General features: G+C 43.1%; 3 protein-coding genes across 9 annotated transcripts; 1 reads left to right on the forward strand and 2 right to left on the reverse strand.

The window, feature by feature from the left end:
• Window positions 1–5464: 5464 nt before the first annotated feature.
• Window positions 5465–15011, reverse strand: LOC115171000 (coatomer subunit zeta-1). 5 transcript variants are annotated; one of them, XM_029727433.1, is made up of 10 exons: window positions 14867–15011; window positions 13257–13325; window positions 13010–13094; window positions 12109–12203; window positions 10204–10259; window positions 9416–9493; window positions 9047–9098; window positions 8076–8114; window positions 7232–7264; window positions 5465–6285 (listed from the first exon to the last, which is right to left on the reverse strand). In XM_029727433.1, exons 1-10 carry the CDS (start codon window positions 14924–14926, stop codon window positions 6238–6240), a joined length of 615 nt encoding a protein of 204 aa, XP_029583293.1. In that variant the 5' UTR covers window positions 14927–15011; the 3' UTR covers window positions 5465–6237. The 5 variants fall into 5 exon arrangements, 4 of the variants coding, with proteins under 4 accessions (XP_029583293.1, XP_029583294.1, XP_029583295.1 ...); XM_029727434.1 differs by having other exon boundaries at window positions 12109–12200; window positions 14867–15010; XR_003871123.1 differs by lacking the exon at window positions 5465–6285 and adding an exon at window positions 8605–8725 and having other exon boundaries at window positions 7247–7264.
• Window positions 15012–15331: 320 nt separating this feature from the next.
• On the forward strand, window positions 15332–28235 carry LOC115171002 (endoplasmic reticulum membrane sensor NFE2L1-like). Of its 2 annotated transcripts, none has more exons than XM_029727438.1 (6): window positions 15332–15721; window positions 17240–18033; window positions 23681–23845; window positions 24519–24608; window positions 24700–24855; window positions 25046–28235. In XM_029727438.1, exons 2-6 carry the CDS (start codon window positions 17488–17490, stop codon window positions 26297–26299), a joined length of 2211 nt encoding a protein of 736 aa, XP_029583298.1. In that variant the 5' UTR covers window positions 15332–15721; window positions 17240–17487; the 3' UTR covers window positions 26300–28235. The 2 variants fall into 2 exon arrangements, with proteins under 2 accessions (XP_029583298.1, XP_029583297.1); XM_029727437.1 differs by having other exon boundaries at window positions 15337–15721; window positions 25001–28235.
• A 3085-nt stretch (window positions 28236–31320) lies between these two features.
• On the reverse strand, window positions 31321–43578 carry LOC115171003 (chromobox protein homolog 1). 2 transcript variants are annotated; one of them, XM_029727439.1, is made up of 6 exons: window positions 43368–43578; window positions 41094–41252; window positions 36386–36560; window positions 32766–32949; window positions 32556–32650; window positions 31321–32448 (listed from the first exon to the last, which is right to left on the reverse strand). In XM_029727439.1, the coding sequence occupies exons 2-6, from the start codon at window positions 41200–41202 to the stop codon at window positions 32304–32306; spliced, it is 708 nt and encodes a 235-aa protein (XP_029583299.1). In that variant the 5' UTR covers window positions 41203–41252; window positions 43368–43578; the 3' UTR covers window positions 31321–32303. The 2 variants fall into 2 exon arrangements, with proteins under 2 accessions (XP_029583299.1, XP_029583300.1); XM_029727440.1 differs by lacking the exon at window positions 43368–43578 and adding an exon at window positions 43042–43291.
• Window positions 43579–72089: the final 28511 nt, after the last annotated feature.

Genomic DNA, 72089 nt, shown 5'->3' on the forward strand with positions numbered 1-72089 from the left:
GTTTTATTGCCCATACAGTTCAGACAGTGGCGGGACGGTGAACGCATTTGAGAAAACGTCCGGAAAACAGATGTTAGTTGGCTTTAAAAAATGATCTCATAAAAAGGCCAGCTGGGTTGCTTTTGAGTTCGCCGTGACAGATGGAGATGTATCGGATATCTATTAACACTCACGCCTCGCTTCTAAAAGGCCATAATGGATGTTGCGAGTTTCCTGAGGATGTGGCGCACGTGCGTCGGGGGCTCACAGTCAGCTGGTGCGTTGATGACGATGGCTTGTGCTGAGTGCAGCGAAGGAAGAAGAGATATAGAGGATGTTTTGACTGACCCTTTCGCTCAGGAAATGTATCATCCGATGTAATTAACTCATTAATGCCATGTAATGCCACAGACTGGAATATATTCCGGGATTCCTCTGATAACATTGAGGAGTTTACCACATCAGTCAGGCTCAATGAGTGCATCGACAACGTGACCATAGAAAAATACCCCAACCAGAAGCTGTGGATTACAGGTAACATACACACTGAGCTAAAGGATAGAGGTGCCGCTTTCAAGGAGAGGGACAGGTAAAGCGTCAATACAGGGTTAAGATCGAATCCTACTATGCCTGCTCTGACGCTCAACGAATGTGGTAGGGCTTTCAGACTATCCCGGATTACAAAGGCATACCCAGCCGCAAGCTTCCTAGCGAGGCCGCGGGGCTAGACAGAATACCAGGACGTGTACTTAAGGCACACGCTGACCAGCTGGCAAGTGTCTTCATTGACATTTTCAATCTATCCCTGATCTGGTCTATAATATCAACTTGTTTCAAGCAGACCACCATAGTCCCCATGCCCAAGAATGCCAAGCTAACCTGCCTAAATGACTACCGCCCAGTAGCACTCACATTTATAGCCATTCAATTCTTTGAAGGCTAGTCATGGCTCACATCACCCTGGACCCACTCCATTCGCATACCACCCCCACAGGTGACCAGCCTTTCAAAGCATTTCATGGCTATAAATGTGAGTGCTACGGGACGATAGTCATTTAGGCAGGTTAGTCCCCTCAAAGCTCATCACCAAGCTCAGGACTCTGGGACTGAACACCTCTGGGACTGAACACCTCCCACCTCCCTCTGGGACTGAACACCTCCTACAACAAGATCGTGAACTTCCTGACGGGTCGCCCCCAAGCGGTGAGGGTAGGCAACAACACATCCGCCACGATGACCATCAACACGGGGCCCCTCAGGGGTGAGCGCTGCTTAGTCCCCTCCTGTACTACCTGTTCATCCATGACTCCATGGCCGAGCACGACTCCAACACCATCATCAAGTTTGCTGACGACACGACGGTGGTAGGCCTGATCACCGACGATGATGAGGCAGAGCTTCAAGTTCCTCAGTGTCCACATCACTAAGGAATTAATATGCTCCACAAAACACCCACACAGTTGTGAAGAGTGCACGACAGCGCCTCTTCCCCCTCTGAAAAGATTTAGCATGGGCCCTCAGATCCTCATAAAGTTCTACAGCTGCACCATTGAGAGAGTTTTGACTGTCTGCATCACCGCTTGCTACGGCAACTGCAAAGCACCCAACCGCAAGGCGCTTACAAAGGATGGTGAGTTCGGATCAGTACATCACTGTGACCGAGCTCCCTGCCATCCAGGACCTCTATACCAGTTGGTGTCGAAGACTCCAGCCACCCAAGCCATAGACTGTTCTCTCTGCTACCGCATAGCAAGCTGTACCAGTGTACCAAGTCTGGAACCAACAGGACCCTGAACAGCTTTTACCGTCAAGCCATAAGACATCTAAACAAAATCCTAAATATCTAACGAAACGACTACCTGCATTGACCCTTTTTTGCACTAACTCTCTTGCACTGACTCCATCCACACACACGGGACTCTACCCACACACTCACACATACTTAAACTGACACCGCAACACACACACACACACACATAAAATGCGCACACATGCATACTGATGACACACGCTGCTGCTATCTGTCTATTATCTATCCTGTCGCCTAGTCACTTTACTCCTATCTATACATACATACATACATACATACATACATACAAGTGGCAAGAAAAAGTATGTGAACCCTTTGGAATGACCTGGATTTCTGCATAGATTGGTCATAAAATTTGATCTGATCTAAGTCACAACAATAGACAAACACAGTCTGCTTAAACTAATAACACACAAACCATTATATGTTTTCATGTCTTTATTGAACACACCGTGTCAACATTCACAGTGCAGGGTGGGAAAACTATGTGAACCCTTGGATTTAATAACTGGTTGACCCTCCTTTGGCAGCAATAACCTCAACCAAACGTTTTCTGTAGTTGCGGATCAGACCTGCACAACGGTCAGGAGGAATTTTGGACCGTTCCTCTTTACAAACAGTTTCAGTTCAGCAATATTCTTGGGATGTCTGGTGTGATCTGGTCTCTTGAGGTCAGGCCACAGCATCTCAATCGGGTTGAGGTCAGGACTCTGACTGGGCCACTCCAGAAGGCGTATTATCTTCTGTTGAAGCCATTCTGTTGTTGATTTACTTCTGTGTTTTGGGTCGTTCTCCTGTTGCATCACCAAACTTCTGTTGAGCTTAAATTGGCGGGCAGATAGCCTTACATTCTCCTGCAAAATGTCTTGATAAACTTAGAAATTCATTTCTCCGTTGACGATAGCAAGCTGTCCAGGCCCTGAGGTAGCAAAGCAGCCCCAATCCATGACGCTCCCTCCACCATACTTTTCAGTTGGGATGAGGTTTTGATGTTGGTGTGCTGTGCCTTTTTTTCCCCACACATAGTGTTATGTGTTCTTTCCAAAGAACTCAACTTTAGTTTCATCTCCCCACAGAATATTTTGCCAGGTGCGCTGAGGAACATCCAGGTGCTCTTTTGCGAACTTCAGACGTGCAGCAATGTTTTTTTGGACAGCAGTGGCTTCTTCCGTGGTGTCCTCCCATGAACACTACTCCTGTTTAGTGTTTTACGTATTGTAGACTCGTCAACAGAGATGTTAGCATGTTCCAGAGGTTTCTTTAAGTCTTTAGCTGACACTCTAGGATTCCTCTTAACCTCATAGAGCATTCTGCACTGTGCTCTTGCAGTCATCTTTGCAGGACGGCCACTCCTAGGGAGAGTAGCAACAGTGCTGAACTTTCTCCATTTATAGAAAATTTGTCATACTGATGAACATCAAGGCTTTTATAGATACTTTTGTAACCCTTTCCAGCTTTATGCAAGTCAGCAATTCTTAATCTTAGGTCTTCTGAGATCTCTTTTGTTCGAGGCATGGTTCACATCAGGCAATGCTTCTTGTGAATAGCAAACACATTTTGTGAGTGTTTATTATAGGGCAGGGAAGCTCTAACCAATATATCGGACTCTGGGTTAGCTGACTCCTGACTCCAATTAGCTTTTGGAGAAGTCATTAGCCTAGGGGTTCACATACGTTTTCCAACCTACACTGTGAATGTTTAAATTATGTATTCAATATAGACAAGAAAAATACCATAATTTGTGTTATTAATTTAAGCACACTATGTTTGTCTATTGTTGTGACTTAAATGAAGATAAGATCAAATTTTATGACCAATTTATGCAGAAATCCAGGTAATTCCAAGGGGTTCACATACTTTTTCTTGCCACTGTAGCTACTTCAATTACCTCGTACCCCAGCACATCGGCTCAGTACCGGTACTCCCTGTATATAGCCATTTGATTTGGACTCTTTATTGTTATTTGTTATTCCCTGTGTCACTATTTCTATTTTATCTTTAAATTGTTTTGAAAAGGGACCTGTAGGTAAGCATTTCACTGTTAGTCTACATCTGTTGTTTACAAAGCATGTGATAAATAATATTTGATTTGAAATAAAAGCTTTGGCTATGGTACAGAGGACATGTGAACAATGCTATAAAAATGATGTTTCAAATCTCTGTAGATAAATACAGACTACAATAGGCCTATTATTGAATTATAAAAGGTTTGGAAATAACCTAGGCCTATATGGTTTTCCAATTATTATTAGCCTATGTTTTTGGAAATTGCTTTAAGCCTAATGGTAATGAAAAAAACATGATAGGCTATAAGCATAGGCCTACCTTATTACAAGGCACTAGTACTAGGCGATCCATGATGAGATGGAAATATTCCCAACTATTTGATTGGGCTTGGTTATGAGATTGATTGTCATGGTAGTTTGTCAATTATGATACTATGTCAACGATATCCCTATCAGTGATTTTTCACTGGGGAGAGAGGAAATTACTCCACATGAGATGCTGCAAGGCGGTGATAGGCCACTAGATGGCAGCAATGTCATGTTTGGGGAAACTAATCCTTGATGGGCAGAGTGTAGGCAGACAGGTTTTATCATCGGGCCGATTATAATTATGAGCAGGCAATTTCATGCGTTCAATAAAATATTAATTCGTTTTTGTTGTCGTTAAAACTAATGAATGGACTACTGTCGCCTAACACAATGTATAGCTTACATACCCTGTGTAGTGAACATGTTGCCTTTGTCTTCGTTAAATGTAAATGTCTTCCGTATTACACATTTATTTCCATATAGGTACATTTAAAAACGCCAGATTGACAAGCGTTTTGTAGCGTGTGTAGCCTATAATAAAATGTTTTATTTATAATGCAATTGTAATGCAATTCAAACGAAAATAGGCTAAACACGAATGGCAGTAAAATTGCATATAACATCGTAAACTAACGATTTAGAGAGTTAAGATTTTTTAGAGGTGCAGGCTAAATAAAGAATTTCATCCGTTTCCGTTTATTCAAACCTTATATATATATATATATATATATGAACGTAGCAGGTGCTCCTTGTACATTTTGAACAATTATTCATTTTAAGAGACCTACATGCCCTCTTGCCATCAAATTCGTTCAACATTATCATTTCAAAATCGAAATAATTCCTAAACCTATCATGTTTTCCAACTATATAATATCGTACCAGTTCTACCAATTCCTAAATCTAAAGCATCGCAATGTAATCTAAAAATCGGCCTACAAGCAACTATTGTATGCTATTCAATTTCTTTACATATACGATAACATTTACCACAGACCCATCTTCATTGTTTATGCTTAATTTCACCTAATTACGGCCTATACTGAACAATTAAAACGATATTTAGCACAGAGTGATATGGAATATAGAAAGCTCCACCCTGCACCAGACACGTCCAATCACATTTTGAGATTTAACATTTGAAACGGTTCATTGGCTCTTGATATGAAGGCGGGGGATGTTGACGTAAGACCCTGACGTCCAATCAAAACAGACACCACACCCCATCTCTCATGACTATTAACAACTGAGATTACCGTTGAAAATATTCATTTGAAAAGACACTGCTACCAGGAACCCTTTTCGAAGAACCAAGAAAAAAAGTGTAAAATTAGGTATGATATATATGGAACAAGAGTAATTTTGACAACACAAAATATACATTTTAATTAGCTTGACAACAGGCAGACTAAATTTGAAAAAAAGCTGGCAATAGATAATCAACAAATTTAATTAGCCCATCTTCGTTGGCGTTAAAAATCGAAATATTAAAAGTGTATTTGTCTAGTAACAAAATGTTATTCTTATAGTCCTAATGGTGTTCTCAGTGCTTTAGAAAAAAAACATAGGCCTACCTACCTATGCCAACTTCGTTTTAGTATGAACACAAAATAATTCTAAAATATAAATTAACATGGGGTAACCTGACTTTCAACTAGAAACAGTACTACTGTAACACTACACAGGCTATTGCCCTTTTGTTAAACTTACAAAGCTTTAAAAAATGTAGTATAACATAACTTCATATTTAAAGTTCTCTGTAACATAACTTCATAATTATTGATGCCTAAGCAACACATTACAACAAAATGCAGTTGTTTTCTTGGTTTGGTTAAAACATTTCTTTACGGAGTATTTTGGTGGGTTAAGGGAAATTAACAAAATCATATGCTAAAATCTAGCATAATATCTTCCGACTTATTGCAAATCAAATAAATTAAATAGATTATTTCCAATATAATACATACAAATGTCAGCTTGCCTTCATATGAAAAATACCCATATTTGCCCCTAATTACCATAAATATAGCCTATTTAAGCATAAAACGCTAAATACACCCTTTAATATTTACACATAAATTCATACTGTCCATTCCACTGTAAGACAGTTGACCTTTGGACAGGCAGTGTAGATCATTTAAGTATTGACCACTTTATTTGTTCTTTGGCAGATTGCATTATCTGGAGAGAAAAAAAACAGAAAGAACACTTTTTCAGATTGAGTGTGGAAAAACAACAGTATCACAGATCATATAGTAGTAGCCTATTATAGTAGGCAGTGTGTTATATTTATTGTTCATTGTGACACTACAACCAGTAGGTGTCACTATTGTATTCATGTGAATGGAACTGCTCACGCGTTCATCATTTACATGAAATATGAGCACCTTAAACTTGGCAAGTGTAACATCAAATGGTGTAAGTGTATTTTGTGTAGTAGACACAAAAAAGTGACAGTCAGCTTCTCTGAGCAGACTTAAATGTATTTTCATCTTGCTTGGAAACACAATTTAATTCTATTCAACATCGGCAATCACCTGATGCAAGTGTGCCTCAGTGATTTATAAAAATGTCACTCTTCCTGCTAAAATGAAATTCCACCAGAGAAACAAACTGCATTTTTGGGGCTGTTGCAACAGAGATGTATAGCATAAAACTACGCACCAGGGGGCGCAAGGAACCCAGCTAAAATGATGAACTTGTGTCTAGTGTTTACTGTCTACGTCTAGTCATTTACGGTTTCGTTTCGTTTAGTGCTAGAGTTTATTGTTTTAGGTTAATTGTCTAGGTCTAGTGTTTTTATGTAGGCACCATGACAATTCCATATATATTAGAGGGTCGAAAGGTATTGTCATTGACATTTGGTTCCAACAAGGGAGAGAAACTGCCACAAGACAAATAGTTAATAGCTTTGGATATGAACCCTTCCTTGCAAGCAGGGTCTGACTCAGGATTACAGGACAGTCTGAAAGTCACACATAGAGATGACCAGTATAGAACAGTCATGATGTGTCCATTCTATATGCTTCATATCTATCTGCAACATTCTGGACATTCTGGTCTTCTGAACAAGCCCCAAGAGACTCAAAATGTCCCATGTTGGAGGGTGAGGAGTGAGAGGACTTACATTGGAGGTCATAGCCAATTTGTCCGTAATGTGCTGTGAGGGTTAAAGTAGAGGGTTAGGAGAAGCAGGAAAGAGGAAGTAACAGGCAGAACATTGCATGAAGGTAAGAGCAGCCATGTTGATCATGCAATGTGGCCCATTCCATAATTGACTATGCAGGTGTGAGCATGGCATCAAATCCAGATGCAGGTTAGTACATGCTGGCAAAGCTGGCAAATCTAAATGATATTGAAAGCATTCTGTATGAATGCAGTGCATTTGGCACTCAAAGAATACATGATTCAAATGGATGAATCTATGTCTGAATGCAGTGACTAGTCAAATGGAAACCCTATTGTAGTATGATGACATGTCATATAACTGGACCCTATCCTTTAATCAACCTTCAAACAATCAGGTACTATGAGTAGTAACATTTGATCATTTTCAAATTGAACAATACTGGGAGACAATTATCCATATATTGTGTACTGTGGCTTTATTCTACAGAACATTTAGTATAGAAATAATGAAAATGGGTAACTGGAAAGACACAAATCAGGGTTGGGGTCAAATCCATTCCAATTCCAGTCAATTCAGGAAGTACACCAAATTCCAATTCCAAAGCATTGAAGATAATTGGAATTTTGGTGTACGTCCTGAATTGACTAAAATAAAAAATGGAACTGACCCCAACCATGATAAGAATCATGTTATAGTTCATATGCAATGAATGTACTGTGTATGACAGTAGAATAGAAGGTTATGTTGAAATGAATGGCTAAAGCTGTATCAATGGAAAAGATAATCATAGTCTATACACGCAGTGACATTATTTTGTGCGTGTGCGTGTGTATGACCTCACCTGAGCCACGCTCTGCTCTGACAGTGGGTTCTCATCCGCCTGGAATAGATACAGTAAAAGAGGGGACATGACGTCATAGCAATCACACACACACACACCATTAGGGGCTGTGTGTGTGTAAAGAGTCAAACACAAAGCAAGCAACAACTAAGATAACATAATACCCTTACAACAGTCATTTGATGCCTTGCGTTGCTAATGTAAATGCACTCTGACACTGGTGAATATGTCAATGTCCACCGCAATCAAATCAAAATGGCTGCCTCACACAAGGCATGCATTGTGCAAGGGAGTACCACAAAGGGCCCTGCTGCTCTTAAAGTGTACCAACACCTATGGTATTTCCTGGAACCCCATACGGACTCCTTGAAACACTCGGGGTAACTTCAGTCTAACCACTGACAAACCCAAGCAAGACAGACTTAGTGGACGGTTGTTCCAACATTGTGAACCTAAAGTGGCATGCTCTCTCACCATGCAGTTACCTGCACTGGATCTCCCTCCCTCCCTCCCCCCCTCCCTCACTCGCCCTCTCTGGTTGTAGGGGCAGTCTGTTGCTATGCACACTGGCTTCTGTCCGTCTGTCCATCAATGTTACCAACGATGTAATCAAAGAGGTCGAAGCCGTAGGCTTGCTCTGAACCATCCAGCTGACAGTGTGAGGAGATGGGTGGGGTCGGGGGAGAGAGAGGACACATGTAAGAGGAAGATGGACTTGGGCGTTGAGGGGATGGTGGGGGGGGGCTGAAGACTGGCATTTGCTGTTGTGGCATCAAATAAGTTAATTCATTTTCCTCAAACATACAAGTTATCAGATTCCACAACAATCCACTAAACACAATCCCTACCTCAGTCGGTCCGAAAATATCATCATTTCCTATAGTCATCTGTGTCTTTGAGTATTGAACCCATATCAGAATCTATGTATTCATCCATACTGTAGACACAGTCAGTGATTGCAGATGTCTTACCCTGTAATTGACCTTCTGGATGACCTGCTGGGGGTCGCTTTCCAAGATCACCCTGGTAACACAATGGTAGGGTCAGTAACTCAGAGAACACAACAAGATATTGTACCAGTAACTCCCAAAGCCCACCTCCGTCCCCTGAATGATACCTCAAATCAAAGTTTATTGGTGGTGTACACAGTTTAGCAGATGTTATAGCGGGTGCAGTTAAATTATTATGTTAAGAACTCCTAACAAGGCAGTAAAATGTCAAACAAGGACACAAATAATCCAACATTTTTTCAAAACAAGAAATCAAGAAATGTGGGAAAGAATCCAATTATCAACCCAAATAGCAATGTAACAGTAATCCAAATGCAATTTATACATTACCCCCCGTCGATAATTTCATCCACTACTAAGAAGACTCCCTCCATGTTGTCCAATAGACACCTTCTCTCCACATTTTTCCTGTAAGTAAGAAAACTTGATTGACTGACTTGAATTGTAGTTTGTACGTGGAGCCCAATATGTGATTGGGTCTCATATTATTGTCCTTGTGACCAGAAATGTAGGGAACACTACTGCTCATATCACCTTAGGCTATTCTGTACATTTCAAACACTGACTTAAATTAACTTCCTGTAGTGCCAGTTGTCAATGTTTGAAATGATACTAAACAGTTGGCATGGAGAAAAACTGCATGAAATGAGAGAGCAAATAGATTAATTCACGCTCTCCCTCCCTGCATTGCTACTGCATTGGTTTCTATGGTAACGGCTCCAGCCCCTGTCAAGCTGTTCCACTACACTGAGAGGGCTCCGGGTGTGTCACTGTCATCCTATCATAATTTAACCCAAAATAAACAATCACTAACTTACTGCGGGCATCAACTGTTTCGGTTCCCCATATTTTGAACGCATGAAGGAAACAATTACACCAGAGTTACTCAAATCAGAAATTAACTTTTCGAATTTCGTTGACCTGTCCCCATATTTACAAGAGTGAGGTTTTCACTAATTATTTACCAAAAAACATGGAATAATCGTTTCTGCGTTGCTGTTGACTTTGTTACGTTTTTTCTCCTCGATGTTTCTACAATCGTTAGCCTCTAAAAGGTTGACTGACCTCACATTTTAAAAGTGAGGTTACTTCAACATAGACAACACTTGTACTCTTACCTTAGGATTTGACCGAGGGACTCAAACAGACAGTTCAGTACAGCCATGAGCATGAGCTACAGGAAGAGAGAGCAGTGCAGTGGAGGAGGGGAGGATGAAAGGAAAACAAGAGAATTGAGAGGTATAGATGGAAGCCAGGAGAAATAAACAGAGAAAGGGTGTGAGAAAGAGAGAGAACAAAAAGTCAGGTGTGGTTGAGTCACACTGCTTGTTGTATATAAATGCTGATATACCATAAAGGGACTGGTCTTTCGCTAGCAATGTACATAGCAACAAGAAGTGCTAAAGAAAATCAAATTATCAGCCATTTATTCTCATGGGCATTTGCTATATATATGGTCTACATTGATGACGTCATGCCGACAAATGACTAGTGGTGTGTATTCATGGATGCCAAGGGAAGTCAGGCTTCCCCAAAAATGTACCAATATATATATTTTTTAATCTTTTGTCTCTCTGAGTTTCATCATTTTCATTCAATTTTCAAAAGAGGCTGAATGTATCTCACCGGAGAAAGCATCCGAGCGAGCGAAACAGCAGTCCTCTGTCTCTCTACATATAGGCCATCTATCTGATGCTGTCTGGTCCAAACTAGTATGACATTGTTGCCACCTGTAGCACTGAATGCAAAGGAAGTCAGTAAGCATTTGGCCTCCCTTGATTTAATTATGATTTTTTTTTTAAATTGCCAATCAACAATGAGCTAAACTGAGCTCAACTGTGAATAGTTGACCAAAAAAAAAAAAAGGGAAGCCAGTCTGGATTTTCGCATCACTCCTATCAAATCGCATTGTGAGCATACGTCATTGACAGAAACAACTTCAATTGTTGCATCTCATTGTATTGTCGTCCTCCGGTGCCTAGCTAGCTAGCTCAAATTGGCACTTTCCTAAATTAGCCATGGATGGAGATAGGGATTTGGACTTGTGGTTGTAATGAATTATCTGTACTGGCCAATGATTATAATGGCGATTCTGATCCAACCATTAATGAATACATTGTGCCCCTGGCCTGAGAGGATGGAAGTTCAATATGTAGCTAGGTGTAGTAGGCTAATGTTAACTAGCTAACGTTGCCTATGAAAGGAAGTTAGGCTAGCTAGCAAGCATTTTAGGTAGTCTAGGACAACAGAAAACAAGTGTGCACTGTATAACAGAGTGATAGACCGTTTTGTCAACATGAAAGAGAGGATGGCATTGGAATTTCTCTACAAGAAGGGTGAGTCAACATGTTTTCCTACTCGCACGAATGCGCACGCACACTCACACAGAAACCCGAACCATGGACAGCCACATCATATATAGCTTACGTTGATTGGACTAAATTGTTTTTGGTATCTTTTAGTTGTCACTGTATTAGACTAATCAGGTGTGACTTGATGACGTTGAAATGGTGCTGGAATAGTGGAGGCAGGGCTTTGTGGATTTCACCAGACAGAGGTTGCTCTCCGGTTGTGTGATAAAACAAAGGTGTGGTTGAATTTATTCTGCCACTGAGTCTTCTTATTGTCTCGGCTTTCAAGCATGTACACACACACACACACACACACACACACACACACACACATATATATATCACGGTCGCAAGACATTAATTAGCAGGTTAAAGATAAAACGCAATTATCACAACACAGGTTGTAATAGGGGGGGCTTCCCCAGTGATTTTTAGCCATGCACCGCTACCGCAAATGACATGTTGCTTTCTGAGATCCGAATTCTAAATTGATATTCGAGGGCTTAACTCAAGACTTTGCGTGAATTATGCGTTGATGTCAATGCGAGATTAGTGCAAAAACTTCAGTTGCATGCGGACTGCGGATCTCAAGTCAGGATCCGGGCCATAATGTAGTCTTTGAAGCACCAGTCTAGCCTTGTACTCCTTCTGCATCTGAAGCACATTACCTACCTCATTCTCCTGTGCACTGCCCACCACGTAGAAGAACAGGTCAATGCTGCACTTATACACGATCGTCATCCCCTCCACAAAGGCAATCTCATCTGCTTAGAGAGAATGAGAGAGCGAGAGAGAGAGAGAGCGAGAAAGTCGCTGAGATTTCAAGCCACCAAGTGATCTTTATTGCAACGTTAAAGCACACCCACACCTTATTCACATATACAGACATACCCAAGTGAGAGGTTCCATGGATGTCGCCAATAATGGAGGCTTCCAATTTAAATGAGTGTTGTCATATAAAATGCTAATCTCCTATGTGTGTGGGGAAGAAGGGATGGAGAGGAAGGAGGGATATCGAGATAGAGAGTGGACATCCTCCTTAGGGGCAGGTGGACCCGGGGTGTCAGATGACTGCTGTGAATTTCATTGGAACAAAAGAGCGTGAGAGCTGTCTGTCGCTGAACTGGTTCCCTCCCCTTTTGTTCACTGTAACGTGAGCTTGGGACTGAAGAACCCAGAGGAACCAATACTGTTTCTCAACTTTTAGACAAACTAACCAATGAGGGTTGAGTCACAGGCTAATACTATACAGCTAACACTGCCTCATGGTCTTCTATGGTGGAGGATACACAGAAGGTGTGTGTACAACGGGTCGTGACCTAATAATGCTTTACGCACAGTTTCCTATTGACGAGAAGCCAAAGAAGACTGGTACACAGATGCAATGATTTACATTATGATCCTGTTGATACTGATTTCACTGACAGTGCACATCTTCTCAACTCTCACCACATTGCTAGAAGCTTTTTTTTTTTTTTTAAAGCTTAGTGGTTCATTAAAACTATAATATGGAACAGAATATCAGGCCTCAAGCTCCACTATCCACTTCAATAGTCTCCTGGGTAAAACTTACTGTCAGCTTTGTGTGTCTTGTTGAAAACGTTCTTTTCAAAGTTCTTCTGCTCCTTCATGGAGGGGTAGAGCTCTTTGTCGTAGTACTAAAACGCGAACAAAGACAGACATTTGAGTCATTAGTTATGATTAATACACCATCTACAACAAGTGCTCATTTGGGGCAGTTATTTGGGGCAGTTCTCACAATGTCGACTCCACAACAATAACCAATGCGGCTCGCTATTGGACAGCTGTTATTAGCATACCTTTGATAGAAGTCTGTTGCCATCGTTATCCAAAATGAAGACCGCTTTCACTGTGTACAGTGAGGGTTCCTGAAAGACAGTATGACCACATGTTGACCAGAATCAAGGACAATTTGCATTTCCATAGGACCTAGGGATACTGAACACATTCCTAACAGTTATTACTAGAGCACTGATGATGATGAAGATGATATTGGTGATGATAATACAGTCAAGTTATTCAAAAACATGAGGAATATGACAATATCACGAAGAGATGTGAGTGTAGATGACGATGGTCCCAGTTCCTTCAGTTATTTCCATCCCATGGTGTTTTGGTTGAACCGGGCCAAAGTTCTGTTATGCACTGACTACCACAGACTCAGAGCCTAAGTGTATCACAGAACTTGGGCCAGGAACGTCACATTCAGGACTTTAGAGTTGAACTGGAGGAAAAGTCCAAACCAGTCATCCAGATGTCTACGGCAATTAGAAACAGTCAATAGTGGAACTAATTCCTTGAACAGTCCAATGAGGTGCAGGTTTCAGGTAACCAGTCCTATGGTCTTTTGTGCAACACTACTTTATGCATTAAGAACAGTGAATATCAATATCAAGATTGCATTACTTATTGAAGTCCACATCCAGTACTGTGCAGCCATGACGGTCAACTTACAGAAAACACTGCAATTTACATACATCGGTTAAAATGATATCAGTAAAAAAAGTGTGTATATATACGAGAGAGAGAGATCTTTTGAGGCTGGGGGGGGGTCAAGTACTGTACAGCAGGTGTTAATCAACGAAAAGTAATTGCGGCCTTGTATTATTCAAAGTTTAAATTCGTTTTTTTTTTTTAAATACCTATAAAGTCGAAACGTAAACTTAAATTTGTCTTAGTACAATGATAATCTGTCTAGAGTTTAGCTCAAAAGTGTCAAATGATTCTATACATATTCTGTTGAAAAAAACCCACCTGTGGAATCAAGTGTTTGCTAAGCGTAAAATGCTGCGCAACGCACCTCCTCGGGTTGAAACCAAATATCGTAGACGTGGCACACAATATAGTCAGTGTTCACCCTTCAATGCTTGGGCAGGGTGATGTCACAGTTATAGTAAAAGTATAACGGATAACCGACACCTCATGCCATTCATTTAAGTGTAAATCTGAACAAATTCAGTTATAATATCAGATATGTGACATGGGGTAGCTTTTCACACAGTATGCCCCTCTCTCTGGGATAATTTGGCAACTGTTCGAGTTTGTACAACAGCAACTGCCCATTGACGAGGAAAAAGTGCAACACATGTTGCTGCTGATTGTGGAATTTCAGTACGCTACACTCAAATAGCGCATAGACTACATTCAGATTACAACGATAGTCGTGCAGAATACAGTACCTCCTAATGTCTGCTATCGTACCTGAAAAGATTAGATCCAGCCAGTCAGAGACCTCAAACAATCACTTCTTAGGCTGGCCATACTGCAAAAATACTGAATACATCTTATGCAGCAAAGGGCTATAATGAATGCTATTCAAGCAATGGCCGACGAGGCCTAATCATGAGTTTGCAAGGTAATGCTCGTTTAGAAATATGTTTAAAGCGCCATATCCCTACCGATTGCTTACCAGAGACGCGATCTCCATAGTGGTTCTCTGGTGTTGACGTGGACAGGTTTGAGCTGTCATTCTACTAGACCTCGCAAAATCCTCTGACTCATGGGTGGGCGGATCTTCCGCAGGCCTGGAGGAGGCTCCGCGAAACCAGGCCCTTCATTCGGCCATGTTGGCTCCCTGTAGTTCGTGAATGATGTCAGGTCCTTGTTCTCTAGGAACCACAATGGTGTCAGTTTCTTATAGCGGTGCTTTTACGCGTTACTCCAAAATTAACACCGATTAGGTTTTTGGTGACTTCACCTACTTCATATGACCAAGCAGTGCATTATGGGACATTATGCATATAAATCCTATCAGTAGTATATTTAATCGCACGTGTTTAGTACATGTCATACACGAACTACTCTTGTTCCAAGTGAGAGCCTACTTTATTCTAAAATATGTGATTCAATCCATGTTGCGAGGCTTTTCTGGATTACCCAGCGCGGATGTCATTATTTTCTAGTTCATTCTAGCACGGCAGATGGCAGCAATGCACATAGGGATGGATTGACAGACAGCATGATATTCTACTTTGGAGCCTGCGCACTGCGTGGCTGTGTTTAGCCATTGCATTGGCAGGGTTGGGCGGTATAGTCTATAGAGGGGCATGGTTTTTGACGCCGCAGAGTTATAGAAAAAAGAAAAGTGAAACGGTAGGCTTTACGTCATGTAGGGAGGGACAGCGAACTGCGTGGTGAACTGAGCAGGGGTAAAAAGTCTTCACTCTCCGATTTAGAGTCAGAATAGAAAATCTTCCAAAAGGATTGGGTTTGCTGCTTTTCCACTGATGTGCCTATTGTTGACAACTTTTGTATCCATAGTCCGGTAAGAGAATCAAAACAAGACACTGACATTACCGACACTCGTTTGTATTATTTGGCGTTTATGTAGGCCTAATGTTGGTGTTATTAATGTAAATAAATATGTAAACAGGCTATACACATTGTAGACCTTAAATTGAGATGAAGTTGAGTTTATGGCACAGTTAATAAGAACAGTTAAGAACAGTTTTACATGGGATATTCAGTTGCTGGACCCTATTTGCCAATCAAAGTGGGACATTTCTGAAGAATGGGGGGGGGGAATATTGTCAATAGTTTTTATATCCTTGACGTTCATACATCATTCCAGATATTTTTAAATGAACCTCTAATGATCTCGCGGGGTCGTTCAGTGCCCTTTGATGAAGTAGCCTACACGTTAAATTCTCAAATTCTTCCTGTCAGGCAGGTTCATGTTCAGTCATTTAAACCATCTTTTGTTGAACTGTCTCCTCATATGACATGACGTTTCATGCAGGGGCAACTGCAATAGACTTGCCTATTGAAAACATATAGCAGAATACCATTGGTCACTAGTTTATTTACATGGCATAATACATTACAAACAGTAGTCTACAGTTGCCGAAGTAATGCTGAGGAAATGTGTTGTCAAGTTATTCATTGACCCATTGATTGGCAGAATATGCTTGTTATTTCCCGGGTAACAGTGTGATTACATCATGTGGTGTAACCTTCACCACTGTCTGTCTAGTACCCGCCCTGGCGCTATCTACCAAACAACTTCTAGAACGAATAGAAGGAAGTAGGTCGAAGTGAAGTCACTGGTATCTGTTGATAACAAGAACACTTCCCTGTTTGTCATCTTTAGGGAGAATGTTTCAAAATTCCCAATGTGTCATACTCTTAAGTGTACAATAATCTTATATAGGGCAGAATTAAGCCTTTTGGGTGCCCAAAGAGAGATTTTGTTGGGGGGCCCCCCACCTCGCTCAAAACATTTTAGTGGCCCCCCTTTTGACAGCGGAGAGAGAAATTAAAGTTTTAAAGTTTATTTCCTGCAACTCTACACATTTTGCCATGGGGCAGAGAAAAAACAAATCTGTTTTACAGCAAATTTCCTGCAATTCTACACATTTTGCTATGAGGTGGAGAAATGTCTGCTGTTTTAAAGCACATTCATGCAATTCTACACATTTTGTAATGACTTATGCCATATAAATATAGAATCTGAGTGAGAATGACTAACAAAATCATTGGGGGCCCCATGGAGGTCAGGGCCCACGTGCCCAGTCGGTATTTGGCCATGATTACTAACTACTAATCTAAAAATATTTTATTTTTGGGTTGTGGGCCCCCTAGCGTCCGGAGGCCCTAAGCGACCCTGATATTATAGCACGGTGTTGAATTCAGCAGCCTCTTCCTCTGCTATTACATCAATTACGTTGGATTCACTACTTTTTATTTTATGAATGATCTTTTCAATGTGATATTGTTTTGAAATAACTCGTCAATTAATTGTATTATCTAACTTTATTTTTTCATGTTGTGTTTGTCTGTATAGGATTTGACGATATTTGGAAGAGTGAAGAGGAGAGGATACACAACTTTTTATTTCACCATAATGTCTATTTTGGTGTATCCTAAATAGCCTTATTTTCCCTCATTATTACATTGACTTGAAGCTATAGATAACCCATCAACAGACAATAAGTCTTCGGAGGCTTACACTTGGCATTTTGCCACCCACCACGTCTTCATTCCCTTTCCCCTCATTTCTTGCACTCACCCTGTAAACTCCGAAGACAAGACATGGTGTGTCTGAAGAAATATTTCACAGAGGGCTTGATCCAGGTAGCCATCCTGCTCAGTCTGGTTGGCGTCAGAGTAGATGTGGGCCCTTACCTGCACCCCTGGAACGAGATGATCCTGGGCCCCACCTCGGCCCTCACCCAGACTCAGTTCCACAACCTCCACAACCAGCTGGATGGCCAGGACCTCCACCCCAAGAGTGTAGACCTGGACGGCTTCTTCACAGCCCGGAGACTCCTGGGCTGGGTCCGCTCCCTGGACCGCCTCCGGGTGCCTAGCTCGGAGCTAGAAACCTGGCTGGTGCGGCGCGAGCCTGATGTCCTGGTGGTGGGGGCTCCTGGTCAGCCAGCCCCCCTGGAGGGAGGGGCAGGTGGGTTGGAGGATCATGTGGGTGACCAGGTGGAGTCGGTCATGAGGTCAAGCGTGGTGGCAGGGTCGCAGGAGTCGGGTTACGGGCCAATCAGAGAGGACAGTCTGGACACCACGGCGCCGCTTGTAAGAAGAAGCCATGAGGAGGAGGATGAGGATGAAGATCTCTATGAAGAGGTAAACTATGGTGAACTCTTCTACACTCTATGTCAGTAAGACCAGTGGCAGCATAGAGTGGTGTTCAAGAGAATTGGCTGTGTCAGAGCTTATTCAATGTTCAAATACAATGCAGTGCCTTAAACAAATGAATTCCATCCTTAGATATACAATAGTGAACTACATTACTGCAAACAAGTCCAAGACTCTGCCACTGGAGAAGTATGTTCAATTAGGCAACTATCAAACTGTTGATTTACAGAAGGCAAGTGATACATACGCCTGTCATATATCATTAGGGATCAAGGGCAGGATTTACTGGAGGCTGAGATCACTCTATAAAAGGAGGCTTAACTGGGAGAGAAGAACACCCTTGTATGAAAACAGCCTTACAGTAAACAGAGTGGGGGTTCCCACCCTCCTTGGATTCAAGCAAGTGAAAGCTTCCTGGTTGTATTTGCTGTATCATGCTGTTAATTTCAAACCTGCATAACTAAGAGATTGCAAGATATTTACAAATCCCTTAATTTACAGCATTAGGGAATGCATCTAAGATTGCAAGTCAAGAATGAAGTGTAGGTTACTTTTCAGAATAAGTGACTGATAACTAATCCTAAAGGCCCATTCAGACTGTACGATTTTAGCCGTCTTACGCCACAATTTCCACGTTGTGCGCAAATTCTTAGGTTGTAAACGATTGTCAGACGTCTTGGCTTATTCAGTGTGACTAACAAATCAAATCAAACATAACTTAGCAGGTGTAAAAGACATGCCTGAAATTAGATCCCCTACCTACTGGTCTTGACGAGAAGGGAAACAAAATGTTGGGGGAGGTTCCATTCTGCACCGTTCAACCAATCTAGTAAACGTAGAGGACGAGTTAAGATGGAGTGTAGCCTTGTTAACATCCAAAAGAAGAAGTCGTGTCACAGGCTCTTTCCATTTCCAAAACCGGAACATCCGGTTGCTGTGTGACAGGGTCTAGGTCTGCCGATTTAAGTACCACTATGTGTGGTCGTAGCCTCCGACAAAGTGTTGAGCCTTTATCGTGTAGTGTGGCTGGTGTTACAAGCCAATCCCAGTGACTGACCAATAGGAACACAGCCGGCACTGAGTATGCACACAATAATATGATTGAATAGTCAGATTAGTATTATAGTTTGATTTAAACGTTTACATGCTTTGCAAGAAGAACGATTTCTCAAATAATCGTTACATGACATCAGAAATCAGGCTACCTAATGGGATTTTGATAAATGCACAAAATCGCAAATCAAAATAAACGTTTTACCACAGTGACCATGTTATTTTTGGGAAGCATGTTTGATTCTGACGTATAAAGGTTGCATGTGAAAACAATTAATAGACATAATTTCAGTGTTTCTGAACTCACTTCACTAGTGCATAAGCGTAGGAGGCTTGCACTGCTGGTACATGCGCTGATCAAATACACCGCTGCAGTTGGTCTAGCTTACGTCAGCTGACGTAACCTCTCAAGCCAATCGCAGAATGTGATGACAAAAACTGAAGCAAATCATACTATCTGACCAGGTTGATAAAGATTTTGACTTGGTAACGTGATAATCGTAAAAGACTGAATCCGACGTACAGTGTGGGAAGGCCTGAAAGTGAAATATTTTTCATGTTATAACGTTTGTTTTATTCTAGTAAAAAAGTTCAGGGGATTGTATATTAGGCATGGTGTTTGGTGGGCTGACCTCTTCAGATTTCAATAGCAGAAGTATAATATCCAATATATGACGAGGCAAATGATTTAGGTCATTAGTCAATGTTTATTCTCTGAGGACTTGCTGAACTTGAAAACAAGACAAGTCTTGTTTTATCCAGTCTATTTTTGATAAGTGTGGATATCCAACAGTATTGCAACAGTTACATTTGTTTAATTGTCAGAAATGACAATTAACCCAAGTCACAACCCCATCATTATGTTTTAGCATTTGCTCACTTTTGTTCGAGCCTGTGTTTTGGCACCCAAAACACTCATTGAGCAACGGTTTTGGGCATTGAATGACAGAATCACGGGGAGTTAACGCAGCAGCATGCTAAAAGCTTGGCTGGACTTCCCCTTGTTTTTCAACAGCTGAGGGAGAGCTGCTTGTTGACATGTTCCATTAACTGTGAGGGGTGCGCTGGCCGGGCCCAGGCTGCTGTGTGTCAGGGGAAAGTAGACCAGAGAGGGGTGTGTGACTGGAAACGTGTCCCACTTTAGCCACTGGCTGTTCAGATTTTCCCCATACATACAGCTTTCCACGCCCATCGCAGCCCAGCTGATTTGGTGTAGGAATAAACTGGCTGGCATAGTCATAAGTACACACATTCTGTGTAGGCTAATTGTATTTGTACACCAATCATGTTTAGAAGTGCAATCACAATAATACCTGAATTTACTATGGAAATAAAAGTATCAGAAGATGCCTAAAATATTACAGTTAAAACATGTATTTATTTATTTATTGAACATTGCAAACACGGGGGACAGCTTTTTTCTGCTCTAACTTAGACTTTGAAGGGGAATTCCCAAATCACTTTCATTTAGCACTGAGGTACACTATTAGTCACTTTGGGAGTGTATGGAGTTTTCAGTCACTGCTGGGTCTAAATATATATCTGCTTGGCAACATGCCTGAATATGCACCCTACACTGGACTCATCAACACTCCATAATGAGCTTGTTTTGGATTGGGAAAAGTATGGGGGTTGTTTTGTTTTAGTCCTCTGCGTGTCATTGCTATCTCCTGGCTTCTGGTCTTTTGGGCCATTTGACTGCGTACCCAGTCTCAGCCACAATGACTGCAGACATCCACAGACACCGGAGGCTTTAGTTTTAGCCTCCCAAATCAGCTGCCACTCTCAGGGCAGAGAAAGTGGTGTCATTTGGCCTGTCCAATGTCACAATTGACCAAGTATGCAGTTCAGACTGGACGTGTAGCCCTTTTGGCTATTTCTGGACAGGAGGGCATGTTTTTTTGGCATTGCTAACTGGTACTCAGTTCAAAATTTACATGCCTCATGTTTTCCCACCAACCCCCCCATGGATGTATCCCTGCTGAAAAATATTTAGTTTTGGAACATTAGTTATGCTCTTCCTTCCGTCGATGGTTATGCTTTCTGGGTCAACCAAGATCCCAGTAACTGATATTGAACTGACCATCTGAGACCAAGTTAGGGGCTACAATCGTGATGTAACAATTCAGACATACTGATAATCTTAGTTCCCTCCAAGGAACGAAGCGTCCCTGATAATGACCTTTACCCAGACTAACTCATCCAGGAAGCAGCAACTGCACAGAGACAGATGGGATGTATATTTTTTTTTAAACTCCAGCTGCATCATATTATGGCAGCAATTTGTGGTACTGTCTGGGGCATGCCACCACATCGCCCCCTCTTATAGATGTTGTTATTGCTACAGGGCTAGACTGGACATGTCTAAAGTGCCAGACATCACCAGTCCTACAGTATTATGTTTGAGGAGAAAGGTCAACAAAGCTTCCTCTGCGTGCATTCGTACAAAGAAGGGTCAAGGACCTCTCCTCAGGCCATGAGCTATAATTAAGCAATAAGGCTGGAGGGGGTGTGGTATATGGCTAATATACCAAGGCTAAGGGCTGTTCTTAGGCCACAGCCCTTAGCCGTGGTATATTGGCCATCAGTGGGGCGGCAGGTAGCCTAGTGGTTAGAGCGTTGGGCCAGTAACCGAAAGGTTGCTAGATCGAATCCCCGAGCTAGGTAAAAATCTGTCGGTCTGCCCCTGAACAAGGCGGTTCACCCACTGTTCCTAGGCCGTCATTGTAAATAAGAATTTGTTCTTAACTGACTTGCCTAGTTAAAAAGGTTAAATAAAAATATCACAAACCCCCAAGGTGCGTTATTGCTATTATGAACTGGGTACCAACGTAATTAGAGCAGTAAAAATAAATGTTTAGTCATACCCGTGGTATACGGTCTGATATACCACAGCTTTCAGCCAATCAGCATTCAGGGCTCGAACCACCCAGTTTATAATTTGTCTTAACTTCCTGGACTTATTATTCAGTTCTATTACAACTAATCTCTGCTCTATTACCTTGACTTGCTCAATGAAACACTGAAGTGCTGCCAGGCTCATTTGTCTGAGCCTCTCAGGGCAGTAACATTGTGACATGTCAATATTGTGGAAGGTGGCAAACTGACAACGTTAGTGTTGACTCCAGCTCGGCTGTAACTACAGATGCTTGTCATGGAAACTTGGACTCGGAGTGCTTTGTAGGCATCTTTCACTCAGAACATTGCCCCTGTGACCACAGCTTGTTTGTTTTGTAACACGAGGTGGCATCATTCTAGCACACATTCATACCTTTGATTTCACAATGCTTGTTTACTAGCTGAGGCTAGTAGTATATCACCTCTTCAGACAGGCACATGTATATGTATAGCCCTATACCCAGAGCCCTCTGGACCCCATCCAATGCCCAAATCTGTCCAGAGCTGCTTTCTTTGGCCTCACCCCTCCTTACCTAATAATTCTCATGTTGTGCTTATGCCTGAGGAAAACATGCTGTGCAATCCCTTCCAGTCACATTCAGCTACACATTGACCCAAACCCATAAGTGATTGCAGAGTAGCAGGACCACAGGCCTCAGGGAATGGTCAGAGGCAGAGGTTGGAACCGGTTCAGGGAACAGAACAGAAAAGCAGACAAAAAAAATTTTGAGGAAGGGAAACAGAACCAAGAACAAAAGTGATCTATATTCTTCCGGAACAGAACTGTTATTTTCTAACCTTGAGAGCCGGTTAATAATGTTATTTTCCGTTACCAAAATATTCCTAATGTGTAGTATATCATTTCGGTTCCAACCCCTGGTCAGACCTCAAACATGTTGTCAAATACTGTTCAAGGGGTCACAAGATCAAACAGTCAGTGTAAACAGCCAAAGAGAGGCCAAAGACAGTCAGTTAGTTAGTTTCACTCAGGTCGCTGTACTGTAAGGTTAGAATCGGGGCATCACAAATGGCAACATCCCAAACTCCAATAGTCCCTTTCAGTGGAGGGCGAGAGGATCAGCTGCAAATTTAGAACTGGTTTAGGGACATGACTGGAACAGTTGGTATCACTAAGCTCCAACTTAAGGAAAAGGTTAAGTCTATTCATAGCCATCTCACTGTTTGTATGCTATGTCTACTAATGTATGGGCCTGTATGGAAAAAATAAACAGATTAAATGCAAGGTGGCTGAAATCCCCTCTCTCTTTTTGTTCCTGGCCTGTGTCCTATCTAACAATACTGCCCTACCGAGCAAAAAGGAAGTAACTGCTCATAGTGTGGAACTAAGAAAAAATGGCTTTTACTTACCTTGGTTTCACAGTAACCTTATGCAGTTACTGCTAATATGACCCCCATTTTCTCCAAAACACGAGGCAGGATACTTGTCCACATGATTAAGCATGTATTTAATGTAGCAAAAATGACTAACAAATTTTGGACCAAATGAGCAGTTACTGCCTTTTTGCTTGGTAGGGCAAAATAGTACAGCAAGAACTTAAATAAAACATACAAGGATACATAGGGCATTGTATGGATGATTGATTTTCATAGTTAATATGCTTAATACGGAGGTGTAGATAACATCGCTACACCTAACATTTCAATTATTATCATGTGTTCACAGGATACAGATATGCTTTGGCAGGATCACTCTGATCTTGGACACCATCAGAGGCCTGAGGAGGGAGAGGAGGAGGAGCTGGTGGTGGACACCTGGAGAGAAATCTGGAGTGATGGACACTCTTACGACCGTGCAAATGGAGAACTTGCACAGGATTTATCTGATCAGGTGGGACTCAGTCCTGAGGCTTATAAAATGTCCATATGTCATACATACCTGTACCCTTGGACTTGTTCTTAGACATCCTGGTTCAATTATGTTATAAAACGCACATGTTGAAATGTAAGACATGGTGCACTTTGGGAAAGGGTAATGCTCTGGTTGCTTGAAACCAAATATCGGTTTTCTATCCTGGCTGTGCGTCGTGAAGCGGGATAGAGTGTTTGGGGTAGATGAGGTGGAGATAGGAAGCAGTCTTCCCATGTGTGTAAAATAAAAACATAACCCAGAAACCTGCAGTTTCTAACCCCAATCTCTTGCACTCCTATGTGTTAGAAGAGACCTGAAACTCTTGCTAATCCACTATACCTAATTCTGGGAACAGGGGCAGCCACATATCATTAAAAGGCATTTGCACTCATCAGTGGTGTATAGCTGGAGCATGAGTTTCCTTGACCTAAGGAGAAATACAGTATAGTGAAATGAAATTAACATTTGATACCACACTACAAAACGTTTGAGATAAAGCCACGCTGTTCCAACTGTTTAGTTTTACCCTCTTGCCATAACATGTTCTGTAAAAGCCTAATCATTTCCAACCATCTGTGTCAGTTCAGCTCAGAAGAAAGGAATCATTGTCACCATCCAGGTAGCTCTCTGCTCACTCCTGTTCTCTTCTCAGATTGCCAGCTTGGAAGCTCAGTCCTCAATGTCCTTCCAGGAATGTCTACAGCTCTTGGAAGACACCTTCCCTTTTGGAGAGGAGACAGAGGTACAGTACAGTCGTTTTATTTGATGGTACTAGGGTGAGAGATGACCATTGATAGGTTTGTTGACCATTGTGATGTTGTTTCTGTTTTAAGCTGTCAGACCCAGTTGGCGTTGATCAGAGGGAAGCCAGCGGAGAGGACCCAACCCCTGTCCGAGAGCTTCTTCTGTCCCCCCTGCTGTCCCACGAGGATCCCTCTCTGGATTTGGAGCAGCAGTGGCATGATATTCTCGCCACCATGGAGCCAGAAGTAAGTCCTATGTGGTTTCTGATTTTATCCCCTTCACAAAATCATAATTTATTTAGAATGTCAAAGTGTATAAACTTTGAAATACCCTTGCCCTGAAAGTAATTCATAATACAATGTAATCCAACTTCTTGTACTATTTTGGAAGGATATGGACCTTGGCAGAGATGTAATACAATCTGGATCTATTCAGAGTTCCAGCTTGATGGACCCCGTTCACCAGGATGTCAGCCTTCATCAGGCAATCCTCCCCGGAAGCAGCCAGGATAGTTACCCCTTCAACTCCAGCTTTGGGGGCAGTGTTCCCCTGTTGGCCCCACTCAGTCAGTCCTCCAGCGGACCTGACTTTGACCTTAACTTGACCTTTGGCCCATCTGACCTGACAGATACCACTCTTCCTTTGGCACCCCATGGCACTGTTGGGAACCCCATGGCTTCCATTCAGTCAAGCCTCTTTCTGGAGGAACCAGTCCTGCCTAGCCCACTCGGCTCCCTATTGGATGATGCCTTGCTGGATGAGATTAGTTTTCTGGACCTGGCTCTGGAGGAAGGCTTCAACCCAACACAGGTCTCCCAACTTGAGGAGGAGTTAGACTCTGACTCTGGACTTTCTCTGAACTTCAGCCACAGCCCTGCATCCCCTAGCAGCTCGGAGGCATCCTATTCCTCTTCTTCATCCTCTTCATCATCTGACTCTTCTGTGTTTTCTGACGAAGGGGCTGTGGGCTACAGCTCTGACATGGAGGTTATTGTGAAGCGAGAGGAAGGTGCCGTGGGAGGCTACTCCCCAGAAGTCCGTAAGATGTGCAGCACAAGCTACCAGAAGCCTGGGCGTTTCAACAGCCTCCCTTGGCTGGAACAAGTGGGCCACGACCATACCTACAACCAGCCAAGGGCCACCTCTCCCACGCAGGGAAAATCACGTTACAGCAAAACCTATGAGCATGATAAGCTTTGGGGCCGTGATGAGCGCCGGGCTCTCGCCATGAAGATCCCCTTCTCCAACGATCTCATTGTCAACCTGCCCGTAGAGGAGTTCAACGAACTTCTGACCAAGCATTGTCTCAGTGAGGCCCAACTCAACCTGATCCGAGACATTCGCAGGCGGGGCAAAAACAAGATGGCCGCTCAGAACTGCCGCCGACGCAAGCTTGATGTCCTGTTTGAGCTCGAGGAGGGAGTAGAAGGATTATGCCGCCACAAGGCCCGTCTGTTGAAGCAAAAGGCAGAGAACCTTCGCTCTGTCCGGGAAATGAAGCAGCGGCTCAGTGGTCTTTACCAGGAGGTTTTTTCCCGCCTGCGGGATGAGCAAGGAAGACCCTTGCCTGCCACTGACTACACCCTCCAATTTGGCAATGATGGACAGGTCCTGCTTGCTACACGGAACGGTTCAGCCAGTGAGCAAAACCACAAGCCCCACAAGAAACAGAAGAACAGAAAAAAGTGAACATTTGTTGGGTGTGCAGTTTGGTGTAGCACTCAAGGAGTCGATTGACAAGGGGATGGCTGTAAAGATTCAAGAATCTCACAATAAGAGGGAACTGAAAAGGAAAGATGTAAGAGGAAACCTAAATCAGTTTAATCTGCTCTGATAGTTTATTTGCTGGAAAGGACATGTAGCACATATGATCATGCAAGAATCTTGTGAGCATCTTGGAAAAACCTGTCTCGGGAGCAAAATAACTGTTGGGAGGACCATGTCAGCCTTCCAAAGAAATACAGTACATAAAACACTAAGGTGACAAGGAGGAAGGGCTAGCCTACGGCCTTCAGCCAACAGACACAAGACCGGGCTCTTGGCGCAGTGCGGGCACATTGCTGTCCCGGTCTTCCAGTGCCTATATGTTGAGAGGGTAGGCCTAGGTTCCTTGAAGTCATCACTCACTGGACAGTTTATTAGGCACACATCTAGTACCAGCTCAGAGCCCCCTTTGCCTCCAGAACAACCCGAACTCTTCGGGGCATGGATTCTACAATGTGTCGGAAACGTTTGTTGCTCAACTGGTATCAAGGAAAAACATTCCCCACACCAGTACACCAGCTTGTACCAGGCAGGATGGGTCCATGGACTCATGCAGTTTATGCCAAGTCCTGACTCTGACGCAACAGGAACTGGGATTCAACAGACCAGGCAATGTTTTTCCAGTCCTCAATTGTCCAGTGTTGGTGATGACATGCCCACTGGAGCCGCTTCTTGTTTTTAGTTAACAGGAGTGGAACCCGGTATGGTGTCTGCTGCAATAGTCCATCTGTGACAAGGATCAACAAGTTGTGCGTTCCGAGATGCCGTTCTGCACACCACTGTTGTACTGCAGCGTTATTTGTGGCCCACCTGTTAGCTTGCACGATTCTTGTAATTCTCCTTCGATCTCATCAACGAGCTGATTTCATCCACAGGACTGCCGCTGAGTGGATGTTTTTTGTTTGTGGCACCATTCTCGGTAAACCCTAAACACTTGTGTGTGAAAAGCTCTGGAGGGTGGGAGTTTGAGATACTGGATCTGGTGAGCCTGGCACTGACGATCATACCACGCTCAGGTCACTCGTTGCCCATTCTAACGTTCAATCACATAGTAACTGAATGCCTCGATGCCAATCTGCCAGCATTACAAAGCAAGCCTCAGCCACAAGACTCACTGTCTGTAGGAGTGATCCATTTTCATGAACAGGGTGGTGTACCTTCTATATATTGACCAGTGAGTGTATACCCAAGTAAAAAGGACAGGGGAGCCTGGTTGAGAACAAAAAGGAACCAAAAAGATTTGCTCCAGTCTAAAGTGGACACAACACAAGTTACCATTAACTGATGCATCATGGCTGTCAGTGAAGGAGTTGGATAGTGCTTTTAGTAAAGCCTTAGTTACCCACACAGCTATCTGTGGTTCTCAGGGGATGTGACTAAATTACATGATGCAGACAATGGTACAGTGATATTCAGGAAATAGACTGGTTTAAAGTACCTGAATATAATATCTACTCAGGCCCAGTGCCAACAATATTGTGTTAATGATATGGTTGTGGACTTTTATGTAATAAGTTGAAATTGAATGCCTTATCACCGGTATCATACTGGAATATAACTTAATGCTGCATAAAATATCGCAGCATTTTCATAGATGTTAAAAAAGTCAAATGTATGAAATGCCACTACAAGTACTGTTATTGTGGATTCACACTACTTTTATGCTTTGTCAAGCACTTTCCAAGTGTCCAATATCATCAACAGAAAAGTATTAAAAAAAGACACTGAATTGGGTGCTTTATGGTATTATTGGTTTGAAAAGAACAAGATTTTGTTTTAGGAGGTTCTCACCTCATACTTTTGAATACTTGCTGGCAACCAAGGGATGTTGCTTTTGGGTGAATAAAACATTTTCAACCTACAACTTTTTGATCCCTTTTCCCTTGACGATTGAGTGATATTACTAAGAATACGTAATAAAGAATTACAAGTTAACTTGTTTCATCAAATTATATGAAACACCATTGTTAACAAAAAAGATTTATTGTCCAAAAACATTTAAACAAGTAAAAGTAACCACTGCAAATGGTGACATTGATTGAAAGCAAGAAACATGCAACGAGATGTATCTTCAGTAGACACGAGAAAGAGTCGAAGACAAAATAAAAGGTTACATATGAGCCACTTGTCTAGGATATACTGTATATATAGAAATCTTCCGGTCTAGTATATTAGAAAAGATATACAGCCCTCTTAGACTTGTAATGTTAAAATGAGCAGTAAAATGCCAGTGCAAAATCAATCCAAGGCAACAGGCTCTATACCAGGGTCTTCAGTACCTCAACATTTAAAATGTTAGTCACGATTAATCAGTTAAATCGATTAACACTTTCATTCAAGCTATTGTTAGCTGTGATTAATCGATTACTTAACTTAGGATATTTTTTTTTAAAAGAAGAGGAATATTCAGACACAGAGCAGTGAACAATTCTGCAATTAAGCCAGCGATAGCAAAGCCCCACAAACCAAACGTGAATATAATCCACCCACCTCTGAGGGTGTCATATTTTAATTGGCAGCTCATTTTAATATAACAGGTCCAGACTCGGCGAGTATTAACATCAGAGGTAAAGTCTGAAAGTAGAATTAGCTTAGTTGGAGAGGTCATCATGATCTGGTCTTGCGATTTCTTGGGCAGGAGGCCCATAATCTTTTAGTCAGTTGTGTGAGATGGACAAGTTGCTAGATTGATCTATATTCACATGGCTGTCAACACCTTGAATATATTTACTTTACACTATAAACAGATCACCATAAAACCGTTGTATTTACTTTGAATCACAATATAGACTATACCTAGGGACCAGTCTTTATTTAAAACGGATTTAGTACAACAGAGGCATGTGCATAGACCAGGACATTCCAACCCTGTTCCTGGAGAGCTACTCTCCAGTATGTTCTCTTCCACCCCTGTTTTAATTTACCCGATTCAGCTTATCAACCAGCTAATTATTAGAATCAGGTGCGCTAGATTAGAGTTGGAGCAAAAACAATGGTCTGTAGCTCTCCAGGTACAGGGTTGGAGAGCCCTGGCATAGACACTACATTTACCTCTGTGTATACCTCTTGGGAGAGATTTGACACTTGAATTACTGGCTTATGTTGGTTGCATTGCAAGAAAACACTTTTTTTTGTCCAGCCCTCATCTTCACAACCATAGCCAACCATAGGCCTTGACTGAGCCCAACCCTTCCCACCCCCTTAATCCAAATCCACATATTTACAGTGCAGTTTGACGGCAATACCAAACCTTCTAAAAGCCCCAATCACCTCAAGAAAGCCTGTGAATGGTGAGCATGTACTGCACATGGGAAGAGCTCGTCAAGAAAGCGGGACAGACTATGTGGACGTTATAGTAAATGAAGCTTTCCATCAAAGATTAATCTAAGTGAAAGCCCATCTTTCGCATCTTCATCTAGCTTCTTACTTATTGCCAGTTTTCTGAGGGTATGTTATCTGACAGGAAAGTGGATCACACCAATCAAGTTTTATTAGCCATGGGTATGAGCCTACAAACAACTCAGGTTACATAGGTCATACTGGTGCTCTACAACAAAGTGAGTTGCTCCATACCAGGGTTTCTGTTGACTAGTAATAGCCGGTTTTTGGCAGATTTAAAAAAATAAAAAATTTTAAAAAAGGTGAAAAGCCGATAAATAAAATTGCCGCCGGCCAATTGTCTGCGAGAAGGAAAGAAATCCCATTGAAAAATGCTTTTTAGCATATTGATGGAAATACCAGTCGATGCAAATACATCTGACCGGTCAAGATTATCGGTCTATAGGTTAATTTGCATAATTTAGTGGAATTAAATTGCTGTTTGTGTATTTTCGTTAGTCTTTATGTATCTTATCACATGTACACAGCATACAGATGCAGCGCCTAATTTGAGCGGAAAATCTGTCAGAGAACGGAGGAGCTGCTGGTACAGCTTCTCAAACAGCGTGTTCCTGGCTGCTGGAGTCAAACGTGCTTTTACAAGCCCAATCATTGCATAACTAAATGCAATCGTGTGTTAAAATAAGATGGCCACCATTAAAAATAGCTATTTTATTTCTTAACTGGAAATAGAACTGCCCTTATTTTACGTGCCTAGGCAACGGTATGCAGGCTTCAGCACGTCACACACCACTTAGCAATGAAATGGAGGCAGTATACGTTTAAAAAAAAACATTCTTAATTGTTTGAAACCTGAATGTTTTACTTCATATGAGGCATGTCTTCCCTTGCTTCAAAGTAGCCTAGCCAACATCCGACCGTAGAAATGTAAAAGCAATCGTTTTAGAGTTCCATGTGCCATTGAAACCAGTAGTCTATTTCTCTCATGTTCTATTGGTTTTCAAATCAACTTTCTTACATTGTCCAGTAGCCAAAGGCACAATCCTAGTCATATTAGCAACCCATGCTAGTTGTTGAATCTTTAGATTAAGAGGGGAGATCTAATGGATATTTTCATCTCATGACACCGCTCGCATGTGCAGTGCGCATTTCCCAACAGTGTTTTCTTGCTAATTGCATTACGGAACAAACATTCGCGCTTAGCCTACTGCCTTGTAAGCATTGCTATACTTATGTGAAGAAATAACAGTTTATCAACATTTTAAGCTAAACGTTCTTGATCGGTAGCATCAGCCTCATTGCTTTAACGTTGTTTTATGTAGCCTAGGCTTACTGGTTGTATGAATTTGGGATCCGTTGTCCCACAACTGTCCCAGAGTCTGTTTTGAGTAGACCACTTCTTTCACGCACAGAACGACAAGCTGACCAATAAATAGGTCAAATGTTCCACTATGGGGGATAGTAGACTGACATAGGCAGGTGATTCTGCTGTTCGTTACTCGTCTTGTTGGCTGAGGAAAAGTACATGTGGACAGTTATTCTAACATCTTCAAAGTGCGCATTGGAATTCGGTAAGGACGCACGCCGTTGCATCCTCGATTTGCATGTTCTTTTTTTAGATGAATTACCATAATGTAAAAGTGATTTGTCATTCGGAGCACCATGGCTGTACGCCCTAATCGGGTTACGCACACAATGCATATGGGTCGAGAAAATGTCTCAAATGTCCGGTAAATTAAAATGCTGCCAGTCAAATGTCCGGCGCCACATTTTCCTAACGGAAACCCTGCTCCATACTATTGTTCACAACTCTATACACCTATGTGTAACACTTTAAGACCAGAATCTAGGTTAACTCCAGTCTGAACATCCAAAACACTCAACTAGAATCTTTCTTAGATCGCTCTCATAACCAAATAAAACCACAACTATTTACACATTATATGATAATGATATGGCAAGGGAAGGCAGGTGCCAACACTTAAAACAGAGTTTCAGAAACAGTCGAAAGAGAAACAAAAAGCACCGCAAGTTGCTTGATGAGGGATGTGTAGGTACAAGATAATGTTCTGACTAGAAATCAACTTCAACATTTCACGCAGGAAAACTGGAAATTAAGATTGGCTATTTCAATTGAATTAGCTGAGAACTTTTGCTGGATCATGTTTTGGAACCTGACCCTTCCATTTTGTCAACTCAGCTGCTGTAGTGATACCTCGCTCACTCATCTCGACAAAAGCTTTTCTGAGGCAAAGCTTACAGTAAGAGGAGCTGGTGATTTTGAAGCCATTCAGTGCTCAGAAACTGAAAACTACATATCCCATGGTCCTAGCTGATAAGACCCAAAAGTGAGGCCTGATAAAGTAATCTTGAGACTTACGAGTTCTATTTACCCATGCCCCCCCCCCCCAACCCACCTCCTTGACAAGTCTTCCCATCATCCCTACCCATCTGTCAACCTCTGTTTTAGTTTCAACAGTCCGGGTTTGCAGAACGAAGCTTTTGAAACAAATCAGCTTCTCTGACCCTCCCCAACCACTCTAAACCCCACCCTCTGTACCCCCTTCTTCCCCTAATCCTGGACCTGTGGCTAGTTCTTATCATCCTTCTTCTCTTCCTCCTCGGTGGGGTAGGAGTGCCATGTCAGACGCTCCTCGTAGAAGGATATGACCACCTGTGGACATTTAATGTTGGCCTCCTTGGCCGGCACCAGGTCCGCCTCATCACTGTTCTTCCTGTGGAGACAGAATTTAAGGGTGAAGCCACTTAAACCAGTTATGTTCCACTCTCCCAGTAACGTATAGCGAAAAGTGTAAAAATCCCAATGCTGCCCAGAACTCACCATTTCATGAGGAACATCAGCTCTCCACTGGAGTCTGTGGCTCCAATGATCCGTTCAGGGTCAAGTCCACGAGCAAAGCCTCTGGGCTTCTCTGCCTGAAAGAATGATGGATAAGGAAAGCGAAGGAGAGAAGGTTCAGTACAGGACTAGGTTCACGATCTATAGTAGCAGACATGTTCTTTAACATTGAAGCCAAGTACAGGCTCTCACCTCATCTTTCCTCTTCTTGGGCCTGCCTTCTTCACCCCCTGCCTCTGTGTCAGACTCGCCAGCTTTTCTCTTGCCACCAGACTCTTTCTTGTAACTTTCTTTTTTGTTATGATGATTCTGCATGTACTCAGCAATCAGGTCTGGGCAATCCAGGTTGTCCTGCGGTTCCCATGTATTGTCCTCACTGTGGTAAACAAATAGTTTAAAAGGTCAATTTATACCTGGGCAATAATCATCAGATTCCATTCCAAACCCCCAGAACCAGCTCATCAAATTCCCCAGCCCATTGCCCAACGAACAGTTGAGGTCAGTCCGATGTTATAATAACGCATGAAAAAAAGGGGCAGGGCCCAGGGTAGCAGGACTACCACAACACTGGAAGACGAAGTAGTAAAAACAGACAGATGCCAAATATACAGCAGCTGAAGACCAACCTATTAAATCCATCTCTGTGTCACCATGGACCAGAAAAAGCTAGAAAGTGTTTGAGATGGCTATTGACTTTTTGTAGAACGATGAGAGCAACCAACAAGAGCAAAAACAACCAACCAAAAGGAAAGGAGATTAGGTAGCAGGCTTTGGCTTATGCAGTGCCAAGCCCAAAGAGTAGGGCCCTATAAAACCTACAATATGGAGAACCCAGACAGATTCCAGACATTAAAATGGAATTCAACAACATTCAAACATGTATTGAACTTAGGACATCAACTAAATGTATTGTATTTTAGAAAATGTATTTGCCCAAGATTATAATAAGACATGAACAAATAGCATAAGGGATAAGGGATTCATATTTTCCTTTAAACTTAGAAGAGACAACGTTGCAGGAAAGCCCCTGTGTGCGCGCGATTGTCTACCACAAAGCCATTAGCGATGATGCGAATTACAACCGTCTTCTGTGTGCTATAGGTCTCTTGCTGGTGCCAGACTGCACACTTGAATTTAAAAGGTATCTACACCCAAAAATGTAAATGTCTTCGATTTTTCCCAGACCTCAAAAGTGGTCTCCTGGTATGGTTCAAGCATTGTTGTGTACTTACAACATCCAATTTTGTTGATGTTCTAAATAAAAATTGTGATTTTTGGAGCGAAAAATTGAAAAAAAAAAAAAAACAGGGAAAATCTGGGGGGAAAATTAAACAGAATTAGGCAAAAAAAAAATAAAGATTTTATAGGGCCCTATAGGAGCCTACGCAAACTTGTGTAGGGAGCTGGAGTTGGGCTACATCACCCAGTTCCATAATCTTTCCCAGCTAGTGGAGTTGGTGGGCCCTCTAATCAGGAAGCAAGACACTAATTTCAAGGACAGCATTTCTGCGATTCCTGGCAACTGGCGAGCGATAGCTATCCTAGTGTTTAAATGTTTGATGTTGATATTAGATTGTCATGATGCCTAAGAGACAAACATGAAGAAAAGTAAAAACTAGCCAGCTGACTATGTATGCTCATTTGCTAGCCACACAAAACATGTAAATAATACATTAGCTAGCTAGCTAACATTATTTAAAATGTTTCTTGCAGTTATATTTCAAATGTTTGGTGTTGGCTAGTGGGCATTACATAGCCAGCTGGCTTCATGGTTGTCTTTTTCTCACGATGCCCATATAATGTTCTGAGCTCTTAAATGCTAAATAAAACAAGTGTATCTGTTAGCTGCAAACTTAACTAGCTAGCTGGGTTGACTTGTCTTGGTTTGTAACCCTTATTTGGTAATCAGTGTCTTTGTGCAGGTGGGACCTACCTGTGGGACCTACCTGTCCTTCCAATTTTATATTGGACATGCAACAGTCTCTAAAATCCTTCCAAAGACTTGCAATGCCATTCATAAGGTGTTGAAAGACCAATATCTGAAGGTAAGTTTTGGCTGAGGGGAATTCTTGTGTAAATCATTATGCATGAGGTTGTACTCTTAATATTCTGTGATATAGTCCAGGGGACCCAAAAATGTTAACCCCTTTGATTCCCCAACTTTATTTACATAACTATTCAGACCCTTTGCTATGAAACTTAAATTGAGGTCAGGTGCATCCTGTTTCCATTTTTTCATCCTTGAGATGTTACTACAACTTGATTGGAGTCCACCGGTGGTAAATTCAATTGATTGGACATGATTTGGATAGGCACACACCTGTCTATATAAAAAGGTTCCACAGTTGACAGTGCATGTCAGAGCAAAAACCAAGCCATGAGGTCGAAGGAATTGTGCTTAGAGCTCCGAGACAGGATTGTGTCGAGGCACAGATCTGGTGAAGGGTATCAAAAAAATTCTGCAGCATTGAAGGTCCTCAAGAACAGTGGCCTCCATCATTCTTAAAATGGAAGAAGTTTGGAACCACAGACTCTTCCTAGAGCTGGCTGCCCGGCCAAACTGAGCCATCGGGGGAGAAGGGCCTTGGTCAGGGAGGTGACCAAGAGAACCTGATGGTCACTCTGACAGAGCTCCAGAGTTCCTCTGTGGAGATGGGAGAATTTTCCAGAAGGACAACCATCTCTGCAGCACTCCACCAATCAGACCTTTATGGAAGAGTGGCCAGACGGAAGCTACTCTGCAGTAAAAGGCATGACAGCCAGCTTGGAGTTTGCCAAAAGGCAACTAAAGACTCTCAGACCATGAGAAACAAGAGTCTCTGGTCTTATGAAACCAAGATTGAACTCTTTGGCCTGAATGCCAAGCGTCACATCTGGAGGAAACCTGGCACTATCCCTACGGTGAAGCATGGTGGTGGCAGCATCATGCTGTGGGGATGTTTTTCAGCGGCAGGGACTGGGAGACTTGTCAGGATTGAGGCAAAGACGAACGGAGCAAAGTACAGAGAAATTCTTGATGAAAACCTGCTACAGAGTGATCAGGACCTCCGACTGGAGTGAAGGGTCACCTTCCAACAGGACAATGACCCTAAGCACACAGCCAAGACAACACAGGAGTGGCTTTGGGACAAGTCTCTGAAAGTCCTTGAGTGGCCCAGAAGGAGCTCGGACTTGAACTCAATCTAACATCCACAGAGAGACTTGAAAATAGCTATGCAGCAACGCTTACCATCCAACCTGACAGAGCTTGAGAGGATCTGCAGAGAGGAATGGGAGACACTCCCCAAATACAGGTGTGCCAAGCTCGTAGTGTCATGCCCAAGAAGACTCAAGGCTGTAATTGCAACCAAAGGTCCTTCAACAAAGTACTGAGTAAAGGGTCTGAACACTTAAGTAAATGTGATATCCGTTTTTTATTTTGTATACATTTCTAAAAATGCATTTTTGCTTCGTCAATTTTAGAACAAGGCTGTAAAGTAACAAAACGTGGAAAAAGGGGTCTGAACACGTTCCGAACGCACTGTACTTGCCAACCGCTGACAAGTGTTCCACACGACCACTTGTCTCAAGCCAGAGACAGTGGAGACCATTGTTGACCTTGCACAACATGCTCTGTGAGGAAAACGGCAACCAATATGCCCGACCTGTTGAGGACCCGGGGGTATGACAAATCCTGTTGCATAGTGACAAGACCCCCAAGCTACACTACCCCATGGGTACCAATAAAGAGATGCAAAATTATAAATGTATACAGGATTGTATGTAATGTATGTCAATATAATTTATGTGACTAGCATTAAATCTTCACTCACTCCGAGAAGCCTTTCCATTTGAGCAGAAACTCGACGCGTCCCTTTACCACCCGTCGGTCCAGCACCTTCTCCACCACATATTCCTCCTCCTCTTCCTCTACCACCTCCTCCACCTTCTTCTTGGTCTGCTTCTTGCCTGCTGTTGCCACCAACTTGACCTCTTCCTTGGGGGGCTCTGGTGAAGAGCAGAACAGTTTGGTTAGACTTCATAGACTTTGTTCACAGCTATAAGTCCCAATGATAATGGGCACACTTCACTATGGTCAGGTTGAGTCAGATTACACAGATGGGATTCAGCCCAAAAACATTTGTTGGACTTGCTTTGCCAATCAAAATACAAATTGTGTCTTTTCTGCAATTAAGTAGTATTGCCAGCATGGCAACCACAGGGATGCAAACTGACGAGGGCCCAAAAAGGTAACACTTTTTTTGTTGTTGCATTGAAACAAAAGAAATCCCTGCCAGGGGGAAATGCAGGTTTTAACTAATTAAACAACAAAGAATATGATCTACATGATCAGTCTCTGTGCGTAAAATAAAGTGATTAATGTGAACCTAACTCACAGCAAAAAAAAATGTAAAGATAGCAATCCAATGTTATTTGTTGCCTAGACTTTACTGCAAATGACAGGCAAATCTTGAGAAAAAAACAATACACTAATATTGCAGTTAGCCATGACATCCTTTATAATAGAACGCTTGTAACCACACACCTAAATACTGCACTCTGGAAAAAATAATCTTAAAGTAGAAATAGAATGAAACAAACAGGCATTCTATTTTTGCTCTATTATAGTGGCCAATATAGACGTCGATCAGGTGCGCAAGGCTACATGTGTGCAAAAATAACATGCATTAAGTTAAAAATATATATAATCCCCCCTCACTCACACGTTACTGTCAAGTTCAACAGAACAAAAACAATATATTTGGGCTACATTGCACATTATACACTTTCTGCATGTGGACACCTGTTCTACAATGTGCCAGGGAAAGTGTGTGGCGTTCATTTCACCTCTATAGTGGCATCCAGCTTAAGCCAGGCCCAGCTACACTTGATCCCTGAATCCACTAGTTTAACGAGCAACGCCTCATTTTCACCTAATTCTCTCATTCTGAAAATTAACCACATACTGCAGAGGGAAAACATGAGTTAACAGATAGTGGTTAGTATGTTAGCTAGTTAACATTTCACAGATTACCAGGGTCCAGTAAGCAACGTTAGCACATTTTAACTTGAGGAACGGCAAGGAGTCATAAACCAGTTAAGACTATAGCGAATTGGTTAGGTTACTAATGTTAGCTCATCTGATGTTGCTGACTTTCTTAGCCAGCTCATTTTCACACATTAAACTCAATTATTTGATCAGTTAAGTTGGCTAATGTTGCTCAACATTTCTCCAGCTAGCAAGATACTTAACAATGCTAACAATACTTGTTCCGCCCCACTTTCTCCCTCACCTCAAACTTTCCAAATGCCAGTTGTTTTTCGGTTAACGTAAACTCACTCACTTTTGTACATCGCCTTGGTCCGTACAATTTACCTTATTTTAGCGCCCAAAAAACGTAATACTTCCAGATCAACTGTAATGTCAATATCATTGTACAGCACAATTTCTTCCCTTTCCAACAAAATTAATGACATGACCTCCACGCTGCCCGTTTCTGCATAATTCAAGAAGGCAATGAGCTCCTTCGGGTCTTTTTAAAAATGGCGGGTGGGGTAGCGAAACTAATGTGTGATAGTGAGAAGGAGAGGAGATGTTGGAAAACGTGTTTTTTTCCACTTGATCTGTCCAACTTATCACCTTATCGCCTCTAAAATGTAAATAAAACACTATAAAGAGTTTGTGTCATTACATAGCTATTTGAATGTTTGTGTCAAATTTTAAATCGGGTTTTTAGAGCGGTGCTAAAGTGATCTTCAGAAGTAAACAGCGGCTTTGAGAGTCATGATAGCTTACAGTGATGACGCAAAAAATGACTAGGTATCCCCCTTACCCCCGTCACTGTCCATTTCTTGTTTTTAAACGGTGAGAGAAGTGCTACACCTGGTGGAGAGAGGCTGTAAGACAGAATGAGTTGCTTTATGCGTGCTGTGCGTTACGGCATGACACGTCACGATGTAAAGGAGGGTCCATTTTCTCTACTTTTCTCCAATACTATAGCGCCATTACCATGTCGATCAACGCTTGAATAGAAACGTAGTTCACACCCCAGATTTTGAAGTCAACACCGTCGCTACAGTCCCATTAGTTTTCTTTGTAGCCTCGTTTGAATGTCGCGGTTGCGCACATTTGTACGGAATGGTGTGAGTTTACGTTACAGCTCATGAAGTACGCTTCATCACCTTCTCGCCCCGTCTCCTTGGTCAGGCTGCTCACCTAACATTACCTCTTCGTTCGTTATCGTTCAGGGGAGGAGTGGTGCAGCGGTCTAAGGCACTGCATCTCAGTGTAAGAGGCGTCACTGCAGTCCCTGGTTCGAATCCAGGCTGCATCACATCCGGACGTGATTGGGAGTCCCATAGGGTGACGCACAATTGGCCCAGCATCGTCTGGGTTTGGCCGGAGTAGGCCGTCATTGTAAATAATAATTTGTTCTTAACTGACTTGCCTAGTTAAATAAAAGGTTACATTTTTTTTATTATATATAAAAAATAAAATGTGCTAAATGCTCTGCAGTTGTGCAATTGGTTTGCTAATTCAGTAGCTAGTTAGCTATCTGGCTAAGTGGTTAGCTTCTTCCAAAATCAAGCATTCGCTAGGTAACAGCAGAGAATCCCCTCCTGGATCAAGAACCTTGCTGGCTAATATTTGTTATTTGCGTGCAGCAAACTGTGTATCATTTGAGTTACTTGTCTAGTTTAGGTCAGAAGCTGTACAAAATGTTTTCAATGCGCTTGTTAGCATTTAGTTAGCATTCTCTATGGAATTTTAAATGTACTTGTTAGTATTGCTAACCTTCAGATTACAGAGTATCAGTGGGGTTTGAAAACAGCGACCCTTGTGTTCAGTGCCGGTATTACCAAATATCCCAGTATGGCACAAGGTCGGTATGAAGGTATGACAATCTGGATAGCGCCCAAGCCTAGTACATATCACCCTAATCTTGTCAAGATGGGCAGCGAAGTCAGAGAAAAAATATTGAGGTAATTCCTGTTCTAGAGCAGAAGAGCTTGTTTAGGTTCAACTTCTGAAGAATGACACAGGCTACATTACATATTCAAGAATTGGAGGTGAGTAGGAATGCTGAAGGAAAGATCTCAATTGCGTAATCTTCGCGTCCTCTCTCCTTCCCAAAACCCATTGGACGAGAAAGCCAGTGGTTTCTGACCTTATCCTCCAATGGGTTTTGCGAAGGAGACGAGAGGACGCGAGCATTATGCAATTGAGATCTTCCAGAGGTGATTTCCACATGGAGTGGAGAAACATCAACAAATATGGCACTGATAGCTGTCAGTGTAGCTAGCTAACATGATAACCTTACCTAGCTAGCTAATGTTATCGGTTGTTGCTAGGTCTTTTTAACTATACCCTATTCAAAAGATTAGCCAAGTGGCTATGGCTGGTTCTGGATTTGTCATAAGCATTTAGAGAAAACTTTGCCACAGATGGAAACCACCATCTTTGACTTCGCCATCTATTGTTGTCTCCAAAGTTCGGGGATTTTCCATAAAATTGTGACTGCTAATCCACCATAGAAAGTTTTAAGTTGAAGCTCCTTTAATATGGATAACTACGAAAGGTTTAGAGACATGTTTTCTACATTGTAATGGACACGGAGAGTGCAATATTTGGTAGGTGGGCTGCAAACAGGCATTGGCTGCGTTACAGCCAAGCAAAATCAGCCCGTGCTCATGGTTCTCACAGAGGAAGTAAAATGAGACTTCAATGACTTTGCTCATGATGCACGACGCAAATTAAATACAACCACACCCTAAGCGCATCGGACACGAAACACCAATATAAATGTAACAGCAAAAAAAATATATAAATATATTTTCTTTCGCGGGTGCCTTTTCATTATAGGATATTGTGGTTTCTAGCTGCACCAATCAAAGCAGTGGAGCGTTTTGTGAAGCAATGGGCAATTCTTCTTAGGACCAATGGAATGATCGAAAAAGAGCAAACCCCACACACCTGGGGCACCGTGCCTTGCAAAACAAATTCACCCAAAAGTTTAGTGGTCTAAACCATTAATCTTGGGGCGACGGGGGAATCGGGGTTCCAAAATGTCATATTTTTTTTTACAGACTAGCTAAAACAATAAGTGAAACTTCACAAATTCTCCAATAGATTATGAAAACTTGTTGGTAAAAAAGTGGAGGTGCAAAAACACCTAACTTTGCAGATTTTTCTTATTATTAAACAATGCCAAGCTAGTTGATTGTAACATTCAAATAAAACCCAGCCCAGAAATAAAAATGTAGACTGAAAAGTATTAGCATGTCATCTCATAGGGGAAAACACACGGCAATGACACGGGAAATAGTTACCACTTCGGATTTCCCACTTCAAGCCCAAATATATCATACATTAATTAAGGCGATCAACTTAAATCCTTGTGCAACATCATGGGTAAGCTATGGTCATCGTCTTTTACCCCCCCCCCCCCCATTTCCACTTGTGTGCGTTTAAGTTCTGCCAAAGCTGGCCAGTCCACCACCCAACCCTATGGCATTCATAAGACAGAAACAATGGATTACCGTTTGCATTAGTAGAAAGTTGATCTACACCTTCAGTGGTAACACCAGTAGTAACACTGGGGATCACATCGCTCGGGGCTTCTGTAGCGGTAGCAGTAGGCTCACTCATTTTCAGGCTGGGAGAAGGCAGTGGAACCACTGGGTTCCTTGTCAACAGTGCTAAACAGGGTGAGATGGGGGGGGGGTCATGGATCAGAGGCATAAGGGAGAAATCACAGAAGGAAGTAGAGAATGGCATTGGTAAGAGGAACACATGGTATCGTCTCTCACAGTCAATCGACTACTAACGTGTAATGCATGCATACCACTACAGCACAGATAGAACAATGAGACAGATGTTTCGTCAGATGTATAAATGTGAAGCATCCAGTTGGCATTTCAACTCACCACCAAATATGGTGATGAGATGGAAGACCCGTGGTCGGCAGTGGGAGAAGATGGAGCGAGATGGATTTTGGCCATCATCCTGCTAATTTTCTCATCTATAAAACATTTGATCTCAATAGAGTTGTGACCAAAACTACAATCTGTTACAAACTTTATCCTTTGCTAGGCTCTCCCTAACAGAAATATGCAAATACGTGCTAGAAAGCACCAATAAGATCTCGCTAGCTCGTGCTTGGCTCTACCAAACTCCTTTCTTGTTCTGCCTACTATGATTCATTTGCGCCTATTGGAAAACAGGCTGCGGTCTATCTTGGGTTAGTTATAAAAAATAATAACCTTTGACTAGAGTTCCTACTACGTGGTCAGTACTAAAAAACGCATGGAGCGGCGATATGTTTCTATTAAATGAGCTGGCATGCATCGATTGTACTGCAAGTCTGCAACTAATGCAAACAAACACACAGAAAAACACATTTGACGAGAATCACTCTAGGTGTGTCATCACTATTTCCAGACATATTTATGACTACAGTCTAAATGACTGTTGGTGTGATTCCCAGAGGAGAGCCCTAGGGGTTGGTACCCGTCTCGAATACATGATCTAAGCAGGGGGTAGGGACTAGACGAGTTCTTGAACGTTCCATTGGGCTGTAGCCTTGACGTGGTGTAGACTAATGCACACCTGCCAATATCGTAGGAAAGTGTAAAATGTCAGAAGCACAATCCTTTCAATCAGACCAGCAATCACGCAGTCAAACGCATAACATTACATGAGATTCAGCAGGTGAAGGGGTCGAGCTTCGAAACTAGACATCAATGCACAGTAATGCCACATACAGTCGAATCAACTAAAGCACACAATCACTACAAACCACTGGCAGAAGACAACATGGTGAGAGCAAGAATATCTGGAGGAAGAAAGGGGAGGGCACACACATCCTGGTTCTTACCCTTTAGAATACACAACACCAAGAAAACGCTTACCCCCACCCCCTCTTAACTGAACATTGGGGTAAGCTGGGGTAAAACATCACTATCATACATACACTGACAACGCAAATGTGTTAAAAACATAATTAAATAGGACATCGTTTTTCAGTGTCATATATTTTATAGGCTAAACAACGCATTTGAGTGCCAGCTTTGATGTGCAATTCAGCAGTTTATTTTAAAATGTAAGTAATTTCAAGAAGGTGATGATTTCTGATTCCATTGCCCTATTTGGGTAGAATTGAGTTTAGGTGCACGCTGCAGATCGCTGGTGCCTATAACGTTCTTAACAGACAATGCTAATAAATGATGCAAATTTAGCCACTTGTAAAGCGATGCAAATATATTTGTATCATAAGCAGTCCTTTCTTTGCTACAGCACGTTTCCTCTCTTTTATGAGTAGCCAATTCGATGAGACACATTCCTGCCTGAAAGAAGGTCATGAAATGTAGCAACCTAATCGTTTTCCTACATCAATAATAACGGACAATCACGCAGTGCAACAAAATAACATGGTCAAATACACGGTAACTGTAAAAGGCTACACACAATTGCAATTTATTAACCAACCCGTTCCCTATGCCATCAAGCCGTTCCCGTTTCACATGGTGGTGCTAGGGTTTCTTCCCCCCGGAGCTGTCGAGACAGAATGACTTGTCGTCCATGTTGACCTGAATCGTAGCGCGAGCAATCTACACGAACTCGCGCGAAAACAATGCAATTGAATAGTCAAAACAGAATCCGCATGCAACAATGTAGCAAGATGCACACTGCAGGGTGAATATATTGGCCTATTGAAATATGCTTATCACGCATTGTGCATAATAGAAGGTTAACGCTGGGGGGAGAAAACCGCTAAAGAGCAGAAGGCTATGGTGAAGTAACTAGCCACTTACCTTTTACAGAGAATTGACTCGAATGAATGAATGGTCGGAAATTTTGTTATTTCTATAAAATGGATACCAATGGTTTATCTAAACAATTTTAGTGCTTATCTTATATAAATATCAGCTTGTAAAATCTATTTTTAAAAATACTCTCTTCTCGTTTTTGCGTAAAGCTACAGACAAAAGCCATCCAGTGCCTCCTTCGTACCCGCCAACTCCGGCCGAGCGTGGCTACGCAGCGTGTTATTGTATGGCACCATGGGAGATGAAGTCTTTAAACATTTTATTTTTCTTTCTTTCTTTTCTCTATTATAAACATATTATTCAGAGATGTTTGATGATCTTTATTTTCAATGTTTAGTTATTGGTCCAATATGTCAATGGGTAGAGCAATTACTTTACTTACAATGTCTTGTACTTGGTTCTATTCTCTAGTATTCCAGGATTGATTGATGAATTTACCATAAAAAAGTCACATTTTAGAAAGCAGTAGTAATTCAATAACCTATGACACCAACAGTTGTGGAAGCCTGAACACGTCTCCCCCCACCTTGCTCTCCATGTTTCTCTCTCTATTCCTGTTGGCTGGTTAGCCATCGCTGACTTCAGCCAGTGAAAAGCGACTGGCAGACTTTCTCTTCTCCTTCTCCATTGACAGGTTAATTTTTAACTGACTGCACTTGCATGACTGCACCAACATTTATATCATACATATTCTGAAGGTATAGCATCTTCGATGTCCCGACTGACAAACTGCTGTATGTGAAAACACTCAGACCTCTGATGAAGATGTCACCCATGAGAGCTGCCATCTTCACCCTCTCTGTGTCCTTTGGATATCATTAGAAGCCATCCTGTTAATTGTTTGATTAATTATAATACTTAACAGTCAATAGCCCAGACAAACAATGCTTCCAGAGATAGACAACAAAATGTGCATTCTTATTGTTGTCATGTAAATCAAAAGGAACAGATGAAAAAACACAGAATTAATGTGTAAATGATTTAGAGCTGGGCAGTGATGCATACTAACAAAATATCAGTAAAAAGCTTGCATTACCTGCACACGCACTAGTCAAAGTTTTGTTAAAAACAAGACCACTGCTGCAGAGCTTGGTCTTGCGGCTGACACTGTATCCAACGTGTGTGTGTGTGTGTGTGTGTGTGTGTGTGTGTGTGTGTGTGTGTGTGTGTGTGTGTGTGTGTGTGTGTGTGTGTGTGTGTGCGTGTGCGTGTGTGTGTGTGTGTATGATGATGATATGTGTGATCTTATTATTATTATTAGTAGTAGTATCTGGAATGCACAAACAAAAGCCATTAAACAGGATCTCTTCTGCATGCTCTTCCACATCTACAGTATGTGATCTTGTCATATCCTCTTTGTTCCTTTGACACAAAAAAAGAGCTGTACTTTTGGAATGGAAATGCAAATGCCTCTTCATTTCCCATCAAAACCATGAATTGAATCAATTGGATAGGACTGAAATAGAGGAGAAGGAATTAACTCAAATGGACAGGTGGACAGTATAATGTATATTTGTTTATGTAGATCCCTAATTGATTTGACTGTGTGGCGAAGCTTTAAGGGTCAGGCAGGATGACAAGTGGTGTGATCATGTCCCCTGTCTCCTGAGGCTAGGTAACGCATGTGTTCTTCAAATACATGAATACATACCACACACACGCATTTATGCACATACACATGCATGCAAACGCACCTATTCCCCCTCCAAACACACACTGCACCCCTACCCCCTTTTGCATGTACACAAACACATGCACACATATGGTGTCTGCATTAGAAGTATGAGTAAGTGGGGAGAGGAAGGAAATGCGGAGGGGGAGAGGAGGGAGATGGGTAGGGGGAGGAGGACAAACAACACGTTCAGCTTCATTAGCCAATAGCAACCCCTTTTAACAGGAAGCCCATTATTCACCCAGGACCCCAAGTCAATTACAAGTAGGAAGGAGGTGACTTTGGTGGGAACTTTCAACAAACCCTAACTCTCATGGTATATGAAGAAAAAAACCCTCATATGTATCGATTATATAGTGGCCAAAGAACTGCTCCGATAGTCTGGTCCATGTCCTTAGTCTATGTAGCTGATGATTGTGTTTTAGTTAGTGTTGACAATTGTTATATTCAAATGTAAGTTGTACTCACAAATCAGCATGTTGCTGCCACTTGCCACAATGTTCTGTTGAAAAACAGTAAAAAAACAAAAAACAGCAATCTCAGTTCACGAGGACAAGGAAAAGTTTGAGATCTTACTAAATGAGGAGAGGATAACCGAGGTTGAGAGGGGTGAAGTCTACCTCAGTAGGATGAAAGCGGGTATAGAGAGAGAACGGGTGGAGGGAGAGGTGGGGAAGGGAGGGAGGGGGATAAGGGGTGATAGGGTCTCTCTCAGGTAATGTTGAGGAAATAAACCTGATTGTGCTTTAGCAGAGAACAAAAGAGGAGAGCACACAGAATTCATCTTGTGTCTCTGCAGCATGATAGGTCTAATTACCCCATTACTCACTAGGACCAGTGGCCCTGTGTATGAGAGAGAGTGAGAGAGAGGGGTGGGGGGGAGTGAGAGAGAGACAGAGAGAGAGACAAAGAGGGGTATATATAGACAAACAGAGTAATAGAAAAAGAGAGGGTCCGATGAAGAGAGAAAAATAAAGAGGGAGAAAGTAATGTGTTGTCGAAAAAAGTGTCTACAAATCTACATACAGCACGAGATAAACCTACCAAGAGATTATGTGCTACCATTGGAATGACTATTATAATTAAGCAATAATGCCCGAGGGGGTGTGACATATGGCCAATATACCACAGCTAAGTTCTTATGCGCTAAGTGGAGTGACTGGATACTTCAAGATAAGAAAAATATATAATTTTTAAATATAGAAATAGCAACACGAGGAATAAATACACAGTGAATAATGAATAACAATAACGAGTAAAAATAACATTGCTAATACAGGGAGTACCGAGTTGATGTGCAGGGGTATGAGGTAATTGAGGTGGCTACACCATACATGCATATTCGCAAATTAAACTTGAGAGCTTGCGAGTGTAAACTTTGAGCGACCACAACTGCATTTCTGCATGCAGTAAATTAATAACACAGCAGAGATTTTTGTTCGCCTGAAGAAATACCTACTTCATGTCAAGACTCAGAAAGGACTGCGTCCCTTCACGGATGTCTTTTCTCCCTCTCACACCAATTTTCCAGTTTGCTCTCCAAATAAATGTTGCTTTCGCAACTGCTTACTAAAATTTTATAACAGGGAAATTCTAGCCAATGAACATAGCCTGTAGCGGTCTACTGAAATGCTGGACCATAGAGATAAAAAGGGTCAGTGAAAGGTGAATAATGGATGACAATAATAAAGAGATAAATTCAATAGTTTTTCAATAGAGGTCCTAGCTAATCAACTATGATTTCAATATTGAAATTGAAGTAGTTATTTGGTCTTCTGTTATTAAAGCAGGCTATTGATCAGGCAAGCTAGTTAAACGTCAGCTAGCTAGGAAGCTAACGTTAGCTAACTAATGTTAGCTAGCTAACGTTTAACCATGTGGTTTAGTTTAATAGACCGTCTCTGGTTAAACTAAGTGCATTGTACCTAAATTGAGGAGGGGTTTAGTAAAAGAGGAGAACATGGAACAGCAAGACTGGGTGGCAGAAGAAGGGTGAGAGGCAGGGCAAGGTGAGAACCGACAGGGGAAGAGGGCTCCCGAGTGGCGCAGTGGCCTGTCAGTGCTTGATGCATCACTACAGACACCCTGGTTCAAATCCAGTCTGTATCACAACCGGCCGTGATTGGGAGTCCCATATGGAGGCGCACAATTGGCCCAGCGTCTTCCGGGTTTGGACGGTGTAGGCCATCGTTGAAAATAAGAATTTGTTCTTAACTGACTTGCCGAGTTAAATGTACAAAATAAAAAAAAGCTTTTTTTAAAGAGTTCAGTGATTGAGGAAGGGGAGCCAAGAGAGGTCAGGCTCTTAACCAAATAACAGTCATTCTTGTAAACTGCTAGCCACATAATTTGATCTACAATCTGATTGAAATAAAGATGAAAGATGTGTATAACTTTCACTCTGTCAGTTTTTGTGCAGTTACAGGAAATGAGAATGACCTTAAACCATTTATCTCACTCCATCCTTCTTTCCATGCAGGTCCACTGTCACCAAAATGTAGTGGTGAAGTTGTTCTTAGTTGACAGAGACAGGAGATACAGGAGTCCATTCTGTTCCAAGTAGGTTACCTCGACTGTCCTCTATGCACAGCACTCTGGAGACTTCCTGCAGGTAACCATGACATCCACCAATCACCCCCTTAACTTAGTCATCAGTGGTACTGTGATTTCCTCACATTTCTTTGACGCTATATGAATGCATTGTGCATAGGACATTTGTCACGTAGAGGGGATGATGACCAGCTGCTGTCTATTGGTTAGAAGGATGGTTATATAATGAATGTAAGTGATAATCATTGCTAAAAGATAGCTCTCCACAAGGTGGGTTGGGCATGAAATGGCAGCAGGCTGTTCAATACTGAGCCATGCTGACTGACAAGTGGTGTGGATTGGTACAAGGAAATTCCACAGTTACAGAGTATTTGTATTTGTATTTATTATGGACCCCACTCTTCCTGGGGTCCAGCAGAATTAAGGCAGGTTATACAATTTTAAAAACATTACAATACATTTACAGATTTTACAACACACTGTGTGCCCTCAGGCCCCAACTTCACCACTACCACATACAGTGAGGGAAAAAAGTATTTGATCCCCTGCTGATTTTGTACGTTTGCCCACTGACAAAGAAATGATCAGTCTATAATTTTAATGGTAGGTTTATTTGAACAATGAGAGACAGAATAACAACAAAACAATCCAGAAAAACGCATGTCAAAATGTTATAAATTGATTGGCATTTTAATGAGGGAAATAAGTATTTGACCCCCTCTCAATCAGAAAGATTTCTGGCTCCCAGGTGTCTTTTATACAGGTAACGAGCTGAGATTAGGAGCACACCCTTAAAGGGAGCCAGAAGCAATCAATCAATCAGATTGACACCTGGGAGCCAGAAGCAATCAATCAATCAGATTCCAAACTCTCCACCATGGCCAAGACCAAAGAGCTCTCCAAGGATGTCAGGGACAAGATTGTAGACCTACACAAGGCTGGAATGGGCTACAAGACCATCGCCAAGCAGCTTGGTGAGAAGGTGACAACAGTTGGTGTGATTATTCGCAAATGGAAGAAACACAAAAAAAATGTCAATCTCCCTCGGCCTGGGGCTCCATGCAAGATCTCACCTCGTGGAGTTGCAATGATCATGAGAACGGTGAGGAATCAGCCCAGAACTACACGGGAGGATCTTGTCATTGATCTCAAGGCAGCTGGGACCATAGTCACCAAGAAAACAATTGGTAACACACTACGCCGTGAAGGACTGAAATCCTGCAGCACCCGCAAGGTCCCCCTGCTCAAGAAAGCACATATACATGCCCGTCTGAAGTTTGCCAATGAACATCTGAATGATTCAGAGGACAACTGGGTGAAAGTGTTGTGGTCAGATGAGACCAAAATGAGGCTCTTTGGCATCAACTCAACTCGCCGTGTTTGGAGGAGGAGGAATGCTGCCTATGACCCCAAGAACACCATCCCCACCGTCAAACATGGAGGTGGAAACATTATGCTTTGGAGGTGTTTTTCTGCTAAGGGGACAGGACAACTTCACCACATCAAAGGGACGATGGATGGGGCCATGCACCGTCAAATCTTGGGTGAGAACCTCCTTCCCTCAGCCAGGGAATTTAAAATGGGTCGTGGATGGGTATTCCAGCATGACAATGACCCAAAACACACGGCCAAGGCAACAAAGGAGTGGCTCAAGAAGAAGCACATTAAGGTCCTGGAGTGGCCTAGCCAGTCTCCAGACCTTAATCCCATAGAAAATCTGTGGAGGGAGCTGAAGGTTCGAGTTGCCAAACGTCAGCCTCGAAACCTTAATGACTTGGAGAAAATCTGCAAAGAGGAGTGGGACAAAATCCCTGCTGAGATGTGTGCAAACCTGGTGGCCAACTACAAGAAACGTCTGACCTCTGTGATTGCCAACAAGGGTTTTGCCACCAAGTACTAAGTCATGTTTTGCAGAGGGGTCAAATACTTATTTCCCTCATTAAAATGCAAATCAATTTATAACATTTTTGGCATGCGTTTTTCTGGATTTTTTTGTTGTTATTCCGTCTCTTACTGTTCAAATAAACCTACCATTAAAATTATAGACTGATCATTTCTTTGTCAGTGGGCAAACATACAAAATCAGCAGGGGATCAAATACTTTTTTCCCTCACTGTATCTACAGTACAAAATCCATGTTATCGTGTGTGTATGCATGTGTCTGTGCCTAGGTTTGTGTTACTTCACAGTCCCCGCTGCTCCATAAGGTGTATTTTCATCATCATATTTTTTTTTTTTTTTTTTAATCAAATTTTACGGCTTGCATCAGTTACTTGATGTGGAATAGAGGTCCATATAGTCATGGCTCTATGTAGTACTGTGCGCCTCTCATAGTCTGTTCTGGACTTGGGGACTGTGAAGAGACCTCTTGTGGCATGTCTTGTGGGGTATGGCTGGGTGTCTGAGCTGTGGGCCAGTAGTTTAGACAGACAGCTTGGTGCATTCAACATGTCAATACCTCTCATAAATACAAGTAGTGATGAAGTCAATCTCTCCTCCACTTTCAGCCAGGAGAGATTGACATGCATATTATTAATATTAGCTCTCTGTGTACATCCAAGGGCCAGCCGTGCTGCCCTGTTCTGAGCCAATTGTAGTTTTCCTAAGTCCCTTTTTGTGGCACCTGACCACAAGACTGAACACTAGTCCAGGTGTGACAAAACTAGGGCCTGTAGGACCTGCCTTGTTGATAGTGCTGTTAAGAAGGTAGAGCAGCACTTTATTATGGACAGACTTCTCCCCATCTTAGCTACTGTTGTATCAGTATGTTTTGACCATGACAGTTTACAATCTAGGGTTATTCCAAGCAGTTTAGTCACGTCAACATGCTCAATCTCCACATTATTTATTACAGGATTTAGTAGAGGTTTAGTGTTTAGTGAATGATTTGTCCCAAATACAATGCTTTTAGTTTTAGAAATATTTAGGACTAACTTATTCCTTGCCACCCACTCTGAAACTAACTGCTACTCTTTGTTAAGTGTTGCAGTCATTTCAGTTGCTGTAGTAGCTAGAGGTCGACCGATTATGATTTTTAATGCCGATACCGATTATTGGAGGACCAAAAAAAGTCGCTACCAATTAATCGGCCGATTTTTATATATATTTGTAATAATGACAATTACAACAATACTGAATTAACAATGAACCCTTATATTTTAACTTAATATAATACATACATATAATCTATTTAGTCTCAAATAAATAATGAAAAATGTTCGATTTGGTTTAAATAATGCAAAAACACAGTGTTGGAGAAAAAAGTAAAAGTGCAATATGTGCCATGTAAGAAAGCTAACGTTTAAGTTCCTTGCTCAGAACATGAGAACATATGAAAGCTGGTGGTTCCTTTTAACATGAGTCTTCAATATTCCCAGTTAAGAAGTTTTAGGTTTTAGTTATTATAGGATTTTATAGGACTATTTCTCTCTATACCATTTGTATTTCATATACCTTTGACTATTGGATGTTCTTATCGGCACTTTAGTATTGCCAGCCTAATTTCAGGAGTTGATAGGCTTGAAGTCATAAACAGTGCTGTGCTTCAAGCATTGCGAAGAGCTGCTGGCAAATGCAGGAAAGTGCTGTTTGAATTCATTCTTACGAGCCTGCTGCTGCCTACCACCGCTCAGTCAGACTGCTCTATCAAATATCAAATCAAAGACTTAATTATAATATAATAAACACACAGAAATACGAGCCTAAGGTCATTAATATGGTGAAATCCGGAAACTATCATTTCGAAAACAAAACATTTATTATTTCAGTGAAATACAGAACCATCAACCCTAAGTCTAAATATTGCTGTTACATTGCACAACCTTCAATGTTATGTCATAATTATGGAAAATTAAGGAAAATGATTTACGGTCTTTGTTAGGAAGAAACACAGTTCACAACGAGCCAGGCGGCCCAAACTGTTGCATATACCCTGACTATGCTTGCACTGAACGCAAGAGAAGTGACACAATTTCCTTAGTTAATATTGCCTGCTAACATGCATTTATTTTAACTAAATATGCAGGTTTAGAAAAATATACTTCTGTGTATTGATTTTAAGAAAGGCATTGATGTTTATGCTAGGTACATTTGTGTAACGAATGTGCTTTTTTCATGGATGTGCTTTTGTTAAATCATCACCAGTTTGGCAAAGTTGAATTAAGCTGTGATTCGATGATAAATTTACAGGCACCACATTAATTATATGCAACACAGGACAAGCTAGTTAACCTAGTAATATCATCAACCATGTGTAGTTAACTACTGATTATGTGAAGATTGATTGTTTTTTATAAGATAAGTTAAATGCTAGCTAGCAACTTACCTTGGCTCATTGCAACAACAGGGTCCTTTTGATGCTGCAATCGCGTAACAGGTGGTCAGCCTGCCACGCAGTTTCCTCATGGATTGCAATGTAATCGGCCATAATCGACGTCCAAAAAGGCTGATTACCGATTGTTATGAAAACTTGAAATTGGCCCAAATTAATCGGCCATGCTCAAAGCCATGTCATCAGTAAAGATTGAAAAAAGTAATGGGCCTAGACAGCTGCCCTGGGGAATTCCTGTTTCTACCTGGATTATGTTGGATAGTAAGGAGGTAAGGCAATAAATAGGCCATAGTAGCGAAGTAATTACAATTTAGAAAATTAACACTGGTGATAGATGTGCAAGTAGAAATACTGGTGTGCAAAAGAGCAAAAAAGTTAATAAAAACAATATGGGGATAAGGTAGGTTGTTGGATGGGCTATTTACAGATGGGCTATGTACAGCTGCAGCGATCGGTAGGTTGCTCAGATAGCTGATGCTTAAAGTTAGTGAGGGAGATATAAGTCTCCAACTTCAGCAATTTTGCAATTCGTTCCAGTCATTTGCAGTAGAGAACTGAAAGGCGGCCAAAGGAGGTGTTGGCTTTGGGGATGACCAGTGAAATATACCTGCTGGAGCGCGTGCTACGGGTGGGTGTTGTTATCGTGATCAGTGAGCTGAGATAAGGCGGAGCTTTACCTGTGCCTGCTTTGAGGATAACACAGTGCCACCGACGCTGCCCGCTACCAAGTACTGTGGGCTCTCGTTCTCCGTGGCCGACGTGAGTAAGATGTTTAAGCGTGTTAAGCCTTGCAAGGCCGCCGACGCAGACGGCATCCCTAGCCACGTCCTCAGAGCATGCACAGACCAGCTGGCTGGAGTGTTTACGGACATATTCAATCTCTCCCTATCCCAGTCTGCTGTCCCCACTTGCTTCAAGGTGTCCACCATTGTTCCTCTGCCCAAGATAGCAAAGGTAACTGAACTAAATGACTATCGCCCCGTAGCATTCACTTCTGTCATCATGAAGTACTTTGAGAGGCTAGTTAAGGATCACATCACCTTTACTTTACCTGACACCCTAGATCCACTTCAATTTGCTTACCGCCTTAACAGATCCACAGACGATGCAATCGCGTCACACTGGACACTGACCTATCTCATCTGGACAAGAGGAATACCTAGGTAAGAATGCTTTTTATTGACTATAGCTCAGGCTTTAACTCCTCAGTAAGCTTGGGGCCCTTGGTCTGAACCCCACCCTGTGCAACTGGGTCCTGGACTTCCTGACGGGCCGCCCCCAAGGTGGTGAAGGTAGGAAACAACACCTCCACTTCGTTGATCCTCAACACGGGCCGCACAAGGGTGCATGCTCAGCCATCTCTTGTACTCCCTGTTCACCCATGACTACGTGGCCACGCACGCCTCCAACTCAATCATCAAGTTTGCAGATGACACAGTGGTAGGCCTGATTACCAACATTGATGAGACAGCCTACAGGGAGGAGGTGAGGGCCCTGGTGGAGTGGTGCCAGGAAAACAACCTACCCCTCAACGTCAATAAAACAAATGAGCTGATCGTGGACTTCAGGAAACAGCAGAGGGAGTACGCCCCTATCCACATTGATGGGACCGCAGTGGAGAAGGCGGAAAGCTTCAAGTTCCTAGGCATACACATCACTGACAATCTGAAATGGTCCACCCACCCAGACAGTGTGGTGAAGGCGCAACAGCGCCTCTTCAACCTCAGGAGGCTGAAGGAAGAAATTCTGCTTGGACCTAAGACCCTCACAAACTTTTACAGATGCACAATTGAGAGCATCCTGTCGGGCTGTAACACTGCCTGGTATGGCAACTGCACTATCCGCAACCGCAGGGCTTTCCAGAGGTTGGTGCAGTCTGCCCAACGCATCACTGGGGTCACACTGCCTGTCCTCCAGGACACCTAAAGCACCTGATGTCACAGGAAGGCCAAAAAGATCATCAAGGACATCAACCACCCGAGCCATGGCCTGTTCACCCCGCTAACATCCGGAAGGCAAGGTCAGTACAGGTGCATCAAAGCTTGGACCGAGAGACTGAAAAACAGCTTCTATCTCAAGGCCATCAGACTGTTAAATAGCCATCACTAGCTGGCTACCACCTGGTTACTCAACCCTGTACCTTAGAGGCTACTGCCCTATATACATAGACATGGAATCACTGGTCACTTTAATAATGGAACACTGGTCACTTTAATAATGTTTTCATACTGCTTTACTCATCTCATAGGTGTATACAGTATTCTGTTCTATTTTAGTCAATGCCACTCCGACATTGCTCATCCTAATATTTATTTATATATTTCTTAATTCCATTCTTTTACTTTTAGATTTGTGTGTATTGTTGTGTATTGTTAGATACTACTGCACTGTTGGAGCTAGGAACACAAGCATTTCGCTATACCTGTAATAACATCTGCTAAATATGTGTATGTGACCTGTACAATTTGATTTGATTTACACTGAACAAAAATATAAACATAACATGTAACAATTTTACAGTTCATATAGGGAAATCAGTCAATTTAAATAAATTCCTTAGGCCCTAATCTATGGATTTCACATGACTGGGATTACAGTTATGCATCTGTTGGTCACAGATACCTTAAAAAAAAAGCAAAGGCCTGGATCAGAAAACCAGTCAGTATCTGATGTGACCATTTGCCTTATGCAGCGCGACACATCTCCTTCTCATAGAGTTGATCAGGCTGTTGACTGTGGCCTGTGGAATGTTGTCCCACTCCTCTTCAATGGCTGTGCAAAGCTTCTGGATATTGGCGGTAACTGCATACTGTCATACAAGTCGATCCAGAGCATCCTGAAAATTCTCAATGAAAGACATGCCTGGTGAGTATGCAGGCCATGGAAGAACTGGGACATTTTCAGCTTCCAGGAATTGTGTACAGATCCTTTCGACATGGGGCTGTGCATTATCATGCTGAAACATGAAGTGATGGCGGCGCATGAATGAGCCTTAGGATCTCATCACGGTATCTCTGTGCATTTAAATTGCCATCGATAAAATTCAATTGTGTTCATTGTCCGTAGCTTATGCCTGCCCATACTATAACCCCACCACCACCACGGGGCACTCTGTTCACAGTGTTGATGTCAGCAAACCGCTCGCACACACAACGCTGTCTGCCAACTGCCTGGTACAGTTGAAACCAGGATTCATCCATAAAGAGCACACAATGAGCATTTGCCCATTGAAGTCGGTCACGACGCCAAACTGCAGTCAGGTCAAGACCCTGGTGAGAATGACGAGCATGCAATTGATCTTCCCTGAGACGGTTTCTTATAGTTTGTGCAGAAATTCTTTGGTTGTGCAAACCCACAGTTTCATCAGCTGTCCTGGTGGCTGGTCTCAGACGATCCCGCAGGTGAAGAAGCCAGATGCGGAGTTCCTGGGCTGGCGTGGTTACACATGGTCTACGGTTGTGAGGTCAGTTGGACGTACTACCAAATTCTCTAAAACGGCGTTAGAGACAGCTTATGGTAGAGAAATTAACATTAAATATCTGGCAACAGATCGGATGGACATTCCTGCAGTCAGCATGCCAATTGCACACTCCCTCAAAACTTGAGACATCTGTGTGTTGTGTGACAAAACAGCACATTTTAGTGTTCTTTTATTGTACCCATCACAAGGTGCACCTGTGTAATGATCATGCTGTTTAATCAGCTTCTTGATATGCCACACCTGTCAGGTGGATGGATTATTTTGGCAAAGGAGACATGCTCACTAACAAGGATGGAAATAAATGCGTGCACAAAATTTGAGAGAAATATGCTTTTTGTGCATATCGAACATTTCTGGGATCTTTTATTTCAGCTCAATGTAACATGGGACCAACACTTTACATGTTGCGTTTATATTTTTGTTCAGTATACATACAGCTAGGGGTAAAGTGACCTAGGGAAGAGGATAGATAGATACAGTGGCGATTTTAGCATGTAAATATTGGTGGGGCAAACAAAACAAATGTGGGATGCATGCCAGCAAAGCAAAAAAACAAACAAAAAAAAACATTAATTGCACTATAACAGTGACAAACGGTGCCCACAAACTGTTAGGGCCTACATAAAGCTGTCCCAACAGCAGGGTGCAAACAGCAGTCCCAACACCTTCCCACTGCTACAGTTCATTCAGCCTCATTTACTGCCTGATTTGCTTAAACAAGTGTGGTTTCTACTGACAATTGAGATGTACAAACTTTAGCATAAGGGGACGACAAGCAGATAAGAGGCAATCCGTAATTTCGATTTAGACATTAATGAGCGAGAGATGATAGATGTAGTCAATATAACTACTTGTTCAGCACTTTTGAAATGTACAGCGACAGAATTCAGAACATGGGCCATTCCTACATTTAAACAGACAATGAAAGCTCGTACAATATTCGATGACTACATTTCTCTAAAACAGGTTATTGGTAAACAAGCACACCGGCCACGAACAATGTGTTTACAATACTGCGTTGGTGAAAATAGACCAAATGATTATCAGTCCAATCAAAGCTACTGATTTGATGGCATTCTATCTGTGGCCAATGACCTTGAGCCTTCTTGGATGGGCACTTCTAATATAACTCTATGACAGAACCCAAGGGGCTATAATGTTTTAGCTCTAACCTTAGAATTGGAGATGACGTACTGTCCCATGAGTGACAGAAAACTGAGCCAATCAGGCTCAACGCTCTGTATTTTCTGCTGCCTAGCCCCACCACCACAGAAAGCACTGAGCTAAGGTGAAACACCTGCATTTTGGAGCTGCCTTTCTCAAAGCAAAAAAGAGACCATGTTTGTATGTGGCTTTATTAACACCGACCGAGCCAGTTCTCAGTGCATTTTTGCGTTCCAGTTGAACATTTACCTGCTCTGTCGCAGTCTACCATCGAAAAGTCGTGCTATTTGTAATTTAGCAATATGATTGGCCGTTCATTCAAGCACCACGACACTCCCGCGAGTCACTCACAACTTCTCGAGCACTGGAGTCGAGCAGTACAGAAGCTGATAGTACAGAAGTTGATAGCTTCGCTCACAGCACATGCAAGCGGTCCTGAACAAAATGAAGCGCCCATCAATCTACTCGCTGAGCTTATTTATTTGAGGAACGTAATTTACTTTCATGAGATCAGGAAAAACTCCAGGCCCCAGAAAAGACACGTACAAATTTTGCCAAATCAATCAAATCAAATCAATTTATTTATATAGCCCTTCTTACATCAGCTGATATCTCAAAGTGCTGTACAGAAACCCAGCCTAAAACCCCAAACAGCAAGTAATGCAGGTGTAGAAGCACGATGGCTAGGAAAAACTCCCTAGAAAGGCCAAAACCTAGGAAGAAACCTAGAGAGGAACCAGGCTATGAGGGGTGGCCGGTCCTCTTCTGGCTGTGCCGGGTGGAGATTAGAACAGAACATGGCCAAGATGTTCAAATGTTCATAAATGACCAGCATGGTCAAATAATAATAATCACAGTAGTTGTCGAGGGTGCAACAAGTCAGCACCTCAAGAGTAAATGTCAGTTGGCTTTTCATAGCCGATCATTGAGAGTATCTCTACCACTCCTGCTGTCTCTAGAGAGTTGAAAACAGCAGGTCTGGGACAGGTAGCACGTCCGGTGAACAGGTCAGGGTTCCATAGCCGCAGGCAGAACAGTTGAAACTGGAGCAGCAGCACGGCCAGGTGGACTGGGGCCAAACCACTTTGAACCTGTGGTGCCACCTCTGCCAAGCGGTGATGCAGCCAGTCAATATGCTCTCAATGGTGCAGCTGTAGAACTTGTTGATTATCTGAGTACTCTTTTCAGCTTCCTGCAGGGGAAGAGGCACTGTCAAGCCCTTTTCACAACTGTGTGTGTGAGGAACTTGAAGCTCTCGACCCACTCCACTACAGCCCCTCGTTTCCTGTAGTCCACAATCAGCTCCTTTGTCTTACTGATGTAGAGGGAGAGGTTGTTGTCCTGGCACCACACTGCCAGATCTCTGACCTCCTCCCTATAGGCTGCCTGATTGTCGGTGATCAGTCCTACCACTGCCATGATGCCAGAAAACTTGATGATGGTGTTGGACTCATGCACAACTAGCACTTGTGGGTGAACAGGGAGTACAGGAGAGGACTAAGCACACACCTCTGAGGGGCCCCCGTGTTGATGGTCAGAGTGGCGGATGTGTTGTTGCCTACTCTCACCGCCTGGGGCGGCCCGTCAGGAAGTCCAGGATCCAGTTGCAGAGGGAGGTGTTCAGTCCCAGGTTCCTGAGCTTAGTGACGAGCTTGGAGGGGACTATGGTGTTTAATGCTGAACTGTAGTCAATGAACAGCATTCTTACGTAGGTATTCCCTTTGTCCAGGTGGGTAAGGGCAGTGTGGAGTGCAATAGAGATTGTGTCATCTGTGGATCTGTTGGAGGTGTATGCAAATTGGAGAGGGTCCAGGGTGTCTGGGATGATGGTGTTGATGTGAGCCATGACCAGCCTTTCATGGCTATAAATGTGAGTGCTACGGGGTGATAGTAATTTCGGAAGGTTACCTTGGCGTTCCTAGGCACGGGGACTATGGTGGTCTGCTTGAAACAAGTTTGATATTACAGACCGGGTCAGGGAGAGGTTGAAAATGTCAGTGAAGACACTTGCCAGCTGGTCAGCGCATGCTCTGAGTATGCATCCTGGTATTCCGTCTGGCCCCACGGCCTTGCGAATGTTAACCTGTTTAAAGCATCTGGTAGGCTCGTGTCACTGGGCAGATCAGTACTGGGTTTCCCTTTATAATCCATTACAGTTTGCAAGCCCCAAAACATCTGTGAAGCGTCAGAGCCGGCTTAGTAGGATTTGATCTTAGCCCAGTATTGACACTTTGCCTGTTTGATGGCTCATCGGAGGTCATAGCAAGATTTCTTATAACCGTCCAGATTAGCAGTGGCGTGTATTCATGGATGCCAACGAAAGCCAAGCTTCCCCAAAAAATTTACCAAGAAATAAATATTAAAACATACAAAATAATGTATCTTTTGTTTCTCTGAGTTTCATACATTCAGCTTCTTGCGAATTTAAGGAAATGTATCTCGCTGGAGAAAGCATCCAAGCAAACAAAACAGCACGTGTGGTATGTGTAGCCAATCTATCTGATGCTATCTGGTCAAAAAGAGTATGCCATTGTTGTCGCCTGTAGCATTGAATGCAAGGGAAGCCAGCGAGCATTTGGCCTCACTTGATAAAAAATATAAATAATAAAAGCCAATCAGCATTGAGCTAAACTGAATAAGGTCAGCTGTGAATGGTCCTGGCGCACCCCAAAAAAGTGTCAAGGGAAGCCAGTTTGGATTTGGCTTCACACCAATCACATCACAACAGAAGCCAAATGTCATTGACAGAAAATGTTTATTAATTGTTGCATCTCGTTGTGTCATTGTCCTCCGGTGGCTAGCTACCTAGCTAAAATTGCCCCTTTCCTTAATTAGCCATAGATGGAGATAGGGATTTGGACTTGTGGCTTTACTTAATTCTCCATACTGGCCAATGATTATAACGGCGATTCTAATCCAACCATAATTTCATATACTGTGCCTGAGAGAATGGCAGTTCAACATGTAGGTAGATGTAGTATGCTAATGTTAACTAGTTGGCCTGGCGCAACATTGCCCATGAAAGGAAGCTAGGCTAGCTAGCAAGCATTTTAGCCAGGTAGCCAAGGACACCAAAAACTAAAAGTGTGTACTGTATGACAGCCATAGACCGTTTAGGCAACATGACTAAATCGTTTTTGGTATCTTTTAGTTGTCACTGTATTAGATTAAGAACAGGTGATTAGATGATGTTGAAGTTGAAATGGTGGTGAATAGTGGAGGCAGTGCCTGTTTTCTTTGTGACTTGCAGTAACTCTCCGTGGTTTTAAATCAATAGTTGTTTAGTAGTCCGAAAATGTCGGAAACATTAACTTGCTTGACCATGCCATAGGTCATGTAACTGTTTGTTACATGCAATATGTTTTGTGGACTTTACTAAACAGATGTTGCTCTCCCGTGTTGTGATGAAACAAAGATTATTTTATTCTGCCACTGTATTTTTATTGTCTCGTCAAGTCATATGAACTAACAGGTTATAGAACAAACAACGCAATTATCACAACACGTAGGTTGTAATATGGCTTTTTTTCCTGGCATGGCTTCCCATGTGTTTTTACCCACACACCACTACTGCGGGTTAGTGGCCCACTCCTTGAAAGCAGCAGCTTTAGCTCTGTGCAGATGTTGCCCGTAATCCATGGTTTCTGGTTGGGATATGTACAGTATGTACAGTCACTGTGATGGGGGCTGTGTCGTCGATGCACTTATTAATGAGGCTGGTGACTGATGTGATAAACTCTTCAATGTTATCGGATGAATCCCGGAACATATTCCAGTCTGTGCTAGCAAAACCGTCATCAGACCACTTCTGTATCGATACTGGTAAGTCCTGTTTGAGTTTTTGCTTGTAAGCAGGAAGCAGGGGGATATAATTGTAGTCTGATTTTCCAAAGGGATGGTGAGGGAGGGCTTTGCATGAGTTTCTGTGTGTGGAATAAAGATGATCTAGAGTTTTTTCACATCTAAGTTGCACAGGTCAAAATGAGGTAAAATGGATTTCATTTTCCCTGCATTAACATCACCGGCGAAGAGAAATGCCGCCTTTCAATGTGCATTTTCTTGTTTGCTCGCCAATGTAGTCTCGTCAGGCTTGCCTGCCTCTTTTTTGCCGCCTCTTCCTCTTTCGAGTCCTGGGGATTAGGGCCTGTTCCGGAGTAAACAGAACGTCCAGAGCTGCCGACTCGTTGAAGTATACATTTTTGTCCAAATCAAGGTAAATGATGGCGGATACATTGGGTGTGTTCGTAAATTCACTCTGGGGTGCCGGAGTGCACTCAGAATGTGCTCTGAGCTTTCATAAATTCAGAGCGTTGTCGGACTGTCCGTTTGTAAATTGATCATTTCGCTCTCGGAGCGTTCAGAGCGCACACTGGACGCTCTGGCCGAGGAGTAGGGTTGATCCGAGTGTTCTGACCTCACAACGGCAGTCAAGCACCCAAGCTAACAGGCTAACATTGGCTAGATACTTCCAGACACAAATGAGAGAACACCTCACTCATTTTACTCACCCTAGCAGAGCTGGTTAGGCTGTTTTCATGTTATCCAGAGCATTGGTGACTGTAACTCTTCTGCTGGAAACAATTTAATTCTGTTTTTTTGCAGAGGTTTACTGACACCGGCTATATTCACCAGGTGTTGAGTGTTCGTAAATTCACAAGTTATTCTACACTCGGAAAGGCTGGTCACGAGAGTGCTCTGAAATCGGAATAGATAGCCAGAGTGAATTTACGAACGCACCCATTATGTCAAAAAAAAAAGTTAAGATCAGTGTAAAACAAACACACAAAAGAGTAGAATTGGTCTGGGGCTGTAAGACAGCTGCTATTCACTGCAGCCCCATCTAGCACCCAAACCACCCAGTTTATAATACTGTATAATGTAAATTATAAAAATGAAATGTATCTGAATATCATCATTCTGAATATAAGAACTAGTAAATGAAAGGCACAAAACAGTTGTTACTGTAAAAATAACAGTTCTGTTTTATTGAATATGTACGTTTTTGTTAAATCTAAGATAGAGCTCTCGTGATGTGTGATTGTGGGACAGTGAGCAAAGGTCTCCATAGTGCTGGTCAGTGGGAATCATTGCCAAGGCACTGAAGCAGTGGAGGCTGAGAGTGAGGCTCATCTCCCTAAGGCCTTTTACAGGCCTGCTGAAAGCCAGGGGCGAGGGCCTTTTGATGGCACGCTCAACCTGGTCGAACTCTGAGGTCACTTCCTGACTCTTTGGCCAATCAGTGGTGTTGACAGGATGGAGGTCCCAGACCGATGAGTTGTGCACTGAAGGCTCCTCCAGGGCCGAGCTCCACCACGTTCCACACAGGGACTTGTCAAAGGCAGAGAGAGGACTCCAAAGCTGATAGGATGTACATAAATCCATCCTTTGACACACGGAGGCACACACAACATTACCTGTCAGCTATGGTAGTTTACAGACTGGAGCTAGAGTTATGGTTTCCACAAAATTGCTGTGAGTCTTTTCTCTTTGGTAGCAAAGTAGAACTGTTGGATATCTGTAGAATGTAGTTTTTGGTCCACTCTTAGAATGTAGAATGTTTGGTTTTGGGATAGGTTGTTTGTGACGTCACGTTCTAGGATGATTTTAGTTTGATTTCAAATTCTATGTTTTCTTTTGATTACTGCATGTTGCCATGGTGTTGGGATACCTTTATGACATCACCACACTGTCTCTGTTTTGTGCTCCAAAACCCTACTTTGTATGCATCAAGGGGAAAGAGGCACTGCAGGAAATGAGGAAAGTAACACATGAATTAGTATTGGAATACAGTGCACATCTTCTTAACATTCCATTGCATTAGTGGCACCCCTGCTACTCTCTGTCACCACTGCTACTCTCTGTTGTTATCATCTATGCATAACTCTACCTACATGTACATATTACCTCAATTACCTCGACTAACCTGTGCCCCCGCACATTGACCGGTACCCCCCTGTATACAGTCTCACCAGTATTATTTTACTGCTGCTCTTTAATTACTTGTTACTTTTATTTCTTATTATTCGTTTATTTTAAATTTTTAAACTGCATTGTTGGTTAGGGGCTCGTAAGTAAGCATTTCACTGTAAGGTCAACACCTGTTGTATTCGGCGCAAGTGACTAATACGATTTGATTTGATTTGATTGTCCACACTGGTTAATGTGGAAGGATGAGTTCCAAAGGTTATTCAATGCTGCCACCGTGTGGATAAAAGGGTCGAGTGCTCTCTTTCAACAAGTACTGAGAGTGGTCACTGACACAAGACAATACACATGTAGAACAATTGCAATTGAAATGATACAGATTTTTTTTGCCTAACATTATACTGAAGTAAAGGGTTCTGGCACACTACAGCCCAAGGGAAGCCGTGGCACCATTGTCATAGGCAAAGCGGACTGTAGGGTTTTCTGTCATCCCCCAGGGATGCTGGCTCATGTCGTCTCCATGCCTCCCACAGTTGTGTCAAGTTGGCTGGATGTCCTTTGTGTGGTGGACCATTCTTGATACACACGGGAAACTGTTGAGCATGGAAAAACCCAGCAGCGTTGCAGTTCTTGACACAAACCGGTGGCACCAACTACCATACCCTGTTCAAAGGCACTTCAATATTTTGTCTTGCCCATTCACCCTCTGAATGGCACACATACACAATCCATGTCTCAATTGTCTCAAGGCTTAAAAATCCTTATTTAACCTGTCTCCTCCCCTTCATCTTCACTGACTGAAGTGGATTTAACAAGTGACACCAATAAGGGATCATAGCCCGGGCTTCAACTGGTCAGTCGAGGTCATGGAAAGAGCAGGTGTTCCTAATGTTTTGTACACTCAGTGTGTGTAATCATGTATATCAATTGATATAAAGGGGTATTTCAATTGCATATCATGACTACTTGTGAGAACTGTTATTCCGTGTTAATAAGGAAGCTTTATGAGATTGGGTTCATGTAAGATGTTGCTGTAGCAATAGGTAGCATTGGATGATTTACTTGTGTCTTAGTGGCAGTTAAAGTACATGTTGAAACAGATATAAACTGTCCTTTGGGTGAGATGTTAAAACGAGGTCCTGACTCTCTCACTACAGAGCCCATGGAAAGGACATTTCCGCATTTAACCCAACCCCTCTGAATCAGGCATTGGTCACAAGAGCAGTAATGGTGAATGAGAATGTGTCCACACACACACAATCAATTTACTGAATGTTTCTGCCCTCTTTGGGTATAGTTACAGCAATATTACATAAACATTTCCCAAACATAACAATATTTACAAGCAGAGCTCTACCAGAGCAGAGTGCATACTCAGCCTATGTGCCCTTGGGAGTATATATCACTTTGTACCCCACTCCCCCTATCCTGTAGTATACTATCTAGTCTAGTGTGTCGAGGGCTTGCACTGTCGTACAGTGAAGAAGAAAAATCAATACATTATTATCTCAGCTGGCTTGTCTAAGCGATAAACCGAGCCACTACTTACAGCAGGCTTTAATACGAATCTCCCACCCCAGGCGTTAATGGCACCATAATATACCTCCTCTGTCCGATACTGATGCTTTACAGCTTTATGCTCTGCTGCTTTTGGCCACCAGGTGGTGCTTCAGAGCAAGGTTGATTAAAGCGGCATTGATACCGTAAGGCAGGGATCATCAACTATATGTGGATTCAGCTGCGGGCCGATTTTGTCTTGAGCTGATGGTCGGGGGCCAGAACATAATTACAAATAATTTTATAGACTGAAAATTGACCACAAGAAGCCCAAACAAATATAATATTTGACAGAAACATCATCATTTTAAACCATGCTCACGTTTGTATACGATCAAGTATACATTATGCGTGGGAATACTTGGGACAGATTGACAAAACTGTTATCAGTGTTTTTACAACATTTTATGTACAACAATTAAAAACGAATTTTCCTCATAAAACTTGGGGTGGGCAAATAAAATAAACAGACATGCAGACACACAGTAGCAGATCTAATTAAAAGATGCTTCCTCACCCTCTTCCTCTGCTTCAGTTCTCTCTGTCTCTCTCTCTCTCTCTCTCTCTCTCTCTCTCTCTCTCTCTCTCTTTCTTTCTCTCTCTCTCTCCCTCCCTCCCTCCCTCCCTCCCTCCCTCCCTCCCTCCCTCTCTCTTTCTACTCCAAATGCTGTAATGACTTGGTTCCCAGTTCTTTCAGGAGCTGTGTTTTACAAGTGGCGGCCATTCTGGTGGAGGGAGGGCGCCACCCTCTGTCTAATGTTACCATGGTCACAGAGTTCTTTTGTCAGCTGCTAGGAGCCATGTCATCTACCCTGAAGCATTTCAGATAGTGCTGATTATTAAGACGTGTGTAGCTAGAGCACATCGTCTCAAAATACAGTAATGTCAGCTTGTCCCCAACAATTTTTTGGACTCCACCACCCTTATGGGATAAGGTTGAGACTTAGGGAGGGAAAGCTGTTTCCCAATGCGTTCTATTTCTGCACATAGCTACAATCCCCAGCACCCCTATGCAGCAAACAGAACACGGACTCTGGTTGTAATGACAGAGACGTACATCAGAGGGCGCCCCAATTCTCACATCCCAAGCCATTGATCCTGCCCTTCTGTTCTGCTGGAGGGGAGGAGAAGAGATGTAAGCAGGAGGATGGCTAATTAAACAAGTGCAGCCAAGAGATGGACTGGTAGAGCAGAAAAGATGGTGAGCCACACACACACACACACACACACACACACTTGTATAACTAACCTTCCGGGGACACACAATTCAGTCCCATTCAAAATCCTATGTTCCCTAACCCCTAACCCAAAACCTAACCCTAACCTTAACCCTAAACCTAATTTTAGCCGTAACACTAATTCTAACCTTAACCCTAAACCCCCTAGAAATAGCATTTGACCTTGTGGGGACCAACAAAGTTTTATTTTTTTTGTCCCACAAGTAAAGTTAAACACACACACACACACACACACACACACACACACACACACACACACACACACACACACACACACACACACACACACACACACACACACACACACACACACACACACACAGTCCCTTCTTCTCTTTCCTTTTTTCCTACTCCATTCCCTTCTTTCCTCCTCGACTTCTCTCTTTCTCCTTCTCATATCCCCCCTCCTCCTTCGCTCTCTCGCTCCCTCCATCTCTCCTGCAGCACCCGCTCTCCGCTGAGACAGGCGGTTGTAATATCTCCCCGGCCCATCTGTGCACGGCTCTCTCTACATTCCCCCACTGCTAGAGAAAAGGGCTTTCTGATGATCAACACGGCCTTTTTAATATGCTTCTTCATCACCAGCTGCACCGAGCCAACGCACCCAGGCACTGATGTATGCCCTCTCTCTATCCCTCTCTCTTTTCTCGCTCCCTATTCCCCACTCTCCCTCCCTCTCGCTCCCTCACTCTCCCTTTCACCCTCTCCTGCTCTTTTTCACTGAGACCGAGAGAGTTCACGCAGAGTACATACATTGACAACGTTAGTTTGGGAGCATACGGTTTGCACTTCGTGACTACGAGTCACCCCCTCCCAATGCCCCCACACACACACTCTCCCCTGCTGCACTGAAAACTACTCCATCTGGCCCCTATGGTCCCTCACTTCCTCTTCACCCCCCCCCTTCTCCTCTTTCCCTATCCTCCATGTTAACCCCCCACTGTGTTCCAGCCCAAGCCAGCCCATTCCAGGGGGAGGACCTTGGCCCCATGCCTCATCCTAACCCATTACCCATCATCTCCGGGTGACTGAGGAGGAGGAGGAGGAGGGGTTCTAGGAATGTCAAGGGGGGAGGTGGGGATGGCGTTAGGAAACAACACAACAAGAGGAGAAGGCAAGGAATAGTGGCGCGTAGAGATGTTATGTCGTGTGTTAGAGGGTTAATCAAAGGGTTAATGTTCTGTGATGATGAATATGGCTGGAGTTCGAAGCTGGGAACAGTCAGAGGGAGCGGACCACTATAAATGAATGGAAATGGATGCATCATCCGAAGAGCAAGAAAACATAAACCTCCTTAGAAATTCCCTAGCTTCTCTTTCTTTTAAGGGCTTCGGGCGAGGTTAAGCAAAAGTACGCTTTTGGAGGAACTTTGGTTCATCTTCTTCATTCAAGCTTCATGTTGATTATGTAACTGAATTCTGACCTTGAACTCTTGACCTATAGGGCTGTATGGGGTATCAGTGAGGCTTTTGGGTTGAATGGGATTCTGACTTTACGTACATTTTCTCTTTCTCTGGTGTTTCTCAAACTGAGCCGTATGGCTTAGCACAGCATAGCATGACAAGAATGGCTTTCAACTCAAACACAGACTGACACACACTTGAGTACTCTCAAATACATTTACAGTGCCTTCCGAAAGTATTCAGACCCCTTTACTTTTTACATACTTTGTTAAGTTACAGCCTTATTCTAAAATGGATTCAATAAAACATTTTCCTCAGCAATCTACACACAATACCACTTAATGACAAAGTGAAAACAGGTCCTTAGAATTTTTTGCAAATGTATTACAAATAAAAAATAGAAATACCTTATTTACATAAGTATTCAGACCCTTTTCGATGAGACTCGAAATTGAGCTCAGATGCATCCTGTTTCCATTGATCATCCTTGAGATGTTTCTACAACTTGACTGAAATCCACCTGTGGTAAATTCAATTGATTGGACATGATTTGGAAAGGCACACACCTGTCTATATAAGATCCCACAGTTGACAGTGCATGTCAGAGCAAAAACCAAGCCATGAGGTCTAAGGAATTGTCTGTAGAGCTCCAAGACAGGATTTTGTAGAGGTACAGATCTGGCAAAGGGTACCAAAACATTTATGCAGCATTGAAGGTCCTAAAGAACACAGTGGCCTCATCATTCTTAAATGTAAGAAGTTTGGAACCACTCAGACTCTTCCTAGAGCTGGCTGCCGGCCAAACTGAGCAATCAGGGGAGAAAGGCCTTGTTCAGGGAGGTGACCAAGAACCCAATGGTCACTCTGACAGAGGTCTAGAGTTCCTCTGTGGAGATGGGAGAACCTTCCAGAAGGACAACCATCTCTGCAGCACTCCACCAATCAGGCCTTTATGGTAGAGTGGCCAGACGGAAGCCACTCTCAGTAAAAGGCACATGACAGCCCTCTTGGAGTTGAGACCATGAGAAACAAGATTCTCTGGTCTGATGAAACCTAGATTGAACTCTTTGGCCTGAATACCAAGCGTCACGTCTGGAGGAAACCTGGTATTATCCCTATGGTGAAACATGGTGGTGGCAGCATCATGCTGTGGGGATGTTTTCAGTGGCAGGGACTGGGAGACTAGTCAGGATCGATGCAAAGATGAACGGAGCAATTTTCAGAGAAGTCCTTGATGAAAACTTGCTCCAGAGCGCTCAGGACCTCAGACCGGAGTGAAGGTTCACCTTCCAACAGGACAATGACCCTAAGCACACAGCGAAGACAACACAGGAGTGGCTTCGGGACAAGTCTCTGAATGTCTTTGAGTGGCCCAGCCAGATCCCGGACTTGAACCCAAACATCTCTGGAAAGACATTTACATTTTTTACATTTAAGTCATTTAGCAGACGCTCTTATCCAGAGCGACTTACAAATTGGTGCATTCACCTTATGATATCCAGTGGAACAACCACTTTACAATAGTGCATCTAAATCTTTTAAGGGGGGGGGGTTAGAAGGATTACTTTATCCTATCCCAGGTATTCCTTAAAGAGGTGGGGTTTCAGGTGTCTCCGGAAGGTGGTGATTGACTCCGCTGTCCTGGCGTCGTGAGGGAGCTTGTTCCACCATTGGGGTGCCAGAGCAGCGAACAGTTTGGACTGGGCTGAGTGGGAACCGTGCTTCCTCAGAGGTAGGGGGGCCAGCAGGCCAGAGGTGGAAGAACGCAGTGCCCTTGTTTGGGTGTAGGGCCTGATCAGAGCCTGAAGGTATGGAGGTGCCGTTCCCCTCACAGCTCCGTAGGCAAGCACCATGGTCTTGTAGCGGATGCGAGCTTCAACTGGAAGCCAGTGGAGAGAGCGGAGGAGCGGGGTGACATGAGAGAACTTGGGAAGGTTGAACACCAGACGGGCTGCGGCGTTCTGGATGAGTTGTAGGGGTTTAATGGCACAGGCAGGGAGCCCAGCCAAAAAAAAAAAAAAAAAGACCTGAAAATAGCTGTGTAGCAACACTCCCCATCCAACCTGACAGAGCTTGAGAGGATCTGCAGAGAAAAATGGGAGAAACTCCCCAAATACAGGTGTGCCAAACTTGTAGCGTCATACCCAAGAAGACTCAAGGCTGTAATCACTGCCAAAGGTGCTTCAACAAAGTACTGAGTAAAGGGTCTGAATACTTATGGAAATGTGATATTTCCGTTTTTTATTTTTAATACACTTGCTAAAATAAAAATAAAAACAGTTTTTGCTTTGCCATTATGGGGTATTGTGTGTAGATTGATGAGGGGGTAAAAATCATTTGAATCCATTTTAGAATAAAGTTGTAACGTAACAAAATGGGGAAAAAGTCAAGTGGTCTGACTAGTTTCTGAATGCACTGTATAAACACTGTGCTATATATACGCAGATCATCATTACATACAGACAAACATACCCTTTATTACACACAGTCACACAATGTACCCATAAGCAACCAAATTCAAATCAATCTTAACATTCACTCCGCTCTCCCACTGAACTAGCCCAGACTACAAAGGTCTTATTTCTGATGTGATCGAGACAGATCCATCCCGTCAACCAGCCCTCACATCTCCCAGCACCATACATCAGGGTGAGAACCACTGCCATGGCATGTCAGACCGTGGTAAATCACCTCTCTCTCTCAGTGTAAATCAGGGTAAATATGTGGGAATCACAGTAAGTCTCCCCTATCCCCCCCCCCTCCCCTCCCCCGCTATGGCAGAACACTCTCTCTTAGAACAGTGAGGGGCTCTCCATCTCCCAGACGCCACGGGAACCAACCCGTATCACTAGCGTGACTCCCTTTTGGGGTGGATGGAGGGAGAGGGGGAAGGAGAGAGGGAGGGTAGTGGGGATGAGGAATGTGGAAGGGGGAAGAATGTATGGAGGAGATAAGAGGAGAATGAGAACAAGTGGAGCGAGGGGAGAGAGAGAGCAAGAGAGGGAGGTTGGGCATTCGTTTCATCAGCGGAGGGAGTAGAGAGCAGTGCAGCGCAGAACCACAAGGGCGCCTCATTTTTCTTGCCGACCTCGCAGCGACCCCACCTCTGATGGGGTGAAAGGCAGGTGGAAAGACAGGGAGAGATGGAATGGGATGTAGAAAGAGGGAAAGAGGGAAGGATCCATACATGTATCGAAGAAATCAAGGGATGGGTGGGGGGGGCAGAAGGAGGGGGAGGTTTGGGGTACTGGTCGCCTAGACAACGCCTATAGTGGTGGACCTGTGATGTCATGTGTTTACCACCGAGGGGGTGCGTTCGCACTGGCAGTGTAAGCGCTGTAATTCGGTAACCAATGGTGTGCTTGTGTGTGTGTGAGGGTGAGGGTGAGGAGGTGGATGATGGTGAGGGATGATGTCACATCACAGGGCGACTGTCACCCTCCATCATTTCTCTCTAATGTCAACCATCTCTCTCATCTTTCTTTCTCTTTCCTTTCTTCTGCCTGTCTTTACTCAGTCCCTTCTGCCCTCATTCACCCTCATTTCCTTTCCTTTCAGTCTTTTGTCCTGTTCTCTTGGCGTTCGCTACATTCAGCCTCTTCCCTCTCTCCTATCCTCCATCTTGTTCCATCTCGATCGTTTAGGCTGGGGGCTCGTTTGGTACCTCTGAACACTTATAAACACACACGCACATACACACAGAGCAGTTGGTTGCTAACAGTAGCGCTGCGTTGCGTTGCCTGCCCCCAGGGCTGGGTTGTGATGGAGAATGGGAAGTCTGTCTTTGCCCTGCCGTTGAACCCACAGCCTGCATCTCTCCCTCCTTTTCCTCTCTCTCTCTCTCCCTCTCTCTCTCTCTCTCTCTCCCCCCTTCTCACTCTCTTTCTCACACACACACACACATACTAGCTTGCTACCGGCTCTTATTTGCACAACATAACGAAATGCATCCCTTTTTCATGCAAACTCAGTGAGACCTCTAAACATGATCCACGGCACAATATCCTAACATCTAGGTTTTATAATATCTGTGTTTCCTCGGCTAACAAGGAAGTTGTGTGCTGTCCATGTGATGCTTTCACCTTTGACAACACACCTCAAATAGCTTTCTGGAGGGCTAATTTGATTAGGCACCCTCAGCCTTGGTAAGCACACCAACTTTACTTCCCAAGGAAAACGACGGCGGCCATTTTGAAGCCTCTGTGCGACCGTCTGGTGACCTCTCCTCCGATGCCCCCTGAATGGAGGAGGGGTGAAGGCCGGGTCACGGCGCGTTGCCCAATTCTCTGAGGGGATAGCGCCCTCCGCTGGAGGAGTCTGATCATGATGAGGAACACTCAGGTCAGCAGGTTAGATGGAGACTGAGCCTAATGGCAGTCATGAATACAATGACAAAACATCACAGGAGAGGACACAGTAATGCCTCAACAAAAGCCTCCCTTTCCCACTCTCATTCTTCCTCCTCCCTCTGGGCATACCCACCCTCCCTCTCTCCTGCCTACTGAGCAGGCATTACGGATGGCCCCTTAGCCATAATGGCCGTTTAAAGTGGACGTGAGTGCGCTGCCGAGTGTCTGTAATGATGTCTGTTTACGCTGCTCCCCCCGCCATTTGTAATGATTAGGCCCTGGATGGATGGGGCTGCATGCCTTCATGACTGACCAGCGCTTCAGGAAGGAAAGAGGAGGGGGAAGTGTACGGGGATGGGAGGGGGGGGTGGGTACTATGTCCAGGAGGAGGGGGGGGGGGGGGGTTTGTTCGGATAATGAGACTCTGTAGTTGACCTGTAGGTGACCCCGGGCTGACCCGACCGGTGGAGGAGCTGACCGTTAGATGATCGCTGTCCCCACGATGACCCCGCGACCTCAGACTGAAACCCCGTCACCATGGCCGATGGTTGACCCCTCAAAGTGGACGTTTGGAGTTGTGGTAGTCTACTAGGGGACACAAAGGCCACAGGGTGGGTCTCCACTGGACACGGAGATAGAGTAAGAGAAAGGCACAGAAAGAGAGAGTGAAGTTCGAGACAAAGGAGTCAGGCCAGAGGTGAAAGGTCAGAGCATGGTTTTTTACTCTGTCCATTCTTTGAGTCAGTGCGAGGGAGGGAGAGATGGGCTGACCTCCTGCTGGGCCATAAGTTGGGGTTGACCTCTGACCCCTGGACTTCCCCTGACTGAGGGCGTCTCATTGGCCAACATTGGCACAATAAGGTAGGCTCTTTCCTGTCAAGGCTATGGCTCCCGAGTGGCGCAGTGGACTAAGGCACTGCATCTCAGTGCTAGAGGTGTCACTACAGACCTTGGTTTGATTCCAGGCTGTATCACAACCGGCCGTGATTGGGAGTCCCATAGGGCGGCGCACAATCGGCCAAGCATCTTTCCGGGTTA

The sequence above is a fragment of the Salmo trutta genome, chromosome 32 (assembly GCF_901001165.1).
Source record: "Salmo trutta chromosome 32, fSalTru1.1, whole genome shotgun sequence".
Lineage (NCBI taxonomy): Eukaryota > Metazoa > Chordata > Actinopteri > Salmoniformes > Salmonidae > Salmo > Salmo trutta.

Coding starts and splice junctions, on each gene's coding strand:
- LOC115171000 (XM_029727433.1), bottom strand. CDS start 14,926: ATGACAGCTCAAACCTGTCCACGTCAACACCAGAGAACCACTATGGAG. Junction 12,204..13,009: donor CAAGACACACAAAGCTGACA/GTAAGTTTTACC, acceptor ATTCTCTCTAAG/CAGATGAGATTGCCTTTGTG. Junction 9,494..10,203: donor TCCCTCGGTCAAATCCTAAG/GTAAGAGTACAA, acceptor TCTTACTTACAG/GAAAAATGTGGAGAGAAGGT.
- LOC115171002 (XM_029727437.1), top strand. CDS start 17,488: ATGGTGTGTCTGAAGAAATATTTCACAGAGGGCTTGATCCAGGTAGCC. Junction 18,034..23,680: donor ATGAAGATCTCTATGAAGAG/GTAAACTATGGT, acceptor ATGTGTTCACAG/GATACAGATATGCTTTGGCA. Junction 23,846..24,518: donor CACAGGATTTATCTGATCAG/GTGGGACTCAGT, acceptor TTCTCTTCTCAG/ATTGCCAGCTTGGAAGCTCA.
- LOC115171003 (XM_029727439.1), bottom strand. CDS start 41,202: ATGAGTGAGCCTACTGCTACCGCTACAGAAGCCCCGAGCGATGTGATC. Junction 32,950..36,385: donor AAATGGAAAGGCTTCTCGGA/GTGAGTGAAGAT, acceptor TGTTTACCACAG/TGAGGACAATACATGGGAAC. Junction 32,449..32,555: donor CTGATGTTCCTCATGAAATG/GTGAGTTCTGGG, acceptor CTGTCTCCACAG/GAAGAACAGTGATGAGGCGG.